General features: G+C 33.0%; 3 protein-coding genes and 1 long non-coding RNA gene across 8 annotated transcripts in view; 3 read left to right on the top strand and 1 right to left on the bottom strand.

Moving 5' to 3' along the window:
* Nucleotides 1-127, top strand: part of LOC130979565 (uncharacterized) — a 5443-nt gene extending 5316 nt beyond the window's left edge. The window contains exon 6 of the mRNA XM_057903025.1: nt 1-127. This exon is cut by the window's left edge and continues 193 nt beyond it. The gene's annotated coding sequence lies outside the window, so the exon portion shown is untranslated.
* A 13048-nt stretch (nt 128-13175) lies between these two features.
* Nucleotides 13176-19651, top strand: LOC130981911 (heat shock protein 90-5, chloroplastic). The gene is made up of 19 exons (XM_057905667.1): nt 13176-13550; nt 13993-14066; nt 14369-14494; nt 14603-14696; nt 14804-14887; nt 14996-15139; nt 15447-15563; nt 16043-16090; nt 16180-16260; nt 16366-16470; nt 16559-16699; nt 17005-17097; nt 17249-17326; nt 17409-17663; nt 17889-17991; nt 18092-18266; nt 18363-18468; nt 18916-19005; nt 19092-19651. The coding sequence occupies exons 1-19, from the start codon at nt 13272-13274 to the stop codon at nt 19299-19301; spliced, it is 2403 nt and encodes an 800-aa protein (XP_057761650.1). The 5' UTR covers nt 13176-13271; the 3' UTR covers nt 19302-19651.
* Nucleotides 19652-21601: 1950 nt separating this feature from the next.
* LOC130979892 (uncharacterized) lies at nt 21602-35804 on the top strand. Of its 5 annotated transcripts, none has more exons than XR_009086791.1 (4): nt 21602-21704; nt 21817-22012; nt 33175-33253; nt 33340-34069. It is a non-coding gene; the product is annotated as an uncharacterized LOC130979892 (long non-coding RNA). The 5 variants fall into 5 exon arrangements; XR_009086788.1 differs by having other exon boundaries at nt 21817-22016; nt 33340-34008; XR_009086789.1 differs by having other exon boundaries at nt 21817-22016; nt 31457-35804.
* On the bottom strand, nt 24827-39711 carry LOC130979891 (amino acid transporter AVT6B-like). Its single transcript, XM_057903437.1, has 5 exons — nt 39129-39711; nt 29633-29785; nt 26766-26969; nt 25876-26341; nt 24827-25360 (listed from the first exon to the last, which is right to left on the bottom strand). Exons 1-5 carry the CDS (start codon nt 39574-39576, stop codon nt 25234-25236), a joined length of 1398 nt encoding a protein of 465 aa, XP_057759420.1. The 5' UTR covers nt 39577-39711; the 3' UTR covers nt 24827-25233.
* Nucleotides 39712-72089: the final 32378 nt, after the last annotated feature.

Below are 72089 nucleotides of genomic sequence, written 5' to 3'. Positions count from 1 at the left end.
AAAAGCATTTCTGGCTTCACTTACCTTCAATCAAATTAAAAAGAGAACATTATATGTATGTTTCACTCTTTCTTTCTTTCTCTAATTTTCAATATAAAGTTGTTGGCTACACGAGGGAAGTTTTTTGGTATAGTGTGAGAAAAACGTCCAAGAGGTATGAATCATGCATGTATATGTGGAAATTGCTGCTGGTAGTTACAGATTTTCTGAAAGGGAGTTTTTTCAACTTGTTTCAATAAGCAAATCTATATTTCCACATAATCCTCGTTCAATCTGAACCTTCAAAATCATTGGAAAACCTGGAATACACAACAATTAGCAACCTACAACATGAACAGTATCGAAAGAAAAGTCATCAAACTCAACAAGCCTGGAGAATTGGGATATAAAAAAGACTGCTTAAATGTGGTGGGAATGTTAATAAGTGGCAAGGAGATAAATTTTAAAACATGTAAGAATACTTTGCTGGAAATGTGGAAAAACCATCAAAATATTGCAGTTACAGACATTGGTTGAAAGAATATGTTATTCAGCTTCAAAGACAAGAAGAAAGGGCTGTAGATTATTCAGAATAGTCCATGAAATGTCAAAGGAAATATGGTCAATTTTAGATTATGGAGGGAGGGCGAATTAGTTTTTGAAGTTGATGATGACTTCATGGAGTTTTGGATTAAAGCACATGGCATTCCACATGACCTCATGGACAAAGAGATAGGTATTCTTATCGGCAAAATATTGGGAGTCTTGGCCGAGGTTGAAGATCCAAAAGTAGATGGCATCATCAGGAGACCATATCTGAGAATTAGGGTTAGCATCAACATCACCAAGACTCTACCTACAGGATTCTGGTTAGATAGAGAGAAGATGCCACCATTGTGGGTTTTTTTTAAGTATGAGAGGCTGCCGGACAGCTATTGTTTCAACTGTGGTATACTAGGGCATAAGAAGAAAACGTGCAAGAATCCAACAGCCATGGCATGCTGGGATCCAACCAAGAACAAGTACTCACTAGGACTGGGAGTAAGCCCAAGACGACCAGGTCCAACCATGGGAGGAGGATTCTCAAAACAACCAGGATGGAAAGAGGAAGGGGATGAGCAGGCGCGTAAGCAACTGGACCCCGATAAAGAGAGTGGTGACGAACAAAATTCTGAGGAGAGTAGGATTCGGGCTGAGCAAGTATTGTAGCAGAAAATCAGGGAGAAAAGTGTCTGAAAAAATCAAATGAGGAGAGAAGAAGAGATGGAAGATGCAGAAGAGCATGTAGAAGAAGTATAAAAAGTCCATGATTTTCAGGAAGAGAGGGATACGCAGCGTGACCTAGGAGCAGCCTACAAACTCAGCAATCTCATTAAGGAGATAAGAAAGAGGAACAACGAATGGGCTAATAACAAAAAGGCCCAAAAGGGATAAAAGATGTATGAGGTGCAGAAATCAAGTAGAAACGGATCAATAAGGGATATTGGGCCCAACACAAGGCCATTACATCTACAAGCTTGGAACGTTGAAGGAAGTGGGCTGAATCATTATATAACTGAAGAAGGGGAGGTGAACAGCTATAAAATGGAAGATTGGAAGTTGGGCCCGGAGAAAAAAAAAAAAGAAAAAGAAACCATAGGTCAGGAATTAAAAAGACTTATGTTAGTAAGAACAAGGGATAAACAAGCATGTAAAGCCAGAACGGAGGGGAAGGAACATCAAGAACTGCTGAAGAGTGGAACAGAAGAGAATGCATTAAAGAAGCTATTCAAGAAAGCTCAGAATAGAAAATATGAATCTGTGGGTCAGCATTTTAAGCCGGGTGAAAACGTCTACAATGTAGAGTTAGCAAGTGATGAAGATAAAGATAAAGGAGCCGAAGCATAGGCAAATTGGGAAACGCGACTAGCTAAGAAGTTGGAATTGAAGTTGAGCTTGAAAAGAAAACGAGAAAAAAATAGGTTCCATTGCCAACATACAGGGAATGGAAGGAGGAGGAAGAGGACAGGGAATCCAAGAAATTAAAGAACAGCATTACCGCTCTGCGCACAAGGGAGTATCAGTTAGCTATGCATGTCTCTGGTCAGATTAAGGTAATACAAATGGCTGACGAAGCGGGCCTTAACATGCCCAAACCTCAGCCATCAGTATCATTAGCTGGAATTGTCGGGGAATAGCAGCTGCCCCGACAATTTCTGAGTTGTATAATCTATGTAAAAAAGTAAAGCCGCTTATAGTCTTTTTAATGGAAACTAAGGCCAGTCAAGAAAAAATAAATAGGATAAGAAGAAGGCTTAATTTTGACAATATGTTTTGCGTAGAATCCCGAGGCTTGTCCACTGACAAAAGTAACAATGGAAGATCATAACTCCTTAGATACCCACAATTGATTTGCTCCGTTTGTCAAAAATAGCCAAGTCTGATGTAGCCTTAGCAGAGTGGCATACATGGATTGTTTACTTTGATGATAACACGTGTTGGTAGGCATACGTGTATTTAGTATCATTTAGGGTCAATTTGAACCCTAATTCTTTGTTCTTCTTAGTTGGAACCCAATTTTTGCAGGGTAAAATTATACCCGAGCACAATCATCCAAGGTAACTACAAGTGAAGAGCCCTAATTCCTGAATTAATTTATTCTCATTAAATTTGAGCAATGCCAAGGAGAGAAGTAACTACAAGTGAAGGAAGCAAATTTTTAGGAGCTTCACATTCAAAGATGAAGAAGAAGAAAATTATGGATGGAAGATGTCACTGTGGTGAGTATGTTGTCTTGTTGGAATCTTTGATGGTTACTAATCCTGGAAGATGGTTCATTCGTTGCTCTTTTTCGAAGGTATGAAACATTATTTATGATAATTAGACAAGTATAGGGTTCCTTTGCATCTCTGATATTTCGATTTTTTTGGCTTCTGTAGAGTCGAAATTGCAATTATTTTGTTTGGGTTGATGAAATTGATAGGAGATGGCAAAGTTTGGCAAGATGTTTGATTAGAAGACTCAATGAGCATGAATATGGTGTTGCTAATCAAGATGTGACGATTGCTTCAACAGACCACAGGGAGAGAAATGTTAACATGGCCACGAAGGTTGAGAAGAAAATTGAAGGTGAAATCAAAGCTTTGAGAGTATGGCTTGTGTCCGTGTCTTTAGGATTATTTCTGCAATTTACGCTTTTCTTGTTTGTAATGATCATATACAAGTGATTGGAAAGTTTGAGTCTAAAATTTATGCATAAGTTTAGAACTAGTTTCGGTACAGGGTCGTTTTCTGCCAATGAAGAACAATGTAATTCATGTTTGAATGGGATGATATATTTGCTACTTATTGTATTTTTATTTTATCACTATTTTCAATAATTGTTATTCTTTTCCAACATTGTTTAAGCATTCTGAGTTGAGAAATTAGTTAATCATAATAACATCAATATCAGAATATAATATGTATTAGAAAATCCGCATAATCACAAGCACTCATAAGCATTCATAAGGTTCTAAAAAGGCACATCAATAACTGTTTAAGTAGTGTATGTAGCATACGAACATGACATGATAATCTAAAATAAAAATAGTAAACATAATTGATCCTTATCAGTAAAGTATTGAGGTAAATTACATAAATATAGATTCCAAAAAAAAAAGATAAAGACTGTTAATATTTTTTTAATTTGGTGTTGAATTGCTGTTCTCACTGGATAATCCATAGGCTGTGCAAAAAAAAAATTGAAGCATATGATTATCAATGGTATAATAAATAACATGCTGCACAAAATAGGAGTAGTGAATGATAACTGATGTGCAGTATAACAAGGATCACAACTAATTAGTCTATAATATTTGACCTCATACGGTAATTTTCACACAACTGCTCAATTAAAAGAAAAATATAAATTATTGTTCTAACTTTTAACTTACTAGTAATCAAAGGAACACTGAAAAATATTAGTAAATACCTTGTGGGAAGACCTCGGGTTGTTCCTCATCCGAATCTGCATAACTTTAAAGCTCCTCAGACTCATAATAGTGTAATCCTGGTTCAGAGTCTGAATATTCTTCAGCCTCATCAACTGGCACAAAAATACTTGGAGCCTTGTTAGAATCTGGGTTCTGCTTGAAAGTTTGTCCAGTAGGTTTAGATCTGCTAGTGCTCCTCCTGTTCTCCTTCTTGGCCACTTCTTTTACTTCATGTTGAGATGGATTTTGATTGTGTTTAGCATTTTGACTTGAAGATGGTGGTGGTTGGGGCTGAGTAATGGAATCGAAATTCTCTACATGATAGGGTTTAGATTGGGGTTCATTACAAGCTTGAGGTATATATTGTGTCAGTATTTCTGGTGTTATTGTTGGGACAGCATGAAAAGGTTGAGAACTAGAATTGTGTTGTGAATTTAAGGTATTTGTGGCTTGTTGTTGTTGTATGAGATTACTAGACTGTCTTATGGTTGTCGTGGATTGGCTAAGAAAATTTATGCCTTGTGATAATAATGTCTTTGCTTGTGTATTGGGCTGAGTGTTGGGTTGTATATTGGGTTGTTGCTTGCATTGGCTGTTGGGCCTGGTACCTGACTGTGTGGTGGGCTGGGCTTTGGGATGATCAATTGTGTTGGCCATCTTCGTAACCTTCTTTTTTCTAGGAGTTGGAGTCTTCTTTGCACAAATCTTTGCTCTCACCTTTAAAGGAGATGCAACATTACCACCACCCTCTTCAACAACTTCTGGCAAGCTTATTGGGTGCTTAGTGTATACACAAATCCTACTATCATTCCTCAATGCAGCTTCATACATCTCTATTATGTCTTTATCACTCCTCAATAACTTTAAACCACCATTAAGCTCTATTCAGGCACTAACCAATAGCATTCATTAATCATGGTGTATCCTATATCTCTAAGGAGGTCATTGATAAAAAACCCATTAAGAGTATCAATTTTGACCCTTCGAATTTCAGATTTCTCTCCACCTACATACACAGTTTTTCCATCTTTTGTTCTCTCAGATTTTTCTCTGTGATATATCTCCAAAGTGATATGTATTGTAGCCATCTACGTAAAAGAATAAAAATCCACCATTAGTGACAATCTCACAAACTCCAAGTTACTCAAACCCTAACCATCATGGTACCTAACTTCACTATCAATTTGGTTTCAAGAATAATAATTACCATAATATTCGAATCATAAAAAATTATACAGCTTAAACAGAGGAACAAGAATATAATGAAGTTGCCACAAATCCAAACCCTATCATAAATAACCACAACAACAGAACTAATTTTTCCACATTGAACGAACAACTCTTATAACTTAGAGTTTAAAGTCATCGAATCACTTAGTTTATGAAAGTATTACCTCTTAGAGCCTTCGAGTGTGACAGAGTTTGCCTCTAAACACGGTCCGTTGGAGAAGCAGTAACCTCCCTCTCCAATGTCGTCGCGGGAATAAAATCAGAGCACAATGGGATTACGCTAGAGAAGAAGAAAATGAAAAACTGCTTTGTTGGGGCATGGTTGATTTTACGCTCAAAAGAGAGGGGTAACACCTCTTAATGTTCTTCTAATTTCAATGCTTGAAGGAGTAATGACTTTTTTTTAATAAACTAAATAAATGCAATTTTAACAAAATAATTAATCCACGTAAGACATCCTTTTGCCACGTTGTTATGGATGTGGACACATTGTATAATTTAACAACATTCTTCTAACGTTTGGTCACATTTGACAAACGGAACAAATCAATTGTGGGTATCTGAAGGGTTATGATCTTCCATGGTTACTTTTATCAGCGAATTAATCTTTCATAGTTACTTTTGGTGGTTTAGTCAAAATATGATAAAAAAAACTAAGGCTCAATATACAAGCATTAAAACAATTGGCCGGTCTAGCTCATTTAACAAAAATATTTAACCAAAGCTATCCATTATCAGTATGTAATTAACAATCAATCCTCTAATTAACTTGAGTTGGTTGAGTGGTCAGCTCACTTTTTAATTTAAGCAAGTGTCGGATATTCAAATCCCGCCGTGTGTATACAGTAACCCATTGACCAGCGCTAGACCCTTAAGTGAAACTCAAATTCACAACAGATTAGTCCTTAACCTATTAGACTAGGGAATACCATGGCCAAAAAAAATAAAAAATCAATCAATCCTTTGACTATGACATTAAAAAGACCTAAAAATAGGGGTGGCCTGCACTATATATATACATATCTTATAAAAATATGTTATAGGTGCGTAATAAACCGAGGATCTATCACTTAGTGCAATAGGTCTTTACCACCAAGCCAAGATCATCAATTAATAATTTAACACTTTTGTTTATATAAAAATCGATTCTATTTTATTGATATTTTTTATAAATATAATATTATAGCACAACGCTACACTCAGATTACAGATTCACAACTCCCAAACTCTCTAAGAATCCTAATCTCTGATACTCTTCTCTCAAATCTCAATCTCTCTGCAACTCTGTGTCTGCCCCACTCCCTTTGCCGGCGCTACTAGCCCATGTTTCGAACATCTGCCAGCATGGTCGTTGTGCTTTATGTTCGGATAACCGCGTGCTCCATTTAGACTTCAACGCTATCTGTGGTCCATTCAAACTTTAGTGCAGTGGTCCATTCATTCGTTTTGTCGTTCATTGCTCTCCGTGTTCTGTGCTTTGTTCACTAATTAGTGGTCAAATTTTATTATTATTATTATTATTATTATTATTATTATTATAGAGAGACTCGAACCTGCAACCTCTAAATGAGTATGGGAAGATTATGCCATTTGAGTTATAGCTCATTGGCCCTTCTTCTATCATCATCATCATCATCATCATCATCATCATCATCATCATCATCATCATCATCATCATCATCATCATCATCATCATTTAGGATTTTAGAATTTTAGGGAGTTTAGGGTTTAAGGTATTGATTAGGTGATTTTTATTTGCACAAAGTATATTTGAACATAATACATTAATATTTGATGCAACTAATAGCTTTTTAATATTTGATTTGGTCTGCATTGATATATCCTGATTATGAAACTATAAATGATGATGACAATGATGTCGTATCTAAAGTCATAGACTAGTGATGGTGTTGTTGTAGCAAATAGAATGCTCATGAACTTATAATGATTTTATTTGTGTTTGTTTTATTAATTTAAGCAAAGATTTTTACATATAATTGAATATTTAATAGTTATGTTGTTTATGGGATGATTATATTGTTTGTGGGATGATTGTATTATTTATATTAAATTTTTAATTTGCATGCTCATTAAGTTATATATAATAATATTACAAATTTGTGAAAATCACGGGTAGAGTTGAGTACCTGCAGGTTGACCAGGGTTAGATTGCTCTCAACCCACAGATAGGATTAGGGTTGAATCTAAACCCTACCCTATCTATTGCCACCCCTATCTGAAAAGTAATTCTGCACATTACTTCTGTTAGGAGACTATGTGACACGACTGAATTTGGATCCCATTTTTCAGTCACATGCGTCAATAGTTGCGCTGAGACACATGTGTATCCATATCTATAAATGTTTACCACTATCTATACCAAAGAGTCTTTAAATAATAGAGAGCATTTACATGATTGAAATGGGACTAAAAGTATGATTTGACTCTTATTATATAATTATATTTTTTAATCATTTTAATTTTTATGAGTTCTTTCTATATCTTTCAAAATTTTAAGTCACATGAACAATTTTTTACTACTTGATATATGAATTTATTTACTTTTTAGTTTATGTTTGACAATAATGTTCCAAGAAAGCAAACACTGAAATAAAAATACACTGTTACATAGGTCTTACATAAAAAACTAACAATACAATAAGAAAAAGTATAGAGAATTAAATTTTAGTTAGTCGACATTGACAAACTTTAGTATTTAATTTATAATTTAAAATTTAAGATTAAAAATTTATGATTTAGTGTCTAAAATTTAAAATAAACAAAATAATTTTAAAAACGTTTGTTGATATTGACTTAAAAACAATTAGTTACTTAACATTACTCATACAATAACTTACAAAGGCAATAAATAATCAAAGAGGAACCAATATTTTTCAGTTAACATTAGCCAACTTCTAAAATTATTTTATTTATCATATTTTTAGATTACATATCATAAATCCTTAAACCTACATTCTAAATTATAAATTCTAAACTCTAAATTATCATAAAATTGAGAATATTTAGAATAAAAAACAAAAATTAACTAATATTTACTAACTAAAAGTTAGTTTCTCATCATTTTTCAAAAATAAAAAACTAACAAGTGATAAAAGGCACAAAAAGCAAGAACAACCGTAAGCTAAGTGAACAAAACCAACAATCTGCAAAATCTTTAAAGGTGTATGTCCTGAGTCCTCTTCATCTATTCATTTCTGATTAGATTCTCCTTGTTTTATTATATTATATAAAAAAAAGTGTGCATTGTACATAAAAAATATTATTATTTACGAGACAATCTTAAAATTCTATTTTTATTTTTCACATGAAGCATTTTATTAACAAATTGTAATAATAATTTTTGTTCCTGTAGCCTTGGGGAAATGGTTAGATTGGTTGGACTGTGTTTCGATATTCATTGTATAAAGCCAACTGTTGTTTTAGAGGTCTAAATTAAAGAGGATTTAATAAGCTTGCGATTCATGCATTTGGGGGTGTAAATAAATTTCTTAATAAAATTCATCATTTTGTTGTAAAAGACGTTGTGGTGCCAAATAGTTAAAAGCATTTCTGACTTCGCTTACCTTCAATCAAATTCAAGCGAGAATATTATATATATGTTTTTCTCTTTCTTTCTTTAATTTTCAATATGAAGTTGTTGGCTACATGAGAGAAGTTTTCTGGTATAGTGTGAGAAAAACATCCAGAGGTATGAATCATGCGTATATATGTGGATGTTGTGATGCGTGGGTGATAACTGCTGCTGGTAGTTATAGGTTTTCTAAGTACAAGACTAGCAACATCAAGTGAGTAGAAAAGTTGATGAGAATTTTGTGGTAGGTTTACTACATTAACACTACTTTGTTGATGTTATTTATGATTATGATTTTTGGCTAATGGGCCTTATATGGTCTGGACGAACATGTGAATGGATTGGTTTCTATGGTTGTACATGACTTTTCTCTTTTGAAACCAAAAATATAAATGAAAGACATTACATGTCTAAAATAAAATAACAGTATCAATTGCATTATTTCAAGAATTTTTGGACCCTGTCCAAAAAAAAAAAACTTTTGGACAGGAGAGCTCTTTTTCTCTGAATAAGAGAGTACTCTAAGAATATTGGATTCTTCTCTAATAGGGAGTTTTTCAACCTGTAAAACTTCACAAATTGTATATTTACACAATTCTCATACCATCTGAACCATCAAAGCCACTGTGAGACCTGAAATATACAGTGACCAAAGGATTAGAGACCTACAAAATGAACAATATAGAAGGAAACGTCATCAAACTTAACAAGACAGGAGAACTGGAGTATAAAAAGGATCGTTTGAATATGGTGAGAAAGATAATAAGTGATAAAGAGATGAGTTCCAAAACATATAGAAATGCATTATTGGGAATGTGAAAAAACCTAAAGGAGTTGCAGTTATTGATATTGGGTTGAAGAAAATGCTGTTCAGCTTCAAAGACAAGAACAAAGAGTTTCAGATTATCCAGAATGGTCCTTGAAATGTCGGAGAAAATATAGTAAAACTCAAATTATGGATGAAGCAAGAATCAGTTTTTGAAGTCGATCATGGCTTTATAGAGTTCTGGATTCAAGTTCGTGGCATTCCACTTGATCACATGAATAAGGACACTGGAATCGTTATCAGAGGAATGTTGGGAGTTTTGGCTGAGGTTGAAGACCCAAAAGTGGATGGCGTTCTTAGAAGATCATTTTTAAGGATCAAAGTTGACATCAATGTTACCAAGGCTTTTCCTATTGGTTTCTGGTTAGAAAGATAGGAGCTGCCACCATTGTGGATTTTCTTTAAATATGAAAGGCTACCGAAGAGCTATTGTTTTAATTGTGGAATAGTATGACATGAGAAGAAACACATACAAGAATTTAACAACCATGACATGCTAGGATCCAACTAAGAAGAAGTACTCACCAGGACTAGGAGTAAGCCAAGTTCGACCAATTTTAGCCATGGGAGGAGGAAGAAGTTCAAAACGACATGGATGGAAAGAAGAAGAGGAAAAGTAGGCGCGTGAATAACAAAGTTTTAGAAGAGAGAGTGGTGAAAAATAAAGCACTGAATAAAGCAAGATTAAGGCTAAACAAATTCCGTAGCATGAATTTAGAAAAAAAAATGTCTAGAAAAATCTAATAAGGTGAGAAAAAGAGATGGCTGGAGCAGGGGAGTGGGTGAGAGAAGTACAAAAAATCTTTGATTTTTAGGGATATGAGGATACAACATGACCTAAGAGTAGCATACAAATTTAGAAGTCTTATGAGGGAGATAAGATATAGGAATAATGAATGGGCTTTCACCATACAAGCCCAAAAGAGGAAAAAGGGGTAGAAAGATCAAGAATTGGGTAAATATCGCCAAAAAAGGATGTTGGGCCCAATATTTTGGTAGATCAACTACAAATTTGGAAGGGTAAGGAAGGCAATCATAGGATAGATGGGCGGGCTAAAAAAAACAAAAAAAAAATAGAAGGAAGTTGGCTCAATCTTTATACAACAAAAGAGGTGGAGGTGAATAGCTACAAAAAAAAAAAAAGATTGGAAGTTTAGCCAGAAAAAATAAATAGAAAGAAAAACTATAGACCAGGAACTAAAAAGACTTATGACAACTAAGAAGAAGGAGAAATATGAAAATGTTGACTAAGAACGGATAAATGAATGATGAAGATAGAAGTGGAAGATGGAAAAATCAGGAAGCTGTCCATGAAATTACAGGGCAGGAAAGATGCATTAGTGTAGCAGCAAGAAAACTTTGGTGGGAACACCTACTATGTTGAACAGGTGAGCGATGAAGATGAAGATGATAAAAGGAGAAAACCTATCGAATGGAAACATAACTAGCAAAGAATATGGAAACAGCTGCTAATGCTTACTAATGAGGAATGGAAGGAGGAACAAGAGGACATAGAGGACAAAGTGGCTAAGAAAATGAAGAACAATAGTAATACATTAGATACAGAGGAGTATGACTTATCTCTATATGCTTCTAGTGGTCAGCCATGAGTATCATTAGCTGGAATGTTCTAGAGAATAGTGGCTGCCTCGACAATCTCTGAATTGTATGATTTATGTAAAAAAGTAAAGTCGCTTATAATGTTTCTAATGGAAACAAGGGCTAGACAAGAAAAAAATGTTTAGGATATAAAGAAGGTTTCATTTTGATAATATGTTTTGAATAGAACCCGAGGCTTGTCTGACAGGCTATATTTGTTATGGAAATCTAATGCTAATATTAATGTATATGAGTGGTTTGATAATTATATTAAAGCTAGTATTAACATTAATAATGGGTAGATTTGGCAATGTAACATCCTTAATATCAAAATGTCACGCTTCCAGCTACACTACTCTGATAGAGCAGATATTATGATGACTTCCATACATGTATAATAATAAAATATAAGCCTTTAACTCGAAACTGTATCGCTGTTTTCTTTGAAAAACCGGAAATACTTTTTCTTTTATTTTATAAGCACGCACGCGCGCGCGCACACACACATATACAAAGATCTTTTAAACAAGTAACTTACAAGTATTAATCATCATTACAATCATGACTCATATCCCTCTTTACAAAAATATAAATCTCAATAACAAAGCGAGGAAAAAGATATCTATGATAATACAAACCATAAAGTGCAAAAATCACGTCATAGGCTTCCTCGTCCGCTTCATGAAAAGAGAAGTCTGTAGGGGGTGAGAACTTAACCACACAGTCTCACCAAAAGAGTTTTAGATTGTTATAAGAGGATACGTATAACGAAAAGAATGGATTTTAAGTGCAGTGATTATCGCTCGTCTTATGAATATTTTAAAAAAAAAACTAACAGCTACTCATTCAAAACCCAAATTCATACTTCCATTATAAAATCTTAAAAGTTACTCAAACTGTATGAATGACCAACCTGTTCCAATCATGAGTTCATTAAGTCTATGTTAAACCAGTTTGATCTTTCATACTTTACTAAACTTTAAACATAAATCAATCACGGCCTCCGACCCATTACATAATCAATCATAGCCTTCGACCAAAGTAAAATCAATCGATACACAAACCACCACAAATCAATGCGCGTATCAACCTTTACCAACTTACCAAATTACGGCCTCCGGCCCAACCAATCACGGCCTCGGCTCAAAATAATCAAATCTTGGCCTCCGAACCAAAAGAATGTCATATCTCGGCCTCTAGCTTCACATATAATCGCTTACACGCCACCACACTCCAAACCAACAAGTCACAAACTCAAGCAATGAAACAGACAAGCAGACAATCACACATAGGGAGCAAGTACGACAAGTAGTACAATTAGCAATTAACATGGTGTCAGTTAGGCAAGCCAAATAATTATGCAGACCCAAGAAAATGCAAACAAATGCAGTATAATACAAGCTTGTCCTATTGACCACGAGCTCATTTGTCGGTTACAGTGTCATAACCCGACACATCCGATAGTTAATCCGGATATTATCTCTCGGTTGTACATCTCTAGAAAGAAATATAAACGAAGGAGAGTGTCTTTTCTACCTTCTCCTAGATGTATTATGAAAGAGTGTGCCTTTTCACATAAAAAAGTGTGTCTTTTCACCTTACAACTAAAGAGAGATATAAAAAACAATACGAAAAAGAGTGTCTTTTTATCTTAACGACCTATTCAACGGTTTTTTGAACGGTTTGAAAATTGACGGTTTTAAGAGAAGAACCGAACCTTTTTCTACGGTCCCGGTTGATGTCCAAAGGTAAATTGCACCTTGCATAGTAACCCTTGTATAACTATACTACTAAACATGTGCAAAGGTAAAGAGCACCTTGCATAATAACCCTTGAGAAATGGTAACCAACGGATAGAGATGGCGTGGTTGCTGACTTGGCAGGATCTGAGCCTTACAATAAAACACAAAAGCTGCCAAATGAAATGACAATTGCCAAGTTTTCTAGAACCATCTCCTACACTCTCCTTAAACCCTTCCAAGGGTTTTTAATCCCCTTACTCTCCACTCTCTGCACCTACCAGCTCAAAGAGATAAGACCCAAACTCATTTTTCTCTTTTCTCTCATTTCTCTCTAAAAGCGCTGAAACTGAATGGCTCCAGTTCTCAGCAGAACCGTGGTCGCTGCTTCTTCTCTTGGATGCTCGCTCCCTTCTCCGTCCCCTTTCACACCCAAACGGGCTTCCCTTATCACAAGCGCTTTTCTTCCGCCGCAAAACGGTCTCAGAAGGGCCTTCTCTCGTGCTGGCCTCACATGGAAGCAGCAGCAACGACAGAGGAGCGACAGCTTCACCGTTCGCTGCGATGCTGCCGTTGCTGAGAAAGAAGAAGCTACTGATGTTCCTGGTGAAAAATTTGAGTACCAAGCCGAGGTAGGTTTTCTTCAAATTCATTTAAAAATTGCGCCTCTTTAAGCATTTTCATATTTTATTTTTTGCGTGTTGAGAGGATTGGAAGTTGGAACGCTCAATTGGGAAATGGCTTGTGTGCTTTTAAGCAGTGAAATTGTTGATAATTTTTGTTTTTATCATTTACTGTCTTTTGATGTATTCTAGTTTAGATGTGTTTATTGTTTCAAGAGCACAATTTTTTCCTCGGTAATTTTGGATTAATATATTTTTTGGAAGCATTAATTGAAATTCACTTCCGGTAATAACTGATTTAAGTAATTAAAAATATAGTTATGGTAAAAGTTTTATTATTTCCGTGGTCATCTTTGCCTCCACTACTAAAATTTTCTGGGTCAGTCCCTGTTTATTGATGTTGTATGTAAGGAAACGAGTTCTATTTTTTTATTTTTTATTTTTTTTGTAGGTGAGCAGGTTGTTGGATTTGATTGTTCACAGTTTGTATAGCCACAAGGAAGTGTTCCTTCGTGAACTTGTGAGGTAATTACAATGTGAAATTTGTTTGCATCATAGGCTCAGTGGGATTGTATTTATTTTTGTTTAAAGGTATTATTAGTTAGCTGTTTTTAATGGAATGATTTTCTGTGAAATTATCTTTCCAACTTTGTGTTATATTGATGGCTATCATGAGGGAAAGCTTTTGCCTAGTTAGCACCGATTTTACAGTTGTTTCTTCCCGTCTAGGATTTTTCATGTATGTTTTGCTTGCAACATTTGCATATGTGAGCAGAGTTACCTGATTTTGTTGTATTTTGTCTTTGTTCTATTTTTGCTTTTGTCAGTAATGCTAGTGATGCTTTGGACAAGTTGAGATTCTTAAGCGTGACCGAGCCTTCTTTGCTTGGAGATGCTGGAGAACTTGAGATACGCATCAAACCTGACCCAGACAATGGGACAATTACCATAACGTTTGTAACATTCATTCTGTATTTTTTTATGGCTTTTTATTTTGTTTGGTGGCCTGTTTTTGCCTATGTATTTAAGATTACTGAACTTTTGTTTTCTGACCTCTTTAGAGATACTGGCATTGGAATGACAAAAGAAGAGCTCATTGACTGTCTTGGAACAATTGCGCAGAGTGGTACTTCAAAATTTTTGAAGGCACTTAAGGTAACTTGTTATGATTTAGAAATTAGAACTGTTGATCAGAGCAATGATTCGAAGCATCAATCATCTTATCATCCTATCATCTCTAAATTTATCTCCACTTATTTCAGGAAAATAAGGATTTGGGGGCAGATAATGGTTTGATTGGTCAATTTGGTGTTGGGTTTTACTCTGCTTTTCTTGTTGCTGAGAAGGTATGGTAGAAAATTCTTATGCGTACTTTGCAGAATTTTTTATGTTTATAATGATTATTTTGGTTGCATGTCACTAATTGGCTATATGTTCATGTTGTTAACAAACAGGTGGTTGTTACTACTAAGAGCCCAAGATCTGATAAGCAGTATGTGTGGGAAGCTGACGCTGACAGTAGCTCTTATGTGATAAGGGAGGAAACTGATCCGGAAAAGATTCTGCGTCGTGGTACACAGATTACACTCTATTTGAGAGTAAGTGTTATTAGTTTCTTTCTTTAATGGATGTATAATCGTCTTACCAGTGCTTGATACATCGTTCAATTACTCTCTGATTTTGGTAGCATCTGAAGTAAACTTCACAGATGTAACAGAGAGCTCTTCTTTGGAGGAGGAAGTTGGCAAATTCTTAATTTTAGATGAAAATCTTATTTCCTAGTGAATTGTTTTTACAATCTCAAAATCTTTTAGGGAAAAAGTTATAACTAGAGATAATTTTGTTGAATTTATTGGATACATGTTGAACGCACTCGAATTCCTATTTTGTTCTTTGCTTATCTAGGCAGATGACAAGTATGAATTCTCAGAGCCAACCAGGATTCAGGGTTTGGTGAAGAATTACTCACAGTTTGTTTCTTTCCCCATCTATACATGGCAAGAAAAGTCAAGAACCGTGGAGGTTAGAATGCTTGCTCTAGCATATTCTACAGTTATTTGTTGTGTGGCTGCTAGTTTTCCTATTTTCACGTTGATGACATAATTTCAAACTATTTGTATGCCAGCTTTTAATGATAAATGTGTATGTTGTTACACACAAATGTTTCTTTGGATCATAGGAGATGGATGTTCTTTTCAAAGTTTTCCTGTATAAAAAGAAATTAAGCTTCTTTCCTTTTCGCATTACTTTCACTTTATTAGAGCTGTTTATATAGATAATATTGAATCAAAGAAGGGAAAGTTGCAAAAGAAATTTCATAAAGAGTGTGTGTCAATAGAACTGATTGTTATATCAAGGTGATTTCATTCTATTTGGATTCAATTCATACACGTGGAATCTTACTTTGCTATTCATAATATTGGACTGTATAAAAAACTAAAACATGCAGCTTGAAGGATTGGCAAATGAAACAACTTATTCCTTATTGTTATCCTACACAGGTAGAAGAGGAAGAAGAGCCCAAAGAAGGGGAAGAACCTAAAGCAGAGGTAACTTGTATGATATTTCTGTCTGACAGGGGTGCTTCTTTCTCAAAATATGTTGTTAATACCAAATGTGTCTTGCACTCTTGTTTCAGGGTGAGAAAAAGAAGACAAAGAAGACAAAGACTGAGAAGTATTGGGACTGGGAATTGGCCAATGAAACAAAGCCAATATGGGTGAGCTGGATATCTGCTTTGCATGGTGTTAGGGTGCCAATGGTATGCATTTAACATATTCTTGATAGTGCCTTTTATATTGACTTCATTAGCCACTTCTTGTAGATGCGGCAGCCTAAGGAAGTTGAAAAGGAAGAGTACAATGAATTCTACAAGAAGACTTTTAACGAGTTCTTAGAACCCCTTGCTCATACTCACTTCACCACTGAGGTATTTTGATTTGATGATATTTTAGTAACTTTTATTAGCACATTTTCTTTAGAGAGCTGTCAATTTAACTGCCTTTCAAACTTTGTAGGGTGAAGTTGAGTTCAGAAGTATTTTGTACGTTCCAGGAATGGGGCCTCTTAACAATGAAGAAGTAATAAATCCAAAAACGAAAAACATACGCTTGTATGTCAAGCGTGTGTTTATCTCAGATGATTTTGATGGTGAACTGGTGAGTTTACTGCCATTTGAAATTGTCTTGTATATTATTTTCATGCCATCTTTTTATATTTACTTATCATGGAAAAAATGAGTAAGATATAATTTCTGTAGCATAGTGATTCATGGCAAAGTTTTAGTCATAATTATACAATCGCATGACTCGGAAGTGCATTATATGTCATCTGCTTATACAAACCTGCACGAGCTGTAACTTAGGTCATATTTGTTGTGTGCTTATTCAATGTTTCCAGCCCTTTTGTTACTCCTCCCAGTGTTAATTGCTGTAAATCACTAATTTCATCAGTGTCTTCACAGTTTCCACGTTACTTGAGCTTTGTTAAGGGTGTGGTTGATTCAGATGACCTTCCACTCAATGTTTCCCGGGAGATCCTTCAGGAAAGCAGAATTGTAAGTGAACCCATATTTTGCTGCTAATATTGGAAACTCTTTACATTGTAGTAACATAAAACAACGACATATTGTATGTTAGGAATGCTCTTCATATATTTATTTATAAATGTGCTTCCCAAAATGTTGTCTGACAATATTTTAATTGCAGGTAAGAATAATGAGGAAGAGACTTGTGAGGAAGGCATTTGATATGATTCAAGACCTTTCTGAAAGGGAAAATAAAGAGGTTTGTTGCAGTATATTCAGTTTTTCTACTTTTAAAATGTCAAGGGTCTTCATTTAATATAGGTGGTTTCATGTGGATCCAGGACTACAAGAAATTCTGGGAAAACTTTGGTAGATTTTTGAAGTTGGGATGCATTGAAGACAGTGGAAATCATAAGCGCTTAACACCATTGTTGAGGTTTTACACTTCCAAAAGTGAGGAGGAGCTGAAAAGCTTAGATGATTATGTTGAAAACATGGGTGAAAACCAAAAGGCTATCTATTATCTAGCATCTGACAGCTTGAAAAGTGCCAAGAGTGCTCCATTTTTGGAGAAATTGGTTCAAAAAGATATTGAGGTATGTGTAGCTGGTCATTTTGAGCAAACAATATAGAAAGAACTTAAGCAATTTGAGCCTGTATAGGTTTTTATGAGACCCCCCAGTTAATATACTTAATTTTATTGATTTAGTGAATTGAGATACAATTGAATTGAATGGGTTGCTTGATCAAATTTAGTTTTCAGTTACGTTTTTCCTTGAAAAGTTTTCACTTTTACTGAATAGTCTGAGTATCATTTGTAGGTTCTTTATTTGATTGAACCAATTGACGAGGTTGCCATTCAGAACTTACAAACATACAAAGAAAAGAAATTTGTTGATATCAGCAAAGAAGATTTGGAATTGGGTTTGTATTTTTCTCTTGAAAGTCATATCCTTAGATACTATATTTTATTTCTGAAAATGGGATTCATATGTATTCATGTCTAATATTTTCTCCAATGCAGGTGATGAGGATGAGGTGAAGGAGAGGGAATCCAAGCAAGAATACAACTTGCTCTGTGATTGGATAAAACAGCAGCTTGGCGACAAGGTTGCAAAAGTTCAAGTGTCTAAGCGCTTAAGCTCATCTCCTTGTGTGCTTGTATCCGGGAAGTTTGGATGGTCTGCAAATATGGAGAGGTTCGCCTTCTCCTTTCCATGTGATTTAACTTGATCACGAGAAATTCATCTTCTTTACGTCATTGGATTTAATACTGTATAAGTTCTTTTCTTCAGATTAATGAAGGCACAAGCTCTTGGGGACAGTTCAAGTTTGGAGTTTATGAGGGGGAGGAGAATATTGGAGGTTAATCCAGACCATCCCATCATTAAAGACTTGAATGTAAGATAATTTAATTTGGTGCTTCCAATTTAAAATCCTATCATTATTAGCTCGGTTTTGGATAATCTTTCTGATAAAAGAAAGAAAAAAAGGACATCAGGTGAACAAGCATCCTGCATTAATGCAGGGTCTGGGAAAAGGCCCACCCAAAGGGTGTAATAGACATCAGTGACTATTTTTACGGCTTGAATCCATCACCTTGAGGTTGCACAAAAACAACTCGAGCCTTTATACCTCACCTTCATAGTCATTTTGATAGTCAACACAAAAAGAGCTAATCTCTTGCTGCCTATTATGGCATGCTGGGAGATGATAATTTGATTAGAAGAAACTGATAAAACAACCAACCAAAAGAGCATGATTCTTGAATAGGCAAAAACAATTGGTGCACATGTTTTCTTGTCAGGCGCATACAAGATTCGGTTTTCATTTTGTATTCTTTTGCAGGCTGCCTGCAAGAATGCTCCCGACAGTGACGATGCAAAGAGAGCGGTCGACCTATTATATGACACAGCACTAATATCTAGTGGATTTACTGTAAGGATTAGTATTTTGGTTCACCTGTATATTATGCACTATCTGCAGCTCACTGAACATTAATTTCCTGGATCTCAATAATGCAGCCGGACAGTCCTGCCGAGTTGGGAGGTAAGATTTATGAAATGATGGCCCTTGCCCTGGGTGGAAGATGGGGTAGAGCAGAAGAGGGAGATGTACCTGTTGAAGCTGAATCAAGTAGTGACGCTAATTCAGGCTCGGGTGAATCTTCAGAGTCAGAAGTTTTTGAACCTTCTGAAGTCATAGCTGAGAGTGATCCATGGACAACTGATTAGGTTTCCTGTTGGAATGTCTCCATATATTAAAAAATTTTGGTGCTATAGGGAAGTAGGGAACAATGCATACAGAAACGGGAGTGGAAAGGGAGAGATTGTCACATTGGTAATTTAGTTGTGTTGAAGGGAATTTTGCAATATTCTGAAACTTTAAATGGCTTAATGGAATGTATGGTATACAATAGGCTTTGGCTTTTGAGGATGAATCAGATCCAGTTTTTATGGGTGGGAATACATAGGATTTGTCATGTTTAGTTTAATGGCACGGATTATTTTAAGAATTTAGTTAAAACTTAAATGGAATTGTATTTAGATTTACAATATTTGGATGAAATTGCTTATGTTTGACACGAATTTAATGACCTATATGGTTAGAATTTCATTAAACATTTTGGGCTTCTCTGGTGGGTAACTTTTCTTTTTCTATTAACAGAACGAAATACAACTAGGTTCTAGACTTTTAGTGAGTAGGGTTCATCGTTTTAACGGTTTTTTACTTAACAAAAATACAAAATACTATATTTTTTGTTAACTAATCAAATTTTAATTTTTTATTTATTATATTTTATATTGTGATTTGGATTTAGAGTTTATAATTTAGAGTTTAGAATTTAGAAGAATTTAGAATTTAGGATTCAAAATTTAGGATTTAGAGTTCATGATTTAAGGTTTAGAATTCAAGGAGTGATGTATTTTTTATTTTTTTTTGAAGTGCATTAGCATTCTTATTATTTAAAAAACACCAAAAATTATGTTTTACTATTGCATGAAATATTTTTTTACGGTATAATTATTCTATTGGTTCTTATATTAGTAATTTAATTGCTATATCAAAATGACAACTACATAACTATATGAGTAAGATATTACTCAAAATAGTATTCAAAGAGAAATACTTGAAAAAGTAAAAAAAAATGTATTTATTTTATTGGTTTTTATAATTTTATCATATTTGTAATTAGATTTATATATTTTTTTTGTTTCTAATTGAATTTTGACACTTTTTAATTTTGTAATTAGCCTGTCTTTGTGTCAAAAATATTAAAATTAACAGAATATTTTTCCCAAAAAATATGTCAAAGATTTAATTATGTTATTAATTATGGGTATTTTCAATATGTGGAGAAATATTTCACTAATTTTAATATTTTTTATACTGACAAGGGATTTAATTACTAAATTAAAAGTAGTGTATAGATCCAATTGAAAAGAAAATAAATATAAAAATTTAATTATAAATTTAATAAAATTATAAAAATTAGTAAAATAATTAATTTTTTTTAAATTTTCAAGTGATACTATTTTAAGTAGTATCTTGCTTTGATGTAGTCATGTAGTTGCCACTGCAATGTAGCAGCAATTGCCATGCTAATGTAGGCTACCACTTGATCAAATAACTATTAAAAGTGGCTTTTATAACTGCATGAGTGCCTGTCGTGGCTGGCTTCTAGTCCCTATAGTGGTTAAATTAGTTATTGGGATAATTGGAGGAAGATTCCATTCACTGCTAAAGCCCAAGTAAATCTATAACAATATTTCACTCGAAACTCACCAACTTGCAAAACAAGGAACAACACAACTCGAGCGTCAGGAGACGGATCTTGGGAATTTATTTTCTGTATAGATGCTGTGGAAACAGACTATGAAACCATCTGGACTGGAATCAACATAAAAACCTTTGTATTGTTGATATGGAGGATAATCTGTTTCAATCCTTTTTCAGAAGCTAGATTGATGTGATCCGAATTATACAAGGGAATCATTGGTTATTCACAACATACATTTTTAAGTTTCCAGAGATGGAGAACATGAATAGTCATTGAGAATTGTGATTTCTTTGCATGTACAAGTTTGGATTTAGATTTGGGGACTTGTCTAATCACAATCTTCATGATGTTGTATTAGATGTATGGTTATTTTATATGAATATAAAGGAACGAAATTAAAGATCCTAAAGTGTGAAGATCTTCCAAATGCAATAATTATTATTTTTAGAATATTTTATAAGGTAAAGTCTAGGGCCAGCAATTCTATTGAATTTTGGCTAGTATGTAATCAGCAGAAAAATATGAGTCATTGGATAAAATTTCACACCATCAAATCATTGTTGATGGCTAATTGATAGCTAATAATCACAAAAGTTGCTGGCCTTCGTTCATTTTATAATTCATCTAATTTTTTTTAAAGCAAAGACATTTTTTCTATGAGAAAATAAATGAATGGTCCACAAACGGACAACTGTACACGGGATTTTCAAAAACTGAAGCATAGCTTACAATAAGAAGAAATATCTAGAAGAAATGAAACTTAAAAGAGTCAAAGAAGAAGAAGATTATCTTGAAGATGCAGAGAAAGAGGCGAACTCCATAGCAACGCTCACAGCCTGAGACAGTACTTCCTCAGGTGAGATTCTCTTTCCCTAAAATATCATTAAATTCCTTGATAGTTAAATTCTCCATATGGTGAATATGAGCTGCATCATGAGTTGCTTACTGTGGCTCCTAAATTTGATCAGATTCAAGCTCTCTTCCAATCACATCCATGAGGGTTGATTTTGGTGACCTGACAGAACATGCTGCCAGTCTAGCCTGCATCAGACCTCGGTGGAGACTGGGCATGATAAGAGATAGTGGAATACATTCTCTGATTGACGATGGTAACGGAGGCAGGCAGGAAAGACTTGGGCTAAATTGGAATGGATTTTCATCATGGTAGGTAAGCCATTGTGACCTATCTTCCATACGAAAACTCTGAATTTTTGCTGACATTTTATTTTCCAAATTGCATTTGATAGTTTGGTAGCTCTGAATCTGTGGTCTAATTGCTGTTCATGTACATGGTAGAAGTAAAAGGCTAATTCATATCCTGTAGAAACTGAATAGAGCCCATTAATTTTTTAACTCCAAATCAATTTGTTTGCACCATGGGGAGCTCGATAGATTGTTTGAGCCTCTGCTTGGTTGAAGTTGCTGTTTATGATTTGTTAATCCCAATTGTCTTAATAATCTAAACGGGGGAGTGTCTCCAAACCAAGGATCATCCCTAATTCAGATTAACTCTATTTCCAATTTTTCATTTAAACCCTTTCTCCAATATTTCTCTTCCCTCCAAGAGGCTTCTCCAAGCCTAGTATTGGTAGAACCAGAACCAATTTTAGCTTTCATAATAGAAGGAAATTTGAAATACCTGCTCTTGTAGACTTTGAATAGTAGTAAATGTTCTCTAGCGATCAAATGCCAAACCTTGCTTAGCAAGCATAATAAGATTAAACTTTTTGAGATCTTTAAAATCAAGTCCACCTAGTCTTTTTGGCTTGTACATCACATCCCAAACCAATCCACTACATCCTCCTTTCATTGTTTTGTTGTTCCCACTAAAATTGCATCATGTGTCTGTGTAGTTCATGAATCAAAGTATATGGGAGCTTGAAACAACCAAGAATATACGTAGGAATAATAGAGGCTACTGCCTTGATAAGAATCTCATGCCTATTAGCAGATAGTAGAGATTGTTACTAGTGTTGTAGCTTCTTAGAAATTTTCTCTTTAATGTAGACAAAGGTTTGCTTCGTTGACCTGTTGGTAACTGTTGGCATCTTAAGGTATTTATTCTGTGTTCCCAGATGAGGTATACCCAATGTCTCTACTATTTGGTCGCAGATCATGTCATGTTAACCTACTAGCAACTAATAGATTCGTAGTCCAATAGTAGTTGGAGTATATTCTCACAAGTTTGAGGATTAGCCTTATTGAATAGAATAGAGTCATTAACAAAGAATAGGTGGCTGATTGAGGAGTATTTAGCATATAATCTCAAACCATGAAATATGTTATTCTATTCTTCCTTATAGAGCAGATGAGAAAATCGTTCTACACAAATTAGGAATAGGTAGGGTGAAAGTTATTGGAGCTCTCTGTTGGGTCTAAAGAATCCCATTGGTTGTCTTTCCACAATAAGAGCATATGAAACTGTTGTTACAAACTCCTAAATCCACCTTATCCATCTCCTTCCAAAGCCTAATTTCTCCAACATATCACAATCAGGACAACTCCACTTTATCGTAAGCCTTACTCATATCAAGCTTTATGGCCATTTCAGAGTCTCTGGTTCTCTTTTTTAGAAAATGCATGCATTCATGACCAACAAGCATATTGTCACTTATAAGCCTTCTTCTGATAAAAGCACTCTGGTTCTCACTTATTATTCTTGTCATAAAAGAATGCATTTGGTGAACTAGAATTTTTGAAAGTATTTTGTAGAAATTAGTGCTTAAGAAGATTGGTTTAATCTGCTGCATAAAAGCATTATTAACCTTAGATATTAGACAAATTTGAATATGGTTGAAGCCTTTTAGGAGCCACCTGATATGGATTTGATGAACAATATCCACCGGCAAGTGCACCAGATCGTAATCAAGTAATAACTCACGAGGATTGAGAGATTAATCAACTTTAATCAATTGGTCGTTCTAGTCAAACAATCAGATTAATGTGGTTTGAGTGATCATTAGAGATCTTGACAGTAAAATAAACGACTAAAATGTAAATAGCAAGAAATTAAATTATTGGAAATAAAGAGCGGAAAGTAAATAGCTGGAAATTTAAAGTGCATAAACTTAAATTGTTGAAACGTAAATACGGGAAGAGTAAATAACAAGAAAATTAAATTGCAGAAATGTAAAGGAATTGAGAACAATGAACATTAAAGAGAATAAGCAATCAGGAAGGGAATTAAAAGGAAGTAAGGAAATGCTTATGAATAAAAATCATTAGGGATTGGAGATGTTAGATCTTTCTAAATCAATGAACTTCTCTTTTCTTTTGTTCATGCAATGTTAGATCTCTGGCGGATCATAAGTAATTGGGTTTCAATTCCTTGATAACTCAATTTCTCTAGACATGATCAAATGCCAGTTCCTTGATCCAATGCTCATGAAAAGAGGTGGAGCTTGAATTCTAATCCCAAGCCACACAACTCCTAAGATTCCAATTTCAGAGTGATTACATGTCATAATATCAAGCTCCGAATCAAAATCAAATTCATTGTGAGAAAAGACTTTCAAACTGAATTACTATGATTCCTTTTCCAAGGTTCACATAGAATTCTAATAGATCCAATTCCTCTTCCGATTGAATTGGATCTTTGAAGATCGGAAACTGTCTTTTAGATAAACGAAAATAGAATCAAGAAGAGAAGAAGATGAACATTAATTCATTTCAATTTTTGACTTGCCAAATTTTGCGTCTTTAAAATCTTTTTTTTTAGCATACGGAAATAATGATAGTCTTTTAAAATTTTTTGAGACTAAAATAAAAAATTTAAAATTAAATTAAAATTTAATTCAAATATTGGTGACTAAAATAATATTTTATACTAATATTTTAACTTGGGTGTTCAAGTTTATAATTTTCTTAGGACTTATAAATAAAATTGATTTAATGACTATCAATTATTAAAGGGGATATTTTTGTCTTCAATAATTTTAGAAATGATCGAAAATATTTAATTTTTTTTTGTCACTAAATAAAACAGAAAAATACGTTGGCGGCGAGCTACTGATGGTATATTTTTTTTGGTTGCCCACGGTATCCCTCGACACTTGCTTAAGTGGACAAGTGAGCTAACCATTCGATCAACCCAAGTTGGTTCTGTTGATGGTGTATTGTTACAACATACAATGCGAATATGGACAAATTGTAAAAGAGGTGATGAAAGTAATTCAATAAATATCTATATAAACATCATGATAGTATGCATTAATGAAGCCAAGTGGTTTTTCAAATAAATCACTTGGAAAAAAGATCAAGGAAAATTTACATTTTACAATAAATCACTTGAGGATAAGATAAAAGAAAATTTACATTTTACAATAAATCACACATTTTACACAAGCACCAAATAAAGATCACTCCTTTAATAAGAGGAATGAATCTTAAGATGTTATTCCAGACATGGAAGCTGCATTACTGTATATGGCCAAACTGTTTGAGAACACAGCAAGAACAATCATGACAATGGATAAAATCTTATCCTTCTCTGTTGCAATTCCATGAGGATCCCTGAAATAATAATGAAAATATACAGGCTAGTCATCATGATAAAAATACCTCTAAAAGCAACTTGGTGTAGCTTTAAATTGTACTTCAAATCTATTCAAGCATATAATACCAGCTTTGATTAATAATAGTAAACATTACTTTCCAACACCAATTAACTGTGACATTTTGAAACTAGCTTATTAAACTTAATTTTAAAAATATATTTTTAAAAGTTGTAGTATTTATATTTGATAAACTGAACTAAAAATAATTTTTAATAAATACAAAGAATGATAATTATGTTTAATAAAATAATTTTTAAAATTTAAAAAAATTAAAATAAATTTAAATATTTATTAATATAAAATTATATTAGACTCTTAAATTTTAATAAGTACAAACTAATTTTAAAATAAAACTTAGATATTTTCAAAAGTATTTTTAACTCACACCAACCTTTAATTATGTGAACATATCTATATCACTAATAAATAACTTAATTTAGAAGAAAGGTAAAAAGAGAAACAAAAACTCACCTTATAGATATTGCAGCCGGGAAAACAAAGCCTATGCAAACTGTGGCAGTTGCTCCTGTGAATTGTAGAGCATACCATATGCTAGGCATAAAATTTGCAGCTATATACACTAAAGCAACGAGTACAACGGTGGTAGAAACAAACTTATACTTAGTTGCATTCAAAGACTTAGATGAAGCAAAGATAAATTCATCAAAGTTAAACCGTAGCGAAAAGAAGATAACAGGGAAGACAAGCATAAGGTGGAAGGCATAACTAATGCGAACAATGTCGTTCAGTAGACTGCTGTATGGGATTCCCAGGTCAACATCGAAGTTGGCGAGAACGTCGTCAAGCGTTGACTCGCCAAATAAAAGGAATCCAAATATGGCGGTAAGAATATAGATAACTGAACTCAAAGTCAATGATGCACGCACAACTGGCTGGATTCGGGAAGAATCTTGTAGCTCCATGTTTATTGTATGCACTGCAAAAAATATCCTTTTGTACATCAAACACTAAAAATTACTAAACATCATTGAATATATTGTGTAACCCACACATATTCTGGTAGATTCCATATTGATAGTTTTTCTAAAATCATACATCAAAACCAAATTTGACAATTTTAGCATAATTTTAAAAATGATTAGAGAATTGACATATATATTGAAAATTAGTTTTTAAATTAATCATTTTGTGTTTCAAAATATTTATATATATTCATATACTCTTAAAAGAGTAGTTATTTATATATTAAAATAATCAAACTTTTTTAAAAACCAAAAGGTAAATCACTATCCTACTATATTTTTGTACTTTTCTTTATATTTTTTATTAAATTGATGTAATAAACGAAATAATAGCAGAACATTGAAAATTTATAAACTACTAAATAGATGATGTCATACCATTGGAATGACAAACAAATGCATTCACAAGAATTGGAACGGCTGTAAAGAGATTCCATATAGAATTCATGTCTGTAATAGTTGGAAGCAATCTCGGAGTAGTTATGCCGCCATTAAATAATTTTAGGAATGTGATTCCCACAAGTATGACTAGAAAAACAAGTGCCAAAGCTACTGCAATAGCAGAAGTATATCGCAGTGAATCTGCAACCAAGAAAAGTAATGTCATATATTAGTTAGCATTTATTATAGACTATACATTAATACTTATGCTTAAATTCAAAGAGGGTAAAAATATATTATTTCAATAAGATTAAACTCTCAAATTGGTTTATATTGTGTCGGAAATAACATCATCTACTATTGAGAATCTTCAAGATCACATACTGCCTGATAAAGCACTAGAGAAATTCGTCACTCCTTAAGCAAAAGCAGCTGGAACAATATTATGTAACTGTTAGGTTAGACTGCGTATATTATGCTCTTTGGTGCAATCTTTTTTAGATTTTGTGTTAATGCGGAATACTTATATATCAGACTGCCTTTTATTTAGAATAATGGGTACTTCAAGATTATAATTTGAGTTCTTGGCTCCTTCTTTCGGTTGATACTACATTCAAGAATCGCCTGGTACAGTGTTCTTCTGCATTTGAAATTTAAGACAAAATTCAGCAAATTTTCATCTCCTCCACCAAGACTACTATCAAACAGTTGCGCTATCAACTAAAGGCAGTCAATAAACTCAATCATTGAGCATATTGAAAAAATCAAAACCCTTGTTGATTTACTTCATGCAGTTGATTTACTTCTATAGCTCCTCTTCATCTTCCTCTCCACAATAATCAAATAGTTCTTTTCATTTTGGTTGACCTCCATCCACCACCACCCTTCTCATTCCATCAACCAACTTTTTATCTGGCTATTCCATCATCATCGCCTGAATCTTTCTAGTATCCAAATTTCAGAGCTAGCCATCATCCCACAAATGATTCATCCAATTTGATCTCTACCTCTGATTATGTTGGTCGAGATTAGCTCTTTGTTGCCAATGGCAGTGGTATCCGTATATGTCATTCTGGCAATTCTATCTTAACTAACGATTCCAATAATGCTAGTTTTCTTTTAAAAGATATTCTGTTCATTCTCAATTTGCAAAGAATTTAATCACTGTGGCTAATTTTTTTTTTTAAGATAAGCTGTAAATTTTGAGTTTCATATAAATTTTTTCAACACTCATCCCATGACAACAAAAGGTGCCACCAAATTGAGGGTACTGACTACTCATAAATATTTAGTGCTATTATCAACCCAGCAACTATTTGTATTGTGTTGTCCATGCATCACTTTAGTAAAAGATTAGGTTTTGAGACAATTTGACTTTAATAATGTCTTTTTGACTGACGATTTAACTGAAAAGTTTTGATGCAACAACCTCCTGCCTTTACAAGCTATAATTCTTTACAAGTTTGTAGATTGCACAAAGTCATTATGACTTAAAACAAGCACCATGAGATAGTTCACTAACCTCGGTAACACTCTATTCAAGTTTGATTTTCCTAACACAAAGGTTGATCTCTCACTCTTTACTAGATTCACCAGTTCTTCAACAATCTTCATCTTAGCATACGTAGATGATATTGTCACCGCTAATGACTCCTCTAGGGAAGTGGAGTTGCTAATTTCTCAACTTGATTCATTGGTCTCTATAAAGAATCTTGGCACTCCACTACTTTTTGGGCTTGGAATTTAATTTTCTAACACATACTTCTCTTGATATCTCTTAAGCTAAATGTATAAGTGATTTACTAACTTGTTTTGGGATGAAGAATTCCAAGCCCATTCCCACCACTCCCATGATCTACTGATTTTTTTAAAAAATCCAACATTCTATTGCTTTATTGTTGGTGCTTTGTAATATGCCACATTAACTCATCATCCTGAAATTTCTTTTTCCATGAATAGAGTTAGTCGATTCATGCAACAACTACTGGTTCAACATTGGAGTGCAGTAAAGCGTATCCTAGTGGATATAGTGTATTCTTTGGAAACGATCCAAGCTTTTTGGTCAAGTCGAAAACAACATATTTTAGTAGTTCATCATCTTAAGCAGAATTTAGGCGTATTGCAAACACCGAAAATGAAATCTTATGGATTCAGAAGCTCCTTTATGAACTTAGAGTTCACTATCCAGTCTCTCTTGTGATCTATTGTGACAACCTTAGTGTTGTCTTTCTTGCAGAAAATCTAGTCCTACACAATCTTACAAACTCTTTCTCTACCTCCATGTTTCTTCATTTCCGCTCCAATCTCAAGATCTTCTCTTACTAGCCCTCGAGCTTGAGGGGAATGTAGAGAATAGTAGTACTAGTGCAACAAAACCAAAATTAACTAATTCTATTATGACAACTCAAACAAAATTATCAAACTGATTTACTTAGTCAGCAAGCTATCTCTTAAAATACCTGTTCTCTGTATTGTAAATCACTTAATAATATGATTCAGATTAGATTGTTCGTATTACTCTCTCATCCTCTCATACTTTCATAGACACAATAATAATTCAGGATTTGAAACTCTCAAATTCAGTATCAGTCATCATTTTTTCAATGAACACTCTCACCATTTTAAAAAAAGAACACATAGTATATATTAATCATACTTCCCTTCTGTTTGTACAATCAAAATGATTAATTTATCATTTTCTTACTAGTGATGACGATGAGAAAATTTGTACTTTTAAATTTTAGAAGACTTATTTTGTCCTATACTTTACGCAGTCAAAATAGAAAAAAAAAAAATTGAATGTCCAACACAAAAAATGGTTAAGAACGAATCAAAATGAGAGCTTACTCCTTCGTTAAACATACCTATTTGCTTAAAGAATGCCAGTGGTGCAAGAACAAAAAGCGTTGTCATAAGAAGAACAAAAGTTCGCATAGTCCACCAATGTTCACCAAACCATCCGTCTAATACACCAAAATGATGAATTCCAGTTGTCGAAGTTCCAGATAGCACATCGCCTGGCAGTGAAATCAAAGTAATTTATGCAAATTAAACTCAGAATCTGTGCAATTTTTTAAAGTGGAATCAAAATAAACAAACCTAATGTTTTTATTTCTCTATATATATTGTTACGATTAAGCTTTAAGGTCCATTCATTTCAACCTTTTTATATATGAGACGCCAAATATTGAAAGTATATAAAATTTTGGAATAGGAAAGGAGAAAAACATTTCTTTAACCAATGTTCTATTCCTTGCAAATTTTTCTTACTATAAAACCACGAATCAAAACTCGTCCATTCAACTCGACAAAACCTTTATAACCACCACTCAAACTTCCAAGTCAGACACAAACCGGCAAATTCTTAAAATTTAAAAAGAGTAATATTACGTGGTCAATGTTTTTAGCTAATATCAGTTAATTATTTTTAAAATGATTTCTTTATTTTAAATTTTAAATTATAAATTCTTAATTTTAAATTTTAAAATTTGTTAATATTGAATAACAAAGTTAATTTTTTTTGTTGTACTTGCTCTTTTAGAGATAATACTCACGTGTTGGTGTATCCCAAGTGTACAAATTTTTTTTTTTAATAGAAAACAAACTTCTTGCATCTTCTCTAAACTAAAAAAGATAGAAAGATACACAAAGACACACATATATAACACTTATATTAAAGAAAATATACTTATACGGTAACAATTTGAATAAATAATAAATAAATAATTAATAATTGAATCGGAGCAAAAAAATTATGAATTCAATATTTATAATTCAAGAAAAATATTAGCGACAATTTAATTTAAACAATAAAATTAAACGCAAAAAATATAATTAATTGTGAAAAAATGTATACTATCATTAAAATTTACTGTATTAATTTAAATTTGTCCAGTATTATGAATAAAAAAGTTAAAACTGTAAAAATAACAAGAAAAATATTTAGAACGACCTGAATACTTATCTTAAATATTTTAACCCAAGATAAGACTAAGCGAATCAAAAGTCACAAATGAATCTATGTTAAACCCAAAGTCCAAACCCACAGGTATAAACACCCTCTGGAGTGTTGAAGTTAGTTCCACATCAAAGAAAACAAGGAAGAGTGAGGAGTTTATAAGATGAGAGACCCATTAACTTGACACCTTAAGATTTTGAGTTGGATGTGGTGGCTTCTCATCTTATATTATCTCGCTTGATTCATCTCCGAAATCTCTCCGGTGGTCGAGGGATCCCCACGGTTGGCCCAACTCCCCCCTTCCCCAATTTAGCACTCAACCCTCATTGAAAGAGAGAGAGAGGCACGGATAGGGAAAGAAGAGAGTGCCCTAACCTCTTTGATACTATTCATCATCTTTGATTGCTCATAATTTTTGCTACGGAACTCCGATCGTAGCACTGTTTGTGGCTACGCGAAACTTATGTCCTCCTCTTTAATTCTATTCGATTAGTTTGGTAAGTAACTAGAAATTTCAGCTCCAGTTTTTTATTCAAAACTAATTAAATACTTTGAGTTTGGGTATTGAGAATTTTTTGTGATTTTGATGTTATAGGAGTGTTCTAACTTGAGTTTTGGTGATTTTCATTACTTAATTCAGTGGGTTAAGGTAAGGAAGCTTAATCCCTTCATTATCCTTAATTTTAAGTAAGAACCCTAGTATGAATGTTGAAATAATTATTGTAATTAGATCATATGGATTAGCTTGGATCGCTTAGTGGATGTTGGGTGCAAGTTGGGTTTGCTCGGGTTGAGTTGATACGGAGAGATTGTTTCGTTTGATTGGTGGAATTTTTGTTTGGAGGAGGATTAATCAAGCTTGGGTCCATTCCTTTTGCTGAAAAAAGTCAAGTGTTGGAAAACCTAAGTATGGATATGGGTCTTAAATTCGGATAGACATTGTATAACACTATGTGAAAATTTAGGTTAATTGCCTTTAAGATATGATTGAATGAAAAATGGTGTATGTTGATGATGGATTATGTGTTAGTATGATTTTATGCATTGAATTGTTTGGTGTGTAATATGTGTTGATTTGAATGAAATTAGATATGAGATTGTGGATTTATTGCCTATTATGGTAATATGTGTGAAAATTGGATCGAAAGCTGTGATAGGATGAGATATTCTCCTATTTGGTAAGTTATAGGAAGTTGGGCAATTGTCATGTTATGATTTATTGAGAAATTGGTGAGATTTGATTGAATAAGAGCATTGTTGGTATTGATTTGGATGAAAAACTTAAGATGTGATAAATTGAATTAGAGTTAGGCCTTTGATGGATTGGATTGGTTCATTAGATTTTAAATGGCTAGGGAGTGAATGGAAATTGGTAGCTGTGTAAAAGTGATGCCTAGAATTGGTTTGGATGGTATTGGAATGGAATGAATTGAGAAAATTGGTAAATGAGCGTTGTACATAAAATTGGTAAATTGTGGTTTTCAACCAATTTCGATGGTCATAACTTGATGTTCAGAATTTAGAATTGAGTGATATTTATCTCAAATTAAAGCTAGTGAAAAAGACCTTTAAAATATATAAAATTTAAGAAAAATGAATAAGTGCACAAAAAGTTATAGAGATTGAATTTTGGAATTTAAAAACTAAATTCTGCAGAAGTTGCAGAAAATTGGGGTGATGCGTACACACGATCTATGTGTACACATGAGTATTACAAAAGTGAAATAGTTTTGTACGCATACCATGCGTGCGCACAAAAGCCAAATCATGCGTACACACAACACATGCATACGTACGAGTTGCATTTTAAAATTGAACAATTTTCATGTGCATTTCTGCGCGTACGCACCAAAATGGATTCGTGCGTATGCATGTGTACACACGAGGCATGCGTACGCACAACTGTCATGTTTTTCAGAAAACATTGATTTTAACTAGTTTTGCCTATTCAATTGCTTTTTTAACTCTATAACCCTCGTTTAAGATCCGAGAACTAATTTTTAGGCTTTGGAAAGAGTAAGAGTATATTAAAGGCATTAAATTGAATTATTTTTTGATAAATGTTTGATTAAACTGGATGACATGTTGTAAGGATGGTGACTTTATCTCGTCCACAGTGAAGACGGAAATTTTATTCCACTCACATGTTAAAGAAATTGGAGAATCGATACATGAATGGGAGTTTAGGATTCAAATTAATGAAATGGATAAATAATTGGGGTTGATGAGTTAAATCACTTATAAAATTACTTAAGAACACCGATAATGATTGATTATGGCCTGAATGGCTGGATTGGCAAGGTTTGGGTGATATCCCACTTGTATATTGACTGAATATTTGTTTGTAGTAAGGTCTGGGTGTTATTCCACTGGCGTACTGATTTGTTATTACTTTGGCACCTGCACGGTAAGGATTGAGGTCTCATCCCACTTGTTTCATGGTTGCAGTGTAGTTATGGAGACGAAAATTTTATCCCACCCGTTGTGAGGACGGCGGTGTTATCTTGCTCACGTGACGAAGGAATTGGTAAATTGAATGAGAATGTGGTTAATGAATTTAATGATTTCAAAAGCCGATTAAAGACTTTACTGTGAATTGATGTTTTCTCGTAGCAAGGACGATGGTAAATCCCGCTTGCACATTGAGCTAAGTTATGCTTGGGCAAAGACGATGATTAATCCCGCTTGTTCGTGATTTTCTGTGTAAGGACGGTAGTTAATCCTGCTTGCTCGAGATTTACTGCAATGGCAAGGACGGCGGTTAATCCCACTTGCACATTAACTGATATTTGTTTCGGACAAAGACGATTGGTTAATTCCGCTTGTTCGAAGTACCGGTAAGGATGGTGGGGAATTCCACTTACTCGTGGACTAATATAATAGGCAAGGATGGTCATTAATCCCGCTTGTGTGTTCTGGACAAAGACGGTTGGTGAATTTCGCTTGCTTGTGGAACCTACGAGTAAGGACAGTTGACACTTACTCATGTTTGGTTCTGACAATAAAACTGACACGTGAGCTCATGGCCAATAGAATAGACATACATCATTTGTATTATGTGTATTGATTAGGTGCGCATCTTATTTTTGGTTTGTCTTGTTGAATACTTATATCTATATATTATTTGAGTTAATTATCTTATTTATTCTCTCTACTTATGTATTTTTTTGTATTGTTTTATGTGTTTGAACAATTGAAAAGTTTTTTATATTGACGATGGTGAGTTAAAAGTTATTCGGTTACTTTTTTAAGTTTAGTTAAATTATATTATTTTAAATATTATATATATTTTTTTATTTTTAAAAATCGTAATATCTCATCATTTCTAAATCACAAATATAATTTAAGATTTTATATAATAGAGTGGTACATATACTAAAGGCCTTACGTCATATCTAGCACAGGGAATTGTTTGATGCTTTATACATCAGTAGTTAGATTTAAAGTTGTCATGCTAATTATTATGTCGACAAGTTGACTAATGATTTGATTCTAAATCTTTAAATATAAAAAATTTAATATTATATTATAAAATTATTTATTTTAACATATAAACTATCAAACAAAGAGATATATAAATAATTATATATATTAAAAATTATGTAAAAACATTATTATTATTATTATTATTATTATTATTATTATTATTATTATTATTCAGCGATAAACTCTAAATTTTAATAATTATTGTTATGTAGTATTAGAAAGAAAGAAGAAAAATGCAGGGACTATATAATTTTACTATTTGGACTTTTGGAAATTAATTAAATTGATAAATCTCCACAATTTAATATAAAAGAAAACATCAATTAGCTAGCATGATTAGTCATTTATTAAAGCATCATTTTTTTAAGGTTTTAATATAAAATATATCGAAACTAAGTTTCTGAGAAATGTCTTTGTTCAATACAAGCATGTCCATTTTAAAGTTTTATAAAGTGGTCCGTCCAAAGAACTCACTAGAAAAATATTAGAATTTTCAGTTAGTTGCAACATTTTCTGCACATGAGAATTGCGTGTCTTTTTATGTGACATTGCATGTCTTGTTATATATATTTATCTTGGCAGTATTGAATTCATCATACTTTGTCTTGACCTCATTATTGTTCAGCGCCATTGATTGCTGTTCAATAATATAATTATAGGTGTGTTAATTACAGCCACACAAACACTTCAATAATTAGGGAAAACCTTATCTTGTTGAATTGCATGGCAAGCTTGGGCCTTCTACTCAGGATTCTCATATGCCACTTTTTATCTTTGATGCTAATTAATCGGTGTTAAAATATATTATTATAAAAGAACAATGGAGAACGTGACTTTACTGGTGCTAGACTTGAGTGCTCAACTAAACGGGTGACAAGTTTCTAGCATTTTGATAAATGACAACGAACCACGCTATTATTGCTACTTAACATGTGACATTGTTAAACAAAAACCGTGATAGAATGAGAGACAGGACAATAAACTGGATATTAGTATTAGGTTTTATTGTCTCTCTATCTTTCTGTCTTTCTGATTCTTATGATACCATATATCAACAAAAAATAATATTTATGTAATAAAATCAACTATTAAAATTAGTTATTTTATATTTATATATATTATAAAATTTAATTTATTTTTAATATATATTTTATATTTAATATATATTTTATTTAGTAGTTAATTTTGGTGTATATTTTAAATAGTTGTAGTATCAAATATATCCACATGCTACTTTTATATCTAATGGAAGAAACGCTATTTTTAGAGGATTCTTAGGACTGATTGTTAAAGATGAAGAGAATGACAACTGTTCAGGTTCAACGTTGTCGGTGATCTGATGGTAGTTTTATTTGTAGAATAATACTATTTCTTATTATATTTTTTAAAATTATCTTTTAATAATATAGATTTTTTTTATCTATTCTTAAGTTTTGTCAATTATTTTTAAAATTATGTATAAAAAAATTTGTAAATAACAGCAATACATATAGCGTTTTTCTTTGTTCTACACTATTTAATTTGTGTTCTATTGCTACTTATTTGTGATCTGATTTTTAATTTGCGTTTTTCTTTGTTTTTCCCTTCCTATTTTGCCTGATGATTGAGCTTTATTTATATAAAATATTATAAAAATAATAAATATAAATATATAATTACACAAATAATTTTTGTATGGTATCTTATTATCGAAAATTTCTTTGATGAAGAATATAATGAAGAGTTTAGTAATTTTAAAAATAGTATGTATTGCATATGATATTTTTAATTTATTTATTTATGTTTTTTTTATTTTAAAAAATATTATTTTATTATTCATTCAACTCTTTTTATTAACATAATATGATTTTGAGATCAATTTCAATATAATATTATTTAAATATCATTTCTAATATTTACGGTAATCAAACTAATTTAAAACTAAAATTTATAATGAATATAAAATTTAAAATAAAATTGGTATAAATCGTATTATTTCAAAAAAAAATTAATTAAATATTATTACTTATATAACTTATTAAATAGAATAATTAAAAATAATATAAAATTTAAAATTAAATATTAAAATAATAAATTTGATATTCAATCTCAAATCAATATTATATAATAAAATTTTGAAAAGTCCAAAAGGAAAATTGAAGAAGAAGGAAGCGTCGGAGATGCTCTTACTATCTTTGTAGTTTGTCTATTTTGGGTGGGGCCCATTGTTATCCATAATAATATATAGCTTTCATTTTCTGTTTTCGATCTCTGTCAAAAGTGGGATAAAACTGACCACCACCACCACCCCAAAAGAAATGCTCAAAAGCGATGCGGACATGGACGCAAGCTTCTGTGATTGGATTCTAATTTTTTCTGTGTATTATCCCCCAGCATCTCATGAGAGAATTCCGTCACTTTCTATTATTTTTTCTTTTTGTTCAAACATTTCACTATCGATTTAGGCCACATCTTTTTCTTTTTCTTTTTCTCTTTCTTTTTGTACATAGCTTAGCCTAGGGGGTGATATGGTATATACTAGGAATAAGATGAGTTAGATGTTTATGTTGGGTAATTACTAATTAGAGCTTAATTAAACTTGATCAAACTACTGTATGTGAAATAGTTGAATTAAATTTCAACTTTTTACTGTATTATGTTTTAGAAAATAATTATAACCCAATAATGAACCAAAATATTTTGTTTATATTTAGGCGATATATATAAATTAAGTCTAATCTTGTTCTTAATCTAATATTTAGATGTACGTATAAATTTAAAGCTTCTTCAGAGTATAGAAGGAGAACATATATAACATTTAATCTAAAATAACAAAAATACTTTATATTGCATAGTCATTTATTTTATTTGAACCCGTTTTAATTTCAGTAACAATGATGATAATTTTAATTCACAAATTTAATTTTAGTGTACCGAAAAATTAAAAAAAGATTCATATATGTTTGAAAATTAGTTGTTTTTAGTGCAACAATCATATAAAACTTTATACAATGAAAACTAAATCCTTTTACAATGGTATCTACAAAATAAAAATAAAAATAAAAACAAAAATATATCGTTAACGGATACTTTTATTATTCATATATAAAAAGCACACATATTTCCTTCATTTCTCTCTTGCACGTTTTAACTTCCTACGTACTATCTACGGTTAGGTTTAATTGATGTGGTATCTGTGATGGTTTTGTTTGTTTTAATCAACAACGTTACTGCCATATCTTTGATTTTGCATGCTGTCATTCATATTTTCCATATATAATTGTTTTTAAGGTAGAATTGTTTAAAGTGTTTGACGATGATTATAATTGACTAAACGTCTTTTTTCCATTTAGCGTATACGCTTATACGCTCAAAACTCGTCAAGAAATTGTAGTAGTGCATCTCTCTCTATCTCTCTCTCTCACCCTCTCTCTCTATTTATATTTATATATAATTGACTAAACATCTCTTTCTTCCAATTAGCATATACGCTAAATATGCTCAGAAGTTATCAAGAAATTGAAGTAGAAATGTGCATCTCTCTCTATCTCTCCCTCTCTTCAAGTTTTTGGAGTATACGGAAAGATTATCCATTGATCAATAACAAGAATTCCTAAGTAAGACGTAAGGAAAGGATTGTGACTTGTGAAATAAAAAGAACCTAAACATTTTGGTAAATACTAAATACTATAAATCAATCAAGATCAGATAACACACAAGACTGTTTCCATTTCAAAGAACTGTCACAATAACAGCAACAATAATAATAACAACAACAACAACGTTGATTTTGGTAACATATAAAGTTCTATAATACATGCACATTATTATTAATATAAAAAATTCATTAATAAAAATATTAAAAAATTATGCATATAATTTTAAGTTTCCACTAATAAAATATTTATTGCTAACGTAAATAATTTTGAATGATAATATATTTTCCCCCTCAAAGCTAATAATTGTATTTCAAAAGGTATCTAATCATTAGAAAAGTAATTAATAGTGCTTAGTTCTAATAATTAACAGTATATAGAAAAAATTAAACTGTAATTCAATTTCAAATATATTCTTTTATATAAAATTTACATGATTAAATATATCTACTTCGTATAAATTCAAAACCTACTAAATTACCTTGACATTAGAAATTAAGAACATTGAGAAAATTTAGAAAAAATATAGGTAGGTAATGAGAATATTAAACGATATGAACAATGGATATGTTGGATGTTTAATTCAATAGGTATGCAGATGATTATGTTCATTATTTTTAATTGGATGATTATTTCTTTTGATTCAATTTACTCATGTACAGTTAATAATGGCTGGATGTTCAATTCACTAAGTGTGCAGATGGTTATCCTAATGTTAAGGTTTAAAAAATAATTTGGAGTAGAGTGCTTTTTTAATTTAGGAAAAGTATAGGTAGACAATGAAAATATTAAATAATGTGTACAATAGGTATATTGGATGTTCATTTTACTAGGTGTACGGATGATTATTTTAATATTAAGATTTAGATGGTTAATTTGGAGGTGTAATATATTTTTATTTGAATGATGGTTGTTCATGTTGTTCAAAATGATCATTATTTACCTAACACTCTCTTTTAATTTATTGAGTCAATTTTAGAACCTATTGTTCATATTGTTTACGAAACTCACTCTCTATCTAGCAAAACCAACCGAAAAATTTAAATATTGAAACAATGATTCGACATAATAGCTTTAAGTTAACAATCATGATCCACAACAAAATCAACCAGCAAAATAATTATTAATATAAAATACATGTTAACATATAAAATATATATTAAAAATAAATTAATACATATATTTATACACAAATAAATTGTAGTTAATTTTTGGTGTGCAAATAATATTATAGTTAAATTAATGAATTAATTACTAAAATGGAGTAGTGATAGGAATTACCAATTATAATCATGTAGACAACAAGTATCCCAAAATTGTTGACAAAGATACATATCTGGAACAACCTTCTTCCAACACGTCCAAATGCAGATTCCATGACTTGAGAATAAGTTACGGCATTCCCCACTTTGCTGAACCTCATCAGAACATCCAAAGAGTACTCAGCAAGAACAGCAAGAATCGCAATGGCACCAACCCCCAAGGCAAGGCCTAGAACCTTCATGGTTGCCGGTAAGGCCATGATCCCGGCGCCAATGATGGTGGTTGACAAATTGAACACGGCCCCTGTAAATGATGCGGCCGGCGGCTCATTATAGGGGCCGCCGGTCTTTGTCTTTGATATCTTGTTTGGTAGTAGAAGAGGAGTTTGTTCGTTGTTCACTAGGATAGTGGTGTGTTGTTGTTGTTGTTGTTGTTGTTCATTGTTTTTCTCATACAGTAGTGTCATTGTTTTTCAAGAAATCTCTCTTGAATCTTTGTTATGCTGCCTATGATGTCTTTAGCGAATGTTTTTTCTGTTGATGGTGGAAGGAATGGGAATTAAAGAGAAAGATTGTGGTGAGAGTGGTTTGATTTCATTTCTGCCACATATATATAATAACACTAAGACATGTACAGGTAAGAATAACTTTTTCCATTCACTTTCATTCGTTGATTATTGTTTGGATAAGAAAAGGAAGGCCCGCGCTTGTTCAGGTGAAACGAAACTGAAATTTAATTAATAAAATATACTGTGTAATGTGTACGAAAGTTATATAGAATGAATTTGACCTTGTCATCAAATTAATAAAATGTAATATATATGCTTGTTCCTTTTTTCTCTTTTTGTTTTCTTTTGACGATAAATTAAAAAAAAAGCTTAAACCCAACTCAAACATATAGTTTAATCGAAATATAATTACATTTATTAATATCCTAATGTATCTTATTGTTATCAAAATTGAACTGAAGTCCGGTTCAATCGTAAAACCGGTGAAGCCGGTGAAATTTGAAATAAATTCCAAAATTTCAAGCGTGGAACATGCGCCATAAGTGCATTAACTCCCACTCATCACCTGCCACCGACACAAGCGAGTAATTCTTATTTAATGCCTTAGTGAAATTATAGGGTAATTTATTTACATAGATAAAATATTGAGAATGAATATTTTACAAATATCCTAAAATAAATTGGATTATATATATATATATATATATATATATATATATATTTGTTATTTTATATAAATTGGATCAACTTAGATTTAATTTAGCACGATACATAGTAAATCAACATAAATAAATTTGATTTATTAGTTATTAGCTTATAACAACACGCAATTATAGTAAATCAAAATAATTAAATTCGATTTATAGAAGAGAAATGTCAATAGTAAATCGATACAAGTTGTTTTGATTTATTGAGAATGTAGTTTCAAGATAAATCCAATCTAATTGACTCAAATTATTAGCTACAATTTATAAATCAGTATTTTGAATTTATTTAATTCGATTTAGCTAAGAGTATGTCTTATAAATACTATCAAAAAGTTTGTTCTTCATCAGAGTGGCACTGACAATGAATAGTGACGATAGTTTTTTAATTTTATGTACTACAAAGGAACAATTAAGAGAAAAATACGAGAGGTAATAAAATTTACTAATAAGAATCTAATGAGTATCTTTATCAATCCTTCTATGAGTTTTGTTTAACTTTAGAATACTATAATCCAAAAAATAGGAGTTAGTGACATGAAACGAATGGAGAAATTATTTTATAGGATTTCGATTTCTATTGTCCGAGATGGTGTGAAGTACGATTGTACTCCTTTGTAATAGATAGTGATAAAGATTTGCGAGTTTATTTCACTGTCATCTTTAATTTCTAAAGGTGAAGATCCATGAACTATTGACCAAGTCTAGAGATGTGGTTTCTAGTTCAAGAGAATCAAATCAGATTCTTCAATTTGTAGCAATGCTAGGAGCCTCTAGTTCAGTGCCTCTTGTTGCCTCTTCATTTGTGTTTGTCATTGCATCTGAAATAGTTTTGGTGGCATTTCTATCTTTTGCAGTTGATCTAAATTGTGTTAATGATGAAGAAATTGGTGATAATCGATCTTTTGGTAAGCTTACGATTGGAATGATAAATACTCCTATTATGATCCCGGTTTCAGGAGAGGGTGGAAAATCGAATTCCTTGAGGATGTACAGCGGGACGACAACCTAGGGAGGAGTAGTCCAGTTGGTTGGGGTGGGGCATCGAGTTCGGAAACTCATCAATATCTCCCACACTTTTTGACTTTAAATCTAGAGGCTATGGTACATTAGAGTTTTTCAGATGTAGAATCTATATTTGGGGGCAGATATGCACAGGATACAATAGCTCCAGTTGAGTTTTAAGTTAGTCAATAATTTCAGAGTAAAGAGAAAGTCATCCTAAGTGTGAAGACTTATAGAATCCATTATGGGGTTGATTATAGCGTGCTAGAGTCGGATTTATGGAAATTGAGAAGTGTCATACAATGAATTGTCAAGATGGGCAATAGGTGCTCAGACAACCATGCTAGGTAGTATTGCAGTACAGAAGATGAGTCATGTGCGAGTTGGAGGCTAGGTTGACGAGTCATAAGCTTATTTTCACTGACTTATATGGGGTTACATTGATTGTTGCAATTCCGCAGGATGGTAATTCTAATATCATTCCATTGATTTCGCACTTGCGGAGGGTGAAATTACAGTGTCATGGTTATTTTTCCTATCTCACCTTTGGAGTACGTCACTACTCAACCGGGTATCTAGTGATATCAGATAGCCATAACAAAATCAAGATTGCTTGGAGGCTTTTGATGGTGGATGGATTCCACTTAGTGCTTATCGTGCATTTTGTGTCCGACACATTGCAGCAAATTTTGCTTTGAGCTTCAAGGGCAAGGATATAAGGAGGTTTCTAGTGAACGCTACTTATTCTAAGACTGAGGTTGAGTTTGACTTCTAGTTTGACATTCTCTGAAGTGAAGACTTAATAATGTGTGAATGGGCCAATAGAATAGAATATGAGAAGTGGACTCAGCATCGGGACCAGGGTCGTAGATTCAGTCATATGACAACTAATATCTCCAAGTGTATTAGCTCCGTACTAAAAGATATAAGGAATATTCCAGTTTGTTCCTCAGTGAAGTCCATTTATGGGAGGTTGGCCGAGCTCTTTGATCGCAAGGGAAGAGAGACTATGGAACAGTTAGGGACAGGACAACAGTTTAGTCAGGCTGTGATGAAGACAATAGAGGCTAATATGAAGGCATCAAGGTGTTTCACGGTAACCTTGTATGATCGGGATAATTCTGAGTTTAACATGGCAGAGACTGCTAATTTCTCACTTGGCTCTTATAGAATGTCACTTAGGGATCAGACATGCGATTGCGGGTACTTCCAAGTACTTCATTATCCATGTCGTCATGCCATGGTCTGTTGTGCACACTCTCGTCTGAGTTGGGAAACCTATGTCCACAAGATGTATCGCCTTACCATTGTGTTCAATGTCTATAGAATGGGATTCAATCCTCCGATCTCAAAAGATTTTTAGCCCCATACGATGGTTCCATAATCATATATTATTCCAATAAGAGATGTGCATTTGAAGGACGTCTGAGAACTACTAGAATCTGAACTAGCATGGATAAGGTGGATCCATGTAGACCTAAGCAATGTGGACTCTGCAAGCAATCTGGTCACACTCAAAGGAGCTGCTGGTGCGTGAGTTATAAACTCGCACAATTTAACCAGCAAGTGTACCGAGTTATCCAGGTAATACCTTAGGTGAGTGAGGGTCGATCCTACGAGGATTGTCGAATTGAGCAATAATGGTTCTCCAATTGGCTTAGTTAGGCAAACAAAAAAGGTTGTTTGATGGTGTAAATCGCATAAAACAATAAACAAGAGAATAAAGAAAGCAAATAAAGGTTTGGCATTGAAATAATGAGAGAAAACAATTAAGATTTCAGAGCTATTTACTTTTCGGGATTAAAAGTTCTTTCCAACTATTTTAATAATGGATGATTCATTTCATGGAAAACTATAAATGACTAAACCCTAATTTCTTAGTGATTTAGCCTCCTCTAACCTTCACTAACCGTCACTCTCATGGTCACTTAATTCCGATTAGAGGGTTAAGTTCAAAACTAGCTTATGGCCACAAAAACCTTAATTATCCAAAGCTAACAGGATTATATGTCGCATATCCTAATTAGTTAATGTAATTAGCAATTTAGGAGGAATTTGTTTTCAAGCTGTTGTTCAAGCGAGATAACTCTCACGAAAATCACAAGAACTCATGTAGAATAAGGGGTCATACTCTCGTTCTACCCAGATTCATAAGATTAAGAACGAAAATAATCCTTGAAACTGAATCAATACATTAATTAAAATAGAAAAGAAATAGTCTTAATCCATATAAATAAACAGAGCTCCTAACCTTAACCAAGGAGGTTTAGTTGCTCATGACTTACAGAGAAAATTAGGATTTTTCCAAAAGTGTGCAAAAATCAAAAGGGTTTGACTCCCCTCTAAAGGGAGAATCTTTTTCCTTTTAAATCTAATCTAATTTGATTCGAAAATAAAATAAAATAAGAAATTCTAAAACTAAAAGATATCATTTGTAAATAAAAATTACAAAAAGAAAATATAAAATAACTAATAAGTGCTAAATCCAACTAGAGATGCACCAAGATGGGATTTTCGGTCAGCATGCCTGGCGCTAAACGACAGATGGGCGTTTAGTGCCCTAGAGGGGCAGAAACGTTGCTGGGCTTGTGGGCTTGCTGGCTGTGGCGTTTAGTGCCCAGGGGGTTGCTGCCAACTTCTCCTTTTCACCTCAAAACTCTGCCAAACTGCTCCAAATTTTACCTCAAATTATAAAAATACTAAAACAACTCAAAGTAGTATCCGAAGAGAAATTTTGCACTAAAATACTATAAAACTAAAAAAGATCTAATAAAAAAACTAGAAAATGAAGGGAAAAAGGGTACAAGATACTCATGCATCAGCTGCCCACATGTATGTCTAGCTCATATATGTCTGGCTCCCATTACCTACCAAATAAGTACTAGAACCTCCCACAAAATACACACCACCACCACCATCACTACCATCACCATCACCACTGATGACACGTTATCTTGAGCAAATTTTAAAGTCCTTTTTATTTAATTTCTTAGGTTTTAATCAAATTTCTTATGTTTTCTAAATGAATTTAATAAATAATCAATTATATTTGGAATTAGAATAGTATTTTTATATTTTAGGATGTTTTTGGCTCGAAAACAAGCAAGAATTAAAGTTTTTTCACAAGAAAATACAAGTACAACAAAGCATGGCTTAAGGAAGAAAAGTGTGCTGCAAAGAAAAGGAAAAATGGAGCCAACGCACCCAAGGTGGCATGCCAGGCGGCAAAGCCACACGCTGGCAATGAAGACCTACACCCGGCAGCCCAAGCTCATGCCTGATGCCCTCCCCAAGGCCTTCTCCATGCCCCACGAATCATCCTACATGCCCAGCAACCCCCTCCTAGCCTCTTGCACTTATGCTCGACGGACCTATACCTATGCCAATTGTATGTCTGTCCCTAGAAGGAGAATTTTCGAGCTTTTGCCTAACTTTCTCTAGTGCAAGTGGTGCAGGATTTTGAATTCCCACAGCTTAACCGGCAAGTGCACCGGGTCATCTAAGTAATACCTCAGGTGAGTGAGGGTTGATTCCATGAGGATTATCAGACTGAGCAAATAATGGTTGTCTGGTTGGACTTATTCAGGCAAATAAAAAAGGAGTTTGGTGAATCGTTTCTCATAAAACAGTGAATAAGAAAGTAAATAAAGCAATAAACAATTTGGTGTGAAAACAGAATGAGAAAACAGTTAAGGCTTCAGAGATGTTTAGCCTTTCGGATTAAAATTTCTTATAAACTATTTTAGCAATGGATGATTCATTCTATGGCAAACTGTAAATGTATAAACCCTAATCTCTTAGTGATTAGCCTCATCTAACCTTCATTAACCGCCACTCTCATGGTCATTTAATTTCGATTAGAGGGTGAAGTTCAGAAAACCAGTTTAGCACCACGAAAACTCTAATTACCCTAGACTAACAGGATTATATGTCACATATCCAAATTAGTTCATGTAATTAGCGCTTTAAGAGAAATTTGTTTTCAAGTTGTAGTTCAAGCGAGATAACTCTCTCGAGAATTACAAGAACTCTTGTAGAAAAGGGTCATACTCTCGTTCCACCCTGTTCATAAGATTAAGAACGAAAAATAATCCTTAGGATTGAATCAAACATAAATTAAAATAGAAGAATAATAGTTTTAATCTATAGAAATAAACAGAGTTCCTAACCTTAACCAGGAGGTTTAGTTGTTCATAACTTACAGAGAAACTAGGGTTCTGAAAATGCACAGAAGGAAGAAGATCCTAGACCTAAGATATTGTTAGTAAATAAAAATTACAAAAAAAAAATAAAATAAAGCTAATAAGTACTAAATCCACTTGAAAGCTCAAAAAGAGGGTGACTTCGGCCTGCTCCTGGCGCTTAACGCCAGATATGGACGTTAAACACCCTAGGAGGGTGACGACGTGCTGGCTGTGATCCCTTGCTGGCTCTAGACGCCGGTTGGGTGTTTAGCGCCCAGCAAGGGTGCTGCATGCTTTCTTCCTTTCTGCTCTAAACTCTCCTAAATTGCTTCGAAATTTAACTAAAATCATAAAAACAGCAAAACAACTCAAAGTAGCATCCAAAAGGGATTTTTGAACTAAAATCAAGTGAAACTAACTAAAATCTAACTAGAAACAGCTAGAAAATGCTAAGAAAAAGGTATAGGATGCTCACGCATCATAACACCAAACTTAAATTGTTGCTTGTCCTCAAGCAACCAAAACAATATAGGGCCAAGAAGAGAAAATGTATGAGACTTGAGTTATCATTTAAGCTCAGGTCTAGTTACTGAATGGGACTTATGATACTCCAATTCTAAATAGCTTTGACATCTCACTATCCTTTGAAGCTGAGAAATATCACTGTCCTTTGGAACTATAACTCAGATGATATTATAGATTCTCTTCTTTAGACTCTAATAGAATCTTGAACACAACTTTTGTTTTTCCTTGGTGCTTTCCACCTTGAGCCTAGCCATGACTCTAAGTGTTTTGTCTTCAATCTTAACTTGATACAAGAACACCACAAGCACATAACTGGGGAACTCTTTTGGGTTCAAATTTCTCTTTCTATTTTTCCCAGACAGTGGTGCTCAGAGCATTGGGCATACTCAGTAGCAGCAATGGGTCACGACTTTAAGTGCTCAGTCTCAAGGGTTACTTGACACTTTCACACCACAAGCATATGGTTAGGTAAAACCACTCTTTTGTGCTTTAGATCAGTTTTGACCCTCCTAACCATTGATGCTCAAAGCCTTGGATTTTTTTCTTTTGATTTTTCTTTCTTTTCAATTCTTTTTTATGTTTATTTTGCTTTAAGAATCAATCTTTTTCTTAATTAAGAGAATCAATAATATTTCTCTTAGTTCCTGTTCCTCAAGAACCAATATTCTCAACTCCAATATCAAATATGCACCATTAATTCATACGGTCAGAAATAGAGATAGTGCCACCACATCAAAGTAACTAGAACACGCAATATATAACTCAAAATCTCATGTATTTTACTACTTTTTCTTTTGATTTTTGTTTAAGCTCAAAGAACAATACATGAGATGTAACACTGGTGCACGAAATTAATATCTCAATATCAAAATCAAGATTTCTTATGATTTCGCACAACTAACCAGCAAGTGCACTGGGTCGTCCAAGTAATACCTTACGTGAGTAAGGGTCGATCCCACGGAGATTATTGGTTTGAAGCAAGCTATGTTTATTTTATTATTCTTAGTCAGGATATCAATCAAAATTATCAATGGGAATTATTAGATTGGAAAAAATAAAAGAGAATAAAATCGTTACTTGTTGTGCAGTAATGGGAAATATGTTGGAGTTTTGGAGATGCTTTGTCCTCTGAATTTCCGCAATGTAATATTCAACTCAATTGTTTGTAAAGCACGTCTACGGCAAGCTGTATGTAGGGTGTCACCATTGTCAGTGGCTACCTCCCATCCTCTCAGTGAAAACAGTCCAGATGCTCTGTCACAGCACGGCTAATCAGCTGTTAGTTCTCGATCATGTTGGAATAGGATCCATTGATCCTTTTGCGTTTGTCATCACGCCCAGCAATCGCGAGTTTGAAGCTCGTCACAACCATTCAATCCTTGAATCCTACTCGGAATACCACAGACAAGGTTTAGACTTTCTGGATCCTCAAGAATGGCCGCCATCAATTCTAGCTTATACCACGAAGATTCTGATTAAAGAATCTAAGAGAAGCTCATTCAATCTGATGTAGAACGGAGGTGTTTGTTAGGCACGCGTTCATGAGTTGAGGAAGGTGATGAGTGTCACGGATCATCACCTTCTCTATAATTAAGCGCGAATGAACATCTTAGATAGGAACATACAAACGTTTGAGTGGAGAAATAGAAACAATTGCATTAATTCATCGAGATGCTGCAGAGCTCCTCATCCCAACAATGGAGTTTAGAGACTCATGCTGTCAAAATATATAAAAGTTCAGATCTGAAAAATGTCATGAGATCCAAAATAAGTCTCTAAAAGTTGTTTAAATAGTAAACTAGTAACCTAGGTTTACAGAAAATGAGTAAACTATGATAGATGATGCAGAAATCTACTTCTGGGGCCCACTTGGTGTGTGCTGGGGCTGAGGCTTAAGCTTCTCACGTGCCTGGGGCTGTTTTGGGCGTTCAACGCCAGGTTGTAACCTGTTTCTGGCGTTGAACTCCAACTTGTAACCTGTTTCTGGCGCTGGACGCCAGACAGCAGCATGATACTGGCGTTGAACGCCAGTTTACGTCGTCTATCTTCGCGCAAAGTATGGATTATTATATATTGCTGGAAAGCCCTGGATGTCTACTTTCCAACGCCGTTGAGAGCGCGCCAATTGGATTTCTGTAGCTCCAGAAAATCCATTTCGAGTGCAGGAAGGTCAGGATCCAACAGCATCAGCAGTCCTTTTTCAGCCTAACTCAGATTTTTGCTCAACTCCCTCAATTTCAGCCAGAAAATACCTGAAATCACAGAAAAACACACAAACTCATAGTAAAGTCTAGAAATATGATTTTTGCCTAAAAACTAATAATATTCTACTAAAAACCAATTAAAACATATTAAAATCTACATGAAATTACCCCCAAAAAGCGTATAAAATATCCGCTCATCAAACACCCTAACTTTTAGCACCTCATGATCGTACTAAAAGTCCAAGTGCTACTTACCTCTAAACCTTTTTACTAAATACTATCTTTATTTAATATTGAGCCTTCGCGAACACGAACCGAAACTTTAATCAAGAAAACAAAAGGTCTTTACTTAAACTTCTTAATCACAAATATATATATATATATATATATATATATATATATATATATATATATTCACATAGCAATATATACATAGACTTATTTAAATAATCTCAATTACAAGTCCTACCCCTCTAAAAACCAAAATAATTGCCAACGAGGAGAAAATAAATTCTAACAACTCAACTCATGAATATAATCTTCTATGCTCCTGTAGCTCCGGACTAAACCTTCGCACCTGTAGCTGAAAGGGGTGGAAATAGGAGGTAAGAACTAGGGAGTTTTTAGTAGGGTCGGGGTTAGAAATTAAGTTTGTATCATTATGTTCTCAGTCAATAACAACAATCAACAAAGTACAACCCAATTTAACAATTACAGAACATAGAATCCACTCACAAGCACACACAATCATAGAAAACACAATCTCAAACAAATATGCACAAACAAGTATGATGCATGTCTAGTCTTATACAGGCCATGAACTCATGTGTTGGTTTGTTGCCCCATTTCCGAAATTGGTCCTGACATAAGTGTTTTGTACCACCGTCTTTATCTCAGCCAACGTCCCTCTATGAGCGTTATGCATTTCCATCCTCATGGGGGAACCTTCCTTTCGGTCTCCAGTGAGCATTATGCATCGCCGTCTTTACTGATCCGTTCTTATAGTATCAAGTGAGCGTTACGTATTGCCGTCCTCACTAGACACTTGGCACTAAGGCCCAAACAACACTCAATTTCTTTTCAATCTTTGCTCTCTACTCTACTGCGGTAGAGATCCCTTTAATTAATACCTTCATTTCTATCTGCTCTCCTGTGGAAGACGTTCATTAAAATTTTTTCAGTCACTGCTCTCTGCTCTTTTATGGCAGAGATCATTTTAGAAAGATCTAAGACTATGAGCATCAATGGTTAGGAAGGTCAAGCATAATTAAAAGCTCAAAGAGTTGCTTTCCTAATCATATGCTTGTGGTGCTAATGTGTTAAGTAACCCTTGAGACAGAGCACTAAGAGTCGAGGCCAAGTGTAATTACAGAGTATGCCAAAGGATTTGAGCACCACTATCTGGGAGCAATTGAAAGAAAAATCAGAACTCAAAAGAGTTTCCTAGTTAAGTGCTCGTAGTGTTTTTGTGTCAAGTAACACTTGAGACAAAATATTTAAAGTCACGGCTAGGCTCAAGGTGCAAAGCACCGAAGAAAAGAAAATAAAAAGGAAATTGTTGTGTTCAAGGATTAATCCAAGTTAAAAAGGCTAGAGAATTCATAATATTATCTGGATTCTAATTATGAATGATATTAACATTCCTAAGATTCAAAGGATAGTGAGATGCCAAAACTATTCAAGGTTTCAGTGTTGTTAACCCCATTTTGAGACAGACAGGAACTTAATTGAGTACTCAACTCTTATGCAAATTCACATCTTAAGCGGACATTAGTTTTGGTTGCTTGAGGACAAGCAACAATTCAAGTTTGGTGTTGTGATGCGTGAGCATCTTTTCTATCTTTTCCTAGTGAATTTGCACTCGAAATTATTAAGTTTAATCATGATTTAAGTATTTTAAGTCATTATGGATGCTATTTTAAGCTCAGTGTAATTTGGTTTATTTCAGATAGCGTTTGTGCAGATTTGACAAAGTTTAGATGAAGAAATGAAGCCACGACAAACCCAGGAGGTGGCGCCAAACTTGGATTAAGAGCCCTACAAGCTTCCATTGCATTTGGGCTTAGTGGCGCCAAACTTCGGATTTTCCAAGTTTGGTGCCACACTCACTCCAGCCTCAAAGAACTTACTGCTTGATGGTGCCAAACTTGGGATTTTCCAAGTTTGGAGCCAAGCTAAAGAACAAGGGAGATGGCAATGCATTGAAGTGGCACCAAACTTGGGATTCTCTAACTTTGGCGCCAACCTTAGAAAACGAGGTGGTCCCCATTCATCCCAGAAGGAACCAGCACGAGATAATTTTATTAATTTTGATTAAACTTTATTTTATTTTACAATAGAAAAAGATATTATTTAGTTTTTATAAAATATATTTTATATTAATAAGGATTAGTTTTAAAAGGGAAAAAGATTCAGCCCTTCGAGCTCTCTTCTTCCTTACACATCTCATTCTACAGTTTACACTTTGGAGCCCTAGTTTTCTCTTTGAGTCATGAGCAACTAAACCTCCACTGTGAAGGTTAGGAGCTCTGTTTATTCTATGAATTAATACTATTACTCTTCTATTTTAATTCATGTATTGATTTCAATTTCAAGAATTTGTTTTTGTTCTTCATCTTAAGGATTAGGGTAGATCGGAAGAATAACCCTTATTCTCATTGTGTTCTTGTTAAATCTTGGAAAAATAATTTACTTGAACAATAGCTTGAAAACAATTTCTCCTAAATCACTAATTATCTGGACTTAACGGGATATGTGACATATAATTCTCTTATATTTGGGTAATTAGATTTTTGTGGTACATAAACTAAAATTGAACTTAACCCTTTAATTGAATTTAGGGGACTAAGGAATTGGCGGTTAATTAGGTTAGAGGAGACTAAATTACTAAGGAATTAGGGTTTAGTCACATATAGTTTGTCATGAATTGAATCTTGTATGATTAAAATAGTTGGCAAGAAAAGTTAATCCAGAAGATAAATAACTTTGAAACGTTAACTGTTTTCTCTCATATTCTTCACATCAATTTACTGCTTGCTTCCTAATTTCTTGTTTATTGTTTAATGCAATTAAAACCATAAAACACTTCTTTCCACTTGTTTGACTAAGTTAATCACTCAATCATTGTTGCTTGATCCGTCATTCCTCGTGGGATCGACCCTCACTCACTTGAGGTATTACTTGGTACGACCCGGTGCACTTGTCAGTTAGTTTGTGGACTTTAAATTTTGCACCAACCACTTCATCTATCCACGGAGTCTTAAGTCTCATTCTTAACCCAGAGCAAGTGGAGTGAACCACATCCTTGCATCTACCCAAGGAGGCTCAAATCTCAACCAAAAGCAAGTGTGGCAAACCACAACCCTTGCATCTATCCAGAGAGTTTCAATCTCAACCTGGAGCAAGTGGGACAAACTACAATCCTCGCACGCACCTACCTAATATCAAATATCTAAGAGGAACAAAGAAGAAGATTATAACATTTCACCATCTCACTGGAGGTGACCTTACATTCCTAGGAGGAACAAAGAAAAAGATCGTCACCTTCCACCATCTCACTAAGGTTTAACTTTACGGGAAAGAGTGCCCAAACTCAAACAATCATGCTCAATTCATAATCATAATAAAGACATATGTCTTCAAACTCATTTTTCATCATCCAATCATATCAACTCATCCCTCCAATCACTCTCAACTCATTTTGACTCAATAATTTTTTCCCAAATGCTTTCTACCCTCTAATCCACTGTCTCTATACTCAATATATAGGTTACGGAAGTGAAAGAGTTGGTTGGGTATGCTGAAATAGTTAAAAATCATCATTTTTGAAAAATAAAACAGTCGTACGTATGCATGCCTCGTGGGTATGCACAATATCCTTTTTGCACGTACACACAAAACACGCACGAAAAATGTTCAATTTTGGAATGCAAGTTGTGTGTATGCATATTTTGTGCGTACGCATGACTTGGCTTTTGTGCGTATGCACATGACACCATTTTTCTTCTGTAACACCCCTCATGTGTACGCATGGGTCGTGCGTACACGTGGCCTTATATTTCTGAAACATATGTAGAGTTTAGTTTTTAACCTCTAAATTCAAAACTCTATAACTTTTTGTATGCATGGATCTTTTCATTAGCTTTAATTTAAGATAGGTTTTATCCAAATCCAAACTTCGAGCACCAAGTTATGCCCCGTCAAAATTGGCTACAAATCTATTTTTACCAAATTTACATAATCCTTCAATTTCAACAATTCTCAATTCCATTCAATCTTAAACCATTCCTACATATTCCAAATATTCATTTATCAATCCTCAACCTTCCAAGCCTAAATCAACTCAATTCTAGCTTGTTTAATACATTCATCAACAACATACATCACTCATGTATATCCAATTTTCCAATCAAAACTTCAAAATACATACTCAATCGTATACAACATTTTACACCACTACTTACCTCACCTTACCACATAAAGGATTCTTCAGCCTATCACGACCTCCGGCCTAATTTCCATATTAATGCCTCAATAGGCAATCATATCAAAACATTTATCCAATTACAATTTCATTCAAACTCAATCAAAATCATACTCATTTTGTAAATTCACACTTTATCTCATCAATACTCAATCATCGACCAATATATATCACAATTTATACTAAACCAAATAATCAACCACAATAATTCAACAATAATCCTATGTCCATTAGGCTAGGATTTCATGTCACATTATATGGTATTTATCTGAAACTTAAACCCATATATCACAAATTTCAAGTTTTTCCTTCCAACTTCCAAGCCTCAAAATTATTCACACCAATGTCCAAGTCCAAATTCTACAAATCCACCAAAACAAACTTCTAATTACTCAATCTAACACCATATCATACAATTTAGCACAATATCAAAACTAAAGTTCATATAAATTGATGAAACAAGAGAAAAAAAAAAGGATCCTTACCTTTACCCACTAAATTTAATGATAGAAACTACCAAGAACACAAGCTAGATAACTCCTATAACATCAAAATCACCAAAATTTTCAATACCGAAGCTCAAAATATGAATTCAATTTTGAATAAGAAATTGGAGCTAGGATTTTGAGTTAATCATCAAACTAATCAAATAAAATAGAAGAGGAGGAGATAAGCTTTGCGTGGCCGCAAATGACTCGTCAATCGGATCTTTAGAAAAAAAGTAATGATGAATTAAAGTTGTATAGAGCTAGGGCTTTCTTCTTCTCTTTTCTCTCTTCTTCATCATCGTTCTTCTCTCACTCTCTAAGTGAAATATGCTGAAATTGGTAAGTGCCAGGGGTTTTATGAGTGTGGGTTTGGGCTTTGGGCCCAACGTGGGCCCGTTTGATAATTTTTGGCTCATTTGGCTCAATTTTGGACCAAAATCTTTAAAATAAGTGTTTGATTTTTTATTCTAAATATTTTTCTCATCATTTCTTCACTTTCAATTTTTCTGACTCGCAATACCAGACAGATTTAAGCCAATACAAAAATTTTAATGCCGGTACGCATTTTTCCCAAAATAATTATATTTTTATACTCAATTTAATTTTCTTAATTTATTGTTCTCAGATTTTTTATATGTGTGCGTGTGCATTACATAAAGAAATTCTAGTATAAAGTTGTTTTGGTGGCTATAATGATTATACTTATTAAAATTAAAGTTATATTATTCTAATGTTTTGATAATACTTTTTCTTTTATTTTTTAAATTAAAAAATTAAAGTCATGAAATAATAAAAAAAGCATTACTATATAATTAAAAAAGAAATTGCAATTCCTAACATTTGAGTTTGGTTAGACTTGATAGTAATTTCATCATATTTAAATAAGGTGTCAAATAATCAATTTTTGTTGGTTGAGTGGCTAATTTATTTGGCCGTTTAAATAAATGTCGGGGGTTCGAATTTTGTTTTGTGCATGCAGTAATTTATTGGCCAATAACAAACTTTTAAATAAAATTCAAATTTGTAACAGATTAATTTTTAACCTAGTAGATTAAGAGAATACGATGTACAACTAAAAAAACATGAGGTGTCAAATTAACACGGGAGCAAATTCTAGCCGACTCATCATGAATGACAAGTCAAAACTAAAAAAAAGAGTTGGTCTGTATTTTTAACAAGTAAAGAAAATGCCAACATTCAATTTGTCCAAGTTAATGAGTTACATGAGTGAACTCGTTGGACTTGTTTTTTTTTTGGAAAAAAAGATTCGATTATAATTTTAGCAATATTTTTCATTTGATATCTATATAAATAAAAAAAATTTATCATTCATATATCTTTATAATAAATTATCTAAAATCTAAAAAATTAATTAACAGAAAAAAAAATTTATATACAAAATACTTGATATAGCAAAAAAAAAATGAGTTAGACACGTCAATTCATATCTATTTGACCGGAACATTCGTTTAACTTTAGAGTTATATGAATTGAGCTAAATTGATCAGTTTTAAATGAATTACAATTTTACTGACTCAATTGTCCATTTTTACGATCCAAATCGGCTTATGTGTCAACGCTCGTTTTGGTGGCTCTATATTTAGTAGTCTTATACTCTTATAGTAGTATTTTTTTCCTCTCTTTCTTAATAGAGTGAAGGATTAATATGGTTAATTTTTTTTATATTGAAAAAATTTTGGTGTAATACTCAATCATTAGATTTTATAGTATTTTTTTAAATTGTGGAAACAGTACAATAATATGCCCCCTTGTATTGATAATACGAAAATAGAGAAATTTGAGATGTTAGATGAACTTTCCTATGATATGGGACATGGCGATCGAACCCCTTTTTAAAAAGATTTCACGATATTCCAATTATAAAATTCTTTTTTGTTCACTTTACACTTCAGAACGCACCGTTTTTATAGAGAGAGATTTAAAATATACAATACAAAAAGACGTATTATTAATCCAAAGAAGATATATTGTACTGTTCTCACAATTTTAAAAAAACATTATAAAATCTAATGATTGAATATTACATAAAGATTATACAAATATGTAAAAAAATAAACGGATTATTATTTGCACATTTCCACCTATTGTTTCGATAATTTTCTTAGGAAAAATGGATATTAGAAATAACGATTGTATTCAGTTATTTTACAATTTTAATTTCTTATTTCTTGCTCCATCATTCATGTACAGCACTAGCTAAAGGGTACGTAACATTTCCTTTTGTTCTTTTTGAAGACTTATCTGGATTATTGGGAAGTGGGGCAGCACTACATACGACATTTTCCATAATCATTCTTATATTTATATTATCCTGAATTTTGAGTGGCTTGACTAATTATAGAATATAATCATATTTATCTTTGACATCATTAAAACTTTATTTTAGCGAGCTTATTGGTAAACATGTAATTAAAAGCAATAATTTTAAATTTCAATATACCATAAAAAATATTTTAAAATTATTTTGTTATTAATAAAAAATACTCTCAAAATATAAGAATTTTTTTTTTAAATATTTATAAATATGATAATAATATTCAGACATTAAAACAGACCATTTCTGTTAACAAAAAAAGGCAGACAAACGAAACGCTTATATGACAACTGCTACTATGATATGAAATTGTTTTTTAAACCCACCTGCTATACCTTAATGTTCAAACCCTAATATTCAATATTGTTCTCCAATTAAAGCTAATTGTCAATAACATCAAAGTGATAGGATGTTCAGACATAGGCATAGCGCTGGAATGAATAGAATAACAATATTTTTGGGAGAAGTTAGCTATGATAGATGCAAAGGTATTTGTGAAATTGAAGTTGGAGATGAGGATAAACCTAGGGGTATATATGTGTGTGTGTGTGGGGACAAAAATACAAATAAATAATTACATAGTGGACAAAAGTATATACAATAATTTAATGAGTCAAGTGTAAAAATAAATTATATGCTCCATTGGTCACATCTACTTCTCTATCATTTCATTAACATTTTCGTTAGTTGAGGTTAATAGGTGGGAAGTGGTCACTTTACAGTCGATAACTTGAAAATCAAAGAAATAAAAATAATTACAAAATAAAATAATAAAAATACATCTTATACTACTCCTCTTCGTATAAGCTCAGATTAGGAAATTTATAAATCCTAACGGACAAAAAACATCTCAACTCCCTTGTTCAGCTTTCACTTTTTGCCCTTGATTCACCTCCACCTTATGTACTTGGACCAACTTAAAACCTATTTCAACAGATCATAAACTAAAATAAAAAAAGGAACCTAAGCTATCATAGCTTTGAGAATGATGGAGAAGAACAAGCAATAGCTCAATAATCAGTGATGGCTATACCTATAAAAGGTAACTTGAAGAACACGACAGGAACGATTTTACAGGTCACCATATCATGAACTGTAGAAGAGAGAAGATTTTTTTGTAAGACCATTTCTAGTAGGGAATTCATCTCAGTTACTATTTATAGTCCATCTGTCATAAAAAGTAACTCCACATCAGTTTTTGCATCATAAACAGTAAATAAGAATTCAAAGCATCACTCTCTTCTCCATTAGGAAAAACTAACTTTAGTCCCTATTATAGTCTCACTTAATTAATTAATTAAAATACTTAAAATTAATATAATTAATTTTTTTCAATAATATAATTTAATAGAATTATAATTAATTATTATAATTATTAATAAATTAAATTAAATTTAATTATTTAATATAATTTTTAAATAACTAAATTAAATACTTACATCATATTTAATTTATAAATAATTATAATATTTAATTATATACCTAAAGTTAAATAAATTGATATATAATAAAAGGAAGAACAACCCTTCATTGATAATATATTATGCAACGTTATTAATTATTATATTAATATCATATTATTTTTTTTTTTTTAATTTAAGTGCCACATGTTCAAATTTTATTGATTATAATGAAAAGAAAGCAAGTCCCTCTCAACAGGGTCTTCCTTACTTTGAAATATGTGCTAGGACTCATGTATGTATTGCTCCAATGGTTGGGCTTCAACTTTTGTCAGAACGGGACTTTCATTCTTTTGCGCTGGAAATATTCTTAGTGTCTACTTCGGGTTGTTCTGTTACCTTCATTCTTGGGATCGTTTTTCCCACAACAGTCTAGTTAGGAGCTAAGGAAGAAGAGCTGAATCTTAATGTAATCTCATTGTCCAAATCAAAAAAATCAAAGATAAGCCTCTTAGTGTACGATTTAAACAGGAAAGTAGACATAACTAGAGTTTGTGAAAATACTCTCTCGGCTATAGAATTTTCAAATCATTATGTATTTAGTTATTTACGTTTTTGGAAAGATAAAACAAGAATGCAAGGTGTAAGTATTTTCAATGGATTATAGTGATGAATTAGATAATAAGCAAGTTATGGTTGGAGAAGAATTCTTTGGGAATAGCAAAGGCAGGGTATGTACATGAAAATTTCAAAGGCATAAGATGTGCGAGCTTGGGAGACCTTTGTTGGGCCAAACATGGATAGTTCTCGACAACCGGGGAGACTTTGGGGAGGAATCAAGTGAGAGAACATAAGATGAGAAGATACTACATCAAACTCAAAACTTTAAGGTGTCAAGTTAATGGGTCTCTCATCTTATAAACTCATCACTCTTCCTTGCTTTCTTTGATGTGAGACTAACTTCGACACTCCTCACACTTGCAACACTAACAACCTTGATACTAGCAGAAGTTACATGAGAAGGAGAGTTGAATAACGCTTTGATATTTTTCTTAAGATTTATGAACCACAAATGCTTATTAGGTCTTTAGAATGATATGCAGCGTGATGAGCGGATATTTTATACGCTTTTTGATATCATTTTTATATAGTTTTTATTATGTTTTGTTTATGTTTTATTATATTTTCATAGGTTTTAGTGCAAAATTCATATTTTTGAATTCTATTTTAAGTTTGTGTGTTTTATGATGATTTCAGGTATTTTCTGGCTGAAATTGAAGAGTTTTGGCAAAGTCTGATTCAGAGACAGAGAAAGGACCGCAGATACTGTCAGGATCTAACCTCCATGCACTCGAATGAGCATTTCTGGAGCTACAAAAGTCCAAATAGTGCGCTCTCAACCACTATGAAAAGCTAACATCCATGGCTTTCCAGAAATATATAATAGTTCATACTTTGCTTTGGAAATGAAGGCTCAAAACTAGCGTTCAACGCCAGCCACCAGCCCCATTTCTAGCGTCCAATGCCCAGCAATCAAACAACTAGTAACTATCAATCACAATCAGTCTCCGGCAACGGCACCAAAAACTTGGTGTGGATTTTTTATGTCCACAAACTAATCGGTAAGTGCACCGGGTCGTACCAAGTAATACCTCAGGTGAGTGAGGGTCGATCTCACAAGAACTGATGGATTAAGCAACAATGGTCGAGTGATTGGCTCAGTTAGGCGAACAAAAATGGTTGTGATGGTTGAATTTGCATAAACAGTAAAGAAGAAAATAAAAATAAAGAAAGCAATTAAAAGGTTTAGTGTAAAAACAGTGAGAGAAAATAGTTAAGGCTTTGGAGATGTTTACTTTGCCAGATTAAAAGTTCTTACCAACTATTTTAACAATGCATGATTTATTCCATGGAAAACTGTAATTAATTAAACCCTTCTCTTAGTGATTTTGTTTCCTCTAACCTTCATTAACCGCCACCATCGTGGTCACTTAATTCCGATTAGTAGGTTAAGTGCAAAATTAGTTTATAGCCACAAAAATCCTAATTACCCAAAGCTAACAGGATTATATGTCACAAATGCTAATTAGTTAATGTAATTAGCAATTTAGGAGAAATTTATTTTCAAGCTGTTGTTCAAGCGAGATAACTCTCTCGAGAATCACAAGAACTCATGTAGAATAAGGGTCATACTCTCGTTCCACCTAGATTCATAAGATTAAAAACGAAAATAATCTTTGAAACTGAATCAATACATTAATTAAAATAGAAAAGCAATAGTCTTAATCTATAGAAATAAACATAGCTCCCAACTTTAACCAAAGAGATTTAGTTGCTCATGACTTACAGAGAAAACAGGATTCTGAAAAGTGCGGAAGGAAGAGGATCCAGAATACAAATGATCTTTTTCTTTAGATACTAACCTAATTTGATATGGCATTAAAATAAAATAATAAAGTCTCGGCCTAAAATATTTTGTTTGTAATTAAAAATAACTAAAATATGATAAAAGATAGTTATTAAAAGCTAAATCTCAATATAGATGCTTCCTTGGGTGAGTTTGACCCGTATTTTGCCCTTTCCTAGCGTTTTTCTGGCGTTTTGCGCCAAGAAGGGGAGTTCTGGCATTTTTCTTGGTGTTCTACGTTGGGAGTGGGTAGTGAGTTCTGAAAGTATAAACTATTATATATCGTTGAAAAGCCTCTGAAAATTGGCTTTCCAACGCCATTAAAATCTCATCAATTGAACCTCTGTAACTCAAGTTATTCTCGTTGGAATGCAAGGAGGTCAAGATTGACAGCATTTACTTTCTTCCTTTGCTTTTGCACAAAACTCTGCCGAATTTGCCCGAATTTCACCTGAAATTATAAAAATACCAAAACAACTCAAAGTAGCATTCAAAGATAATTTTTGCATTAAAATATAATTAAACTTAATAAAATATAATAAAAAATAACTAGAAAATGAGGGAGAAAAGGGTATAAAATGCTCACACATCAGTCTCATTGGCTCCAAGAAATGCATACTTGAAAGTAGGAGGTAAGGGCTTCAACTCTAGTTTCGGTAAATTTTCTTTCTCCTTGGTGTTGTCTGTGGTTGTCTTCTTTATTGAATGCATATATTCCAGTTCTCCCAATTCTTCAGAACTTGGGTACTGTGGAAGTCCTAAAGAGTCCATTAAACCCGCATGCAGCTATTTGATTCACTTGGATATTATATGGCTTTGAAAACATTGAAAACTATTTGTTCATCGTGAACCCTTAGTGTTAGCTCACCTTTCTAGACATATATGAGAGCTCGTTCGGTGGCCAAGAATTGCCTTTCTTGGATGATGTAAGCATCTTCATCCTCTTCCATATCAAGGGTTACAAAATCGGCAGGGAATATAAGTTTTCCCACTTTGACCAATGCACTTTTCACTATCCTATGTGAAAACTTTGTTGATTGATCTGCCAATTGCAAAGATATCCTTGTTGGCTTTACTTCTTCAATTTGCAACTTCCTCATCATGGACAGGGGCATCAAATTGATGCTTTCCCCAAGGTCACACAATGCCTTCCCAATGGTGATATCTCTAATAGTGCAAGAAATTTGAAAACTTCCTGGATCTTTCAATTTTTGTGGTAATTTTTTTTAATGATGGCACTGCATTCCTTGGTAAGTATCACAGTTTCATCTTTCTTGAGGATTGTCTTCTTGGACAATAACTCTTTCATGAATTTGGCATACATCGATATTTATTCTAAAGTTTCGACAAAAGGGATGTTAATCTGTATCTTTTTAAACACCTCTAGGAATTCAGAAAACTACTTTTCCTAATTCTACTTCTGTAACTTTTGAGGGAATAGAATTCTAGGTGCATATGGTTGCACATGCTCCTTCTTGCCTTCAAGTGGTGCATGGGTATTATCCTCCTCTAATTTTTTCTCTTTTTCTTCTGAACATTCCTCAGCTTTTTCTTCATTCTTCTTGGGAAGTTCTTTGTTAACTACTCTTCTACTCCTTAGATTGATTGCCTTGCAGTTCTCTCTAAGATTAGGTATTATGTCATTTGGAAAGGAATTTGTACCTCTAGATTATGAATGGAAGCTTTTTTATTTTTGAAGTTTGTTCATGTCTCTTGCATGAAGCTTGAGGTTTATTACGAATGTAGATATGGATTGAGATATTTTCTCCATAGCAAGTTCAAGAGGTGAAAGCCTTTGAGGATTTAGAGATTAGATAGGATGAGCTTGCTGTTGGAATAGAACATTATAATTTCTCTATCCTTGATTCTCCCAAACAAAATTTGGGCGATTTCTCCATCCGATATTGTATGTTTTTTAGAATAGATAATTTGTGGCTTTGAGAAATTTTTCATGTAGTTTACTTACTCGGTGAAAAGTTGGATGTCTTTGAATAGCTCACATCCCTCATTCTTATGGGCTTCTCCACACAAGTCACACATAGTAACTTGTGTTCCAATGGCTAAAACTTTCATTTGTTCCATTTATTTTATGAGTGAGAAAATTTGTTTGGACATGATTTTGTTTTGTGCTAAGATTGTTTTCATGGTGTCCAACTCCATCACTCCTTTTTTTTCATTGTTCTCTTGTCAGAATACATGAATTTGTTGGCAGCCATTATTTCAATCAACTCAAAAGTCTCTTCAAGTATCTTTCTATGTAATCATCCTTCTGCTGATGAGTCAATCATGGTTTTGGAGGCTTGAGAAACTTTATCACAGAAATGTGAATTTGCAGCCACTTAGGAAATGCCTGATAAGGACACTTTCTCAGCATTTCCTTGTATCTTTTTAGGTTTCATAGAGTGATTCACCATCTTTCTAGAAGAAAGAGTTTATATCATTTCGTAACTGGGCCAACTTATATAGTGAAAAGTATTTAGTTAAAAATTTGCTAATTAAATCATCCCACGTTACTATGCTACCCAGAGGTTGACCTTGGAGCCACTGTTGGGCTCTATCCTTCAATGAGAAAGTAAATAGATAGCCATAACTAGATGGCTTATGGGCTAACTCTATTATTCTTTACAGTGTCGCATAGCTGCAGAAAACTAGCTATGTGGACATTCGGATCTTCTTGAGGGCTACCACCAAATTGGTTTTGCTGCACCAATTGAATGAGTGATGCGTAAGCATCTTTCCTATCTTTTTCTAGTGAATTTGCATTCGAATTTGTTAATTTTAATCAAGATTTAAGTATTTTTGAGCCACTATGAATGCTACTTTGAGTTGTGTGCAATTTGATTTATTTAAGATAGCATTTGGATGAATTTGACACGGTTTGTGTAGAAGAAAAGGGAGAAAGTGGTGGATGATGATGCTGTCAACCCTGACCTCCTTGCACTCTAACCGGTATAACTTGAGCTACAGAGATCCAATTGATGCAGTTTTAGAGGCATTAGAAAGAAAATTTTTAGAGCTTGTCAACGATATATAATAGTATACACTTTCCTCTCACACTATATGGCCTTGGAGGCGCTAACTTGGGATTCTCCAAGTTAGGCGCCAGATAAAGCACAAGCACGCCAATTCCATACGGGCATAGTGGCTCCTAACTTAAGATTCTCCAAGTTAGGCGGTAGATGAAGCACAAGCACGCCAAACCTTGCTGCCATAGTGGTGCCTAACTTGCCTCAACCCAAGTTAGGCTCCAGCCTTCAGGAATACAATGGTCCCCACGTCTTCAAGGAGTATCCGAAGATTTTATTTTTATTTTGATTAAAATTTTTATTTTATTTACAAATAAAAAAAGATATTATTTAATTTTAGAAAATATATTTTACATTAATTAGAATTAGATATAAAAGAGAAAAGATTCAATCCTTTGAGGTCTTCTCTCTTATGCACCTCATTCCGCACTTTACTGTTTCTAGAACCCTAGTTTTCTCTCTGAGCCATGAGCAACTAGACCTCCATTATTAAGGTTAGGAGCTCTGTTTATTCTATGGATCAATACTATTATTCTTCTATTTTAATTCATGTATTAATTTCAATTTCAAGAATATATTTTCGTTCTTCATCTTATGGATTTGGGTAGATCGGAAGAATAACCCTTATTCTATTTGAGTTCTTGTGAACCTTGGAAGAGCAATTTACTTGAACAATAGCTTGAAAATAATTTTTCCTAAATCACTAATTATCTGGACTTAACGGGATACGTGACATATAATCCTCTTATATTTGGGTATTAGGGTTTTTGTGGTACATAAACTAGAATTGGACTTAAACCTATAATTGAAATTAAGTGACCAAAGAATTGGCGGTTAACTAGGTTAGAGGAGACTAAATTTCTAAGGAATTAGGATTTAGTCATATATAGTTTGCCATGAATTGAATCTTGCATGATTAAAATAGTTGGTAAGAAAAGTTAATCCAGAAGATAAACATCTTTGAAACCTTAACTATTTTCTCATATATTCTTCACAACTCGTTTACTGCTTATTTTTTAATTCTCTGAATTTACCGTTTAATGCAATTGAATCATAAAACACTCTTTTCTGTTTGTCTGACTAAACAAATCACTTAATCATTGTTGCTTTATCCATCAATCCTCGTGGGATCCACCCTCACTCACCTGAGATATTACTTAGTACGACTCGGTGCACTTGTCGGTTAGTTTGTGGACTTCAAATTCTGCATCAATTAGCGAGGGATTCAATTCTAAGTTATTTGCTTGAACATTAGGTCTTATTATACTGCTTCCACAACTATCAGTGATAGGTGTGGTATAGTCAACAAGAGTCATTCTAGCATTGTTGTTATCTTTTGCCATTCTCTCTTCTACTTCTCTCCTAGCCCTTGATTTTTTTTCTTAATTATGCAAGCATCTTCTCTATTTCAGGATAAAAAAGTGTGCAACCTTCACTACCTTGCATATAAAACACAAAAGAAATAAAACGCATGGTGTGGAATAAAGAAGCAAAAATTAAAATAAAAACAAAAGATCTAATTTATTGATTCAACCAAATTTTCGTTGTTAATTTCAGTTAATCCCGACAACGGCGCCAAAAAATTGATGGCTCTATTAGCAAGTGTACCGAATCGCTTCAAGTAATACAACAATGAATGAGTATCGTTTCCACGAGAATTAAAGGATTGAGCAAAACAATCTTCAATTGAACTTCTAATTAGATCAACGAAACTTTTGTTGGCAGTAGTAATTGGACTTAAAGAAATCAACAGGGATGTATGCGATGCTTATGAATGAGAGAAACAAATTATGGATGAAGATGTTAAGGTTTCAGAGATATTTAATTCTTAGAAAAGAAAATTTTCATGTTCATTACCTTCTTGATTTATGAAAAGATATTTTCACGACAAATCATAAATAATCAAACCCCAATCTCTTGACAATTCAATTTCTATTTATCCCACGGAATGCCATTTTTTTGGTCAATTTAGTGGCAAGAAAAGGTTAAGCACAATTCTAATTTAAAGTCACACAATTTTTAAAGCTATTTGTAATCAATTGAAAAGTTATGAGAATGAGTTTCAAGCTAATCATAATATTACCTTTTCCAAGATAATAAAGGAATCTAAGATACAATTAGAATATTTTCTAATACTTTTAATCATTAAAAATAAGAATAAAACTCAATTCTTGAAAAAATATCAATACATTAATTAAAATAAAAAAATAATCAATTACCAATTCATAATTAAAACTAAACTGAGCTCTTAACCCTAACACAAAAAAATTAGTGACTCATGGCAAATAAAAAATGAACTATACTAATAAATGCTAGATGTTTGATGATCCCAGATGATCATCAGTTACTTATTTATATCAAAAGACCTAGCATAAAATTCAAACTAAATCTTATCTTATCTAGAAGAATAAGATAAACCTAACAATATTTTAAATTTAAACAAACCCTAATCTTATCTAACAGCAATTTAAACTAACTGCATTCAAATAATGAGTTCTTGAAGTGTGTAGGCCAAATCGAATGTCTTTGAACGATTACTAAGCATTCATTTTCGCATGGGCGCTAAGCGCCGGATGCTGCCATTGGGTGCCCATCCTTCAAGCTTAATTCGGCGTTGGGTGCCCCAATTTGTTCTTTTGGACGCTGGGCGCCCACTTCTTCAGGTATCTTGGGCGATTGGCACCCATGTTTAGTGCTAGATGCCAATGTTTTTTGTTATGTTTTTTGACTTGGACGTTGAGAGCTAGTCTTATTTTTTTGAAGGCATTTGATATCAAAGTTGATTGCTTGGCGTCGAGTCCCTGGGAGTGAAAAAGTCCTTGGCGTTGGGCGTCATGTATTGGCACTGGGCGCCCATCCTTTCTTCCTTCTTGGGCACGAGGCGCCATGCATTGGGTCCTTTTATGGGTGCTTGGGTGCTGGGCGTCCATTCTTAGGTGCTTTCATCGGCGCCAGACGCCAAGTTCATGACACTAAGCGTGCATCTCTTTAATTACTTTTCTTTACCTAAATTGTTTAAACAATAATTTTAAACATATAAATAGTCTAAAATGACTTCAAATAACAAAGATTAACAATAAAAAATTTTATTAAAACCTAAAAAAACTACTAAAAGGAGATGCAAAAATTCACTAAAAATACCAAGACATTAATATAGTTAAAACCATTTTAGCAATAATAAGAACTAATAAATGGGATAATTTTTTTCTTGAGCAAAAACTTTTAAAAAGTATAAAGAAGAATAATATTTAAGATATAAAAATAACACGTGTATATGTTTCTTGATGTATGTATTTATGTGCATTTGAGACATATATATATATAATTTGATTCGATTTTACATTTTATATTATTTTACTTTTCTTTCTTCCTCAGCCATCTATGCTCTTCCTCTCTTGTTTTCTTTTATTACAAGAAATGCTCATCATACCGCCGTCTTTGTATCTTTTTTCACTAAAATTGGTGAAAGATAACCATTCTTTTACGTTGTTGGGCATAGGGGTGTTCGCGGTGCGGTTTGGTTCGGTTAATTAGAAAAAAGTCATTCGATCCGATCGTTTATTAAGACTGCGGTTCGGTTTGATTTGGTTTTTTTGTCGAGATCATCCGAACCAAACCAATTAAAATCGGTTTGGTTCGGTTCGGTTTGTTCAATTTTTTAATTATTAAAAAAGATTTAAATAAACAAAAAAATAAAAAAAATAATTTACATTTAACAGAGACCAAACCCTAAATTGTCCCAATTTCACAAACCCTAACCTCAATTTCAGAGCAAGAATATAACTCAATCCAAATTTATCAAACCCTAAACCTAATCCTAATTTCACATTAAGAGAATTCAAAGCATAGCAATTTCATCAATAAAAAATCAAAACATATATTAAAATCTGTGACAACTGCAGAACAGAGGCAGACAAGAGGCAGAGACAGTGGCAATTGGTGAAGCTGTGAACAAACTGCATAAACAAATACCACAAATATATCACGTCCGTTCTTGATGATTCCTTGACGATCGAATACATGTTTATCATGGCGAAAAATAAGTATAGTGCCAGACATTGAAGGGAGTAATAACAAGGTAGTGTGATCTTAGTATAAAAAGAAAACTGAAATTTCATGTTATGATGAAGATACAAATGCTTTCTTCATTGCTTATAATAATAGAAGATCCCTGTTTATCAAAGAGAAAAGCAGTAAAGTAATTGAACCAATACTAACAAAAACAAAAACTACTGAACACCACTCTCAAGAACTGGTTGAGTTCTTGTGACAGCTGCAGAAGGCATTTTACTATTGCCAACCCATCTACTTTCAAGAACCAAATCTTCATTGGCTTGTCTTTCCATGTCCTGAATTCTTTTAGCCTTCACAAGTCTAAAACAAAGAACCCCTACATAAACCACTGCAATCAACCCGAAAAACTCAACCACAAAGCCAATCAGCCACAGAATTAATAAAGACATTTATTCAATTCAAAATGACCTCATCAATAATCAATAATAGCAGCAGTGAACCCTAAACTCAAAAAAAAAATTAAAATGAAGAATAAATTAAAAATTTAATAATGGCAGTGAACCAAAAACAACAATCAATAATCAAGAACAAATTTATAACAAGAAAGCCACGAATTTGAATCGAATGGAAAGCTACAAGAAATGGTGTTGGAAAGTCCAAGTAAAAGCAGAGGCTCAACAAAATCAGACAGCAGAATAGAAATAAAAGTGAAACATATTCAAGGAAGGAAGAAGAAAATCAACAATCAGAAGCAATTTCAGTAAATCAACAACAAATAAATTAAACCATGAACAAAAACCAGCAACAAATATATACTGAAACGGAAATTGAACAACAATATACAAAAATCAACAACAAATTAAACCAAGAACAAAAATCAGCAACAAATATACACTGAAACAGAAATTGAACAACAATGAATCAATGATTATTGAACAGAAATTGAATACCTGAATTGGAAGCTCTATATCTGACTTGACTCGGTGGCTGGGTGGCGGGTGCTGTCCACGTCTCCGCGAGGCCAGAAACGATGCTGTGGGTGGCTGGGTGGTGCTGTCTCCGCGAGGCCAGAAACGATGTTGTGGGTGGCGGGGGTGGTGCTGGCTCCGCGACGATGGTGTTGGCTGGTGCTATCCGCGAGGAGGTGCTGGGACGAAGGGTTCGGTGATGCTGTGTGAAAGCTGGAAGGGTTCGGCGGCGCTGGGAGGTGGGAAGAGGAAGGGGTTCGTCGGCGCAGGGAGATGGTGGGAGGAAGGGGTTCACGCAGGTTGGGAGTGGGAGGTGTTGGCTGTTGCGAGAGTGAGAGTCGGTTTTGAAAGTGGAGAGCGCAGAGTGAATGTGAGGGTTGGCGGCTAGGTTAGGTCAGGTTGTGGGGGGGTGGGTGTGGGGGGAGGGTTGGTTTTGTTTTAGTTTTTTTTGAACCGGTTCGGTTCGGTTCGGTTAGAGTTTTCATTGTCAGAATCGAAAACCGAACCGAACCGCAATAAAAACAGAAAAACACAATTTTTTCGGTTTTTTCGATTTTCGATTTTTTGATTTTCAGTTTTTTCGATTCGGTCGATCGATTTTGTTCGGTTCGGATCGGTTTTGAACACCCCAACTTGGGCACTTGGATTTTGGGCTCAATCCTCTTTCAAAATTATTAAGCCTTATAATATCTTATTTATTGAAGTCCACTTATCCTAATAATTTTAAAATAGCATAAAAATATTTTTCGGGTTAAAATAACATTAAAATAAACATATTAAATTAGTGAAATATGATGTAAAATGTTAAAATAAATTATTATTTTGACTCACAAAAATAAACCAAAAACAAAAGAAATAATATTTTTATTTTTTAAAATTAATTTTAGTTTGACAAAATATACATTTTGAGGATAAATAACAAGTAATGCATTTATTTAATCCAACCTTTTGTTGAGTCATCTAAAATGTTATTTGAAAAGTATATATAAAAAATAATAATAAATTGATTTTTTTACTATTTTTTTATTTTTAAATATTTTTTCAGTCATGGAAATGATATAAAAAATTATTTAAAATAAAATGACCAAATTAAAAAGATAATTTTTTAATCTTTAAACAGATTTACAAAAAATTATATTGATATTTATAAATTATGAGATATATGGTAAGTTTTAAAATTTTGTCAAATTAAAATTATATTTTAAAGATAATTATAAGATACTTGACATGTTCTAAATTTTGTGAAAAAAGTTTCTACAATAAGAGATTATAATGCCAAAATAATTATTGTATAAAGGTTCATTATGCTGCAGAACCTTTGTTATTTCTTTGTTTATTACTTTCATTGAACAATAATGTTGTGGAATAAATTTTTGATATCCTCACTATGCTTGTTTTTTAAGAAAAAATTATTATTTTTTCTATGAAAATAATTAATTTTTGATAAATAATTTTTGAAAAAAGGAATGATACTTTATATTTAAGAATATTTTAATTTAAAATAATATATTAAATATTTGGGGATATATTTTAAAATGTTATAAATATCAATATAATTTTTTGCAAGTCTATTTAAAAGAGTAAACAAATTATCTTTTTAATTTGATAATTTTATTTTAAATGATTTTTTTCTGTATCTTTTATGCGATTGACAAAATATTAAAAATAGTCTTAAAGATATTTTTTATTATTTTTTATATATTTTTTCTAAATAAATTTTTAGATAACCTAACAAAAGCTGAATTAAATACATGAATTATTTGTTATTTATCCCAAAATGTGTATTTTTATCAAACTAAAATTAATTTTAGAAAATATTTTTTTTTCGTTTTTTGGGTCAAAATATTAATTTAATTTTAACATTTTATAGTATATTGTCACTAATTCAGTATTTTAATTTAATTTTTTTACCCAAAAAAATATAATGCTATTCTAAAATTATTAGTTTTTTTTGGGTGGAAAAAATTATTAGCCTAGTTGGGCTTTAATAAATGGGCTATTATAAGGCCCAATAGTTTTTTAAAGAGACCTGAACCCGAAAACCTAGAGGTATAAGAGAAAAGTTATATTTCACCAATGTTGGTGAAAAAAGATGTTGGACCATCACCAGGACATTGCTGAAAAGGGGAATTTTTTTTTTTTAAGACTTCTAATTATAAAATGACTTAGTTGTCGGTAGCCTTTGTAAATTTTGGCGCCAATCAGCACATGGTAGTATTATTAACGTGGAGGGTATACCAACAACCTGACAGTCGATAAGTATTTTTCTCTTAAACTTTAATTTTAATTACATAAGTAATTTATCAATATAATGCTAATTACTTTTTTATTTATAATAATTTTATAATAATTTATTGACAACTTATAGGACTGATAATGAGTAGGGTAGGATAGGGTAGGACTCTATCCTAATCCTACTCACAGGTTGAAAATTTTATTAAAAAAACTCTATCATATTCTATCCGTGGGTTGAGAATCTCTCAATACTAACCCTATCCGTACCCTAAAGTTTTAAACCCTACTTTACTCGCCAAAGTATCAAATTTTTTTAAAGTAAATATAAAATTCGATCATTCCGAATTTTATACATATTAATAAAATAAAAAATTAAAAACTAATGCTCCAAATTATTAAATTAACTAATTAGTTTAGTAGTTGTTCATTTATTGTAAATTATTACATGAGAGAGGTTGTGGGTTCAACTATTTTTATAAAATATGCGTTATATACGGGATGCAAGTAGGGTAGGATAGGGTACACCCTAAATTCGTATCCTACCCTACTCTTTGTAACCTAATGAGCGGATATTTTATACGCATTTTGACATCATTTTCATATAGTTTTTATTATGTTTTGTATAAGTTTTATTATATTTTCATAGGTTTTAGTGTAAAATTCATATTTTTGGATTCTACTTTGAGTTTGTGTGTTTTATGATAATTTCAGGTATTTTTTGGCTAAAATTGAGGAGCTTTGGAAAAGTCTGATTCAAAGAAAAAGAAAGGACTGTAAATGCTGTCAGATTTTGACCTCCATACACTCGAAGGAGTATTTCTAGAGTTACAGAAATCCAAATGACACGCTCTTAACGGCTATGAAAAGCTAACATTCAGGGTTTTCTAGCAATATATAATTGTTCATACTTTGCGCTGAAAATGAAGGCTCAAAACTGGCGTTCAACGTCAGCTCCCAACCTCATTCCTGACATTGAACGCCCAAAAGGGAGCAGCTGACGCCCAACGTCCAAAAAGGAGTCCAAAGCTAACGTCCAACGCCCCAGAGGGAGTACCAACTCGTGGCTTCACTCAAACTCAGCCCAAACACTAGTGGGCCCGAAAAGTGAATTTTCGCACTACAAGACTAGTTTATCTTATTTCTATAATCCTTAGTTATTAGATTAGTATATATAGAACAAGGATCACCCTTGTTCAAGACTTTTGAATCTTTATCCATTCGAACCTTTCATTACTTTTCTGTAAGTTATGAGTCACTAACCTCCTAGGTTAAAGTTAAAAGCTCTATTGATTCTTATGGATTAATAATATCGTTGTTCTATTTCAATCTATACTTGATTTTATTTTAAGATGTATCTTCGTTTTTCGTCCTAATGAATTGAGTGTAACTTGACCGTCATCCCTATTCTACATGGGTTATTGCGAGTCCTTGACGGGATAGTACTAAACCACAAGCTTGATTATACATCTCTTAGACGGCTAATCCACGGCTTTGTTAGGAACTTGGAGACATCAATTCAGCCGAGGTGCAGGGCAATTAGGGTCTTTGTGGTATAGGCTAGAATCAATAGAGCCGCATTCTCTGATCCGAAAGATCCGACTTTGTTTGTGGTGTTTTGAGTAGGATCACAAAGAGAATGGACTGCAGGAGCTTCACCCCGTTCAGATTGGATGACCACTGACCTGGCGTTTGATTTGAAGCAGAGGAGATTAATGACCACTGACCTGGCGTTAATCACTTACAGCCTGCCATGGAATGAATCATCAGAAGTTGAAGAAGACAGTAAAAAAAGTTAATCCAAAAAGAGGAAGCATCTCCAAAACCTCAACCGTTCTCTTATCATTGATTTTACACTAATTAAGTAATTATATCTTTATTCTGTTTTTATGCATTTTCCACAACAATTATATTTTCTATTTGCCTGACTAGAATATATAAAATAGCCGTTATTTGTTCAAACCAACAATATCTGTGAAATCGATCTTCACTTACTTAAAGTATTATTTAAATGATCTGGTACACTTATCGATCTACCTATGTGAATATTGCAGAGTCAATATCGTGCTCTATAACCCTCTCACTCTCTTACTCCTCTGCATCTTCTCTCTACATTGTTTACTTCTTCGGAACTCCAAACTAGATTTTGACGTTGTTATTATTTTTGTCGTGAAATTCTCTTTAATTTAAGTGGTTTAGGTTTTTTGGTCATTTTAAATGTCCCTATTTTTGACACTATATGTTTGGTTCTAACTCAATTATGATTTTTTTTTTTGCAGCTTTTTGTTGATATTTGGAGGCTGTGTTTATTATTGGAGCGAGAACAATTTGCATTCATTATTGATTTTCTGGACCCAATAGATTAATTTGCTCGTATAGGTTGGTTTTTATTTCAATTTATTATCTTTTTATTGTTAATTAAACAATGATTGAAATTGAAAATTATAAATTAATATAAGTGAAAATAATTTACAAATTAAAAAATATTTATTTGCA

This window comes from Arachis stenosperma, chromosome 5, assembly GCF_014773155.1.
Source record: "Arachis stenosperma cultivar V10309 chromosome 5, arast.V10309.gnm1.PFL2, whole genome shotgun sequence".
Taxonomy (NCBI): domain Eukaryota; kingdom Viridiplantae; phylum Streptophyta; class Magnoliopsida; order Fabales; family Fabaceae; genus Arachis; species Arachis stenosperma.
This window is presented reverse-complemented; position numbering and strand designations above follow the sequence as displayed.

What these genes read in the sequence shown, in the direction of transcription:
- LOC130981911 (XM_057905667.1), top strand. Translation starts at nt 13,272, where the DNA reads ATGGCTCCAGTTCTCAGCAGAACCGTGGTCGCTGCTTCTTCTCTTGGA. An exon ending in TTCCTTCGTGAACTTGTGAG is followed by an intron (nt 14,067 to 14,368) that starts GTAATTACAATG and finishes TGCTTTTGTCAG; the next exon opens with TAATGCTAGTGATGCTTTGG. An exon ending in ATACTCACTTCACCACTGAG is followed by an intron (nt 16,471 to 16,558) that starts GTATTTTGATTT and finishes CAAACTTTGTAG; the next exon opens with GGTGAAGTTGAGTTCAGAAG.
- LOC130979891 (XM_057903437.1), bottom strand. Translation starts at nt 39,576, where the DNA reads ATGACACTACTGTATGAGAAAAACAATGAACAACAACAACAACAACAA. An exon ending in ATTTGTTTGTCATTCCAATG is followed by an intron (nt 26,342 to 26,765) that starts GTATGACATCAT and finishes TATTTTTTGCAG; the next exon opens with TGCATACAATAAACATGGAG. An exon ending in CCGGCTGCAATATCTATAAG is followed by an intron (nt 25,361 to 25,875) that starts GTGAGTTTTTGT and finishes TTATTATTTCAG; the next exon opens with GGATCCTCATGGAATTGCAA.